Source organism: Bufo bufo, chromosome 3, assembly GCF_905171765.1.
Source record: "Bufo bufo chromosome 3, aBufBuf1.1, whole genome shotgun sequence".
NCBI classification, from domain to species: Eukaryota; Metazoa; Chordata; class Amphibia; order Anura; family Bufonidae; genus Bufo; species Bufo bufo.
The window spans coordinates 498,980,520-499,052,608 of NC_053391.1; the positions used below are offsets into that span (position 1 = coordinate 498,980,520).

Genomic DNA, 72,089 nt, shown 5'->3' on the forward strand with positions numbered 1-72,089 from the left:
TAGTCATCTTACAAACATATTGGTCATCAGTAACCAAAAAGTGGCCAACCCCTTTAAGAAGATTTGCTGTATTACTGTAATGTGTTTTTGTTGCGTTAACATGTTAGGCTACTTTCACACTTGTGTTCGGAGCGGATCCGTCTGGTGTCTGTACAGACGGATCCGCTCCTATAATCTGGTGTCTGTTCAGAACGGATCCGTCTGCATAACTGTTTTTTTCAGATCTGATTTTTTACTTTGTGAAAACTCAGATCCGACAGTATATTCAAACACAGAAGCGTTCCCATGGTGATGGGGACGCTTCAAGTTAGAATATACTAAAAGAACTGTGTACATGACTGCCCCCTGCTGCCTGGCAGGTGTTGCCAGGCAGCAGGGGGCAGACCCCCCCTCCCTCCCTCCCCTGTATTTAACTCATTGGTGGCCAGTTCGGCCGGCCCCCCTCCCTCCCCTATATTTAACTCATTGGTGGCCAGTGCTGAGAGTTCCCATCGGAGTCCCAGTTTAATCGATGGGACTCCGATCGGTAACCATGGCAACCAGGAAGCTACTGCATTCCTGGCTGCCATGGTTACTTAGCAATTTTAGAAGCATTATATTTACCTGCGATGTCTGTGACCGGCTGGGCGCTCCTCCTACTGGTAAGTGAAAGGTCTGTGCTATAAGCAATGCGCCGCACAGACCTTTCACTTACCGGTAGGAGGAGCGCTGGGCCAGTCACAGACATCGCAGGTAAGTATAATACTTCTAAAATTGCTAAGTAACAGAATGCAGTAGAGTCCTGGTTGCCATGGTTACCGATTGGAGCCCCAGCGATTAAACTGGGATTCCAATCGGAACTCTCCGCTGCCACCAATGATGGGGGGTCGGTCATTTTAATTGGGGGGGAGGGGGGGCTGGCCGCACTGGCCACCAATGAGTTAAAAACAGGGGGGAGGGAGGGGGGCCGGCCGCACTGGCCACAAATGAGTTAAAAACAGGGGGGGGAGGGGGGCCGGCCGCACTGGCCACTAATGAGTTAAAAACAGGGGGGAGGGAGGGGGGCCGGCCGCACTGGCCACCAATGAGTTAAATATAGGGGAGGGAGGGAGGGGGGGCCGGCCGCACTGGCCACCAATGAGTTAAATACAGGGGAGGGAGGGAGGGGGGCCGCCGCACTGGCCACCAATGAGTTAAATACAGGGGAGGGAGGGAGGGGAGCCCGCACTGGCCACCAATGAGTTAAATACAGGGGAGGGAGGGGGGGTCTGCCCCCCTGCCAGGCAAGAGGGGGCAGTCATGTACACAGTTCTTTTAGTATATTCTAACTTGAAGCGTACCCATCACCATGGGAACGCCTCTGTGTTAGAATATACTGTCGGATCTGAGTTTCACGATCTAACTCAAATCCGATGGTATATTCTAACATAGAGGCGTGGTGATGGGGACGCTTCAAGTTAAAATATACCATCAGATTGGAGAAAACTCCGATCTGATAGTATATTAATAGGGACTCCTGACTTTACATTGAAAGTCAATGGAGGACGAAGCCGTTTGCAATTGCACCATATTGTGTCAACATCAAACGGATCCATCCCCATTGACTTGTATTGTAAGTCTGGATGGATCCGTTTGGCTCCGCACGGCCAGGCGGACACGAAAACGCTGCAAGCTGCGTTCGGGTGTCCGCCTGCTGAGCGGAACGGAAGCCAAACGATGCCAAACTGATGCATTCTGAGCGGATCCGCATCCATTCAGAATGCATTGGGGCAGTACGGATCCGTTCGGGGCCGCTTGTGAGAGCCTTCAAACGGAACTCACAAGCGGAACCCCGAACGCAAGTGTGAAAGTAGACTTAAGCCGGTCAAAATAACAGTGGCTAACTATATATATATGGGTGAAATGTATGATTATGGTGTAAAATAGTCTGTAGTCATTGTAAAATAGCACACTGTGGTATCACACACCATGGTGGTAAAAGACAGATTCACCTCTCTTCTATCTGTACCGGAAGATCCATTTGAAGGGCAGTGTATACTTATGTGCACAATTCCTATATTCTGTCATATCATAGTTAAGGGTACTTTCACACTAGTGTTTTTCTTTTCCGGCATAGAGATTCGTCCTAGGGGCTCTATACCGGAAAATAACTGATCAGTTTTATCCCCATGCATTCTGAATGGAGAGCAATCCGTTCAGGATGCATCATCAGTTAGGTCTTTTTGACTGATCAGGATGGAGATAATACCGCAGCATGCTACGGTTTTATCTCCGGCCAAAAAAACTGAACACTTGCCTGAATGCCGGCATTTTTTTCCACAGGCATGTATTAGTGCTGGATCCGGCATTCAAAATACCGGAATGCCGGATCCGTTCTTTCCGGTCTGCGCATGCGCAGACCTTTAAAAATGTGAAAAAAATAGAAACTGATCCGTTTGTCAGTATGACAAACGGACAGACTGATCCGTTCTTGCAATGCATTTGTGAGACAGACCCGCATCCGGATCCGTCTACAAATGCTGTCAGGTTGCATGCAGATTGCCTGATCCGGCAGGCAGTTCCGGCGACGGAACTGCTTGCCGGATCACTCTGCCGCAAGTGTGAAAGTAGCCTAAGATAGTGTCAGAATACAGTGTTAGTAGGGTCTGGGTATTGAAGCTCCCTTTAATCTCCAGAACAAAGTGTCAATGGTACTCTCTTAGGCTCCACTCTTCTTTCCCATGAGTGTCTCTGTTGGTAAGGATTTACTATCCATGATGCAATGTAAGAACTTTGCTTCAGATTGCACATTTCCCTGACGTGTATCACAACTTGTTAGCATGTATACAGTACAACCCTGCAAATTACTATACTAAACTTGGGGTGGGGTAGGGTGAAATCATATTTTTCATCTCTGACAGTAATAAGAGCTGAAAGTGTCCTTTACTGAAAGGTCATTGGCAAGGCTGTACTTTACATGAAACACCCCTTTTAGGCAGTTATTGGAGTCCGAAGTTACAAGGTGATATAATATTCTGCCCCTTGTCCTTACAATAACCTTTTCTTTTATATGGCAATAAGCCTGCAACTTCAACTGCCGTGTACTTAATAAAGGATATTAAGATATTGGGAAGTGGAATAAAAATTAATCATGGTTTTGAAAGGGCTTTTTAAATTATATTTTGTCCTTTATAAAGTATAAATAACATTTTATGCACATTAAATCAACCATATATTTACAAAGCTTTCTAGCATACAATATTTAATTAAAACTCAATTACATCTCCAGAAATCCATTCATCCCTGAGTTTCTACAGAAATATCCGTTACTTAAGACAATTCAGTAAGGCACTTCATATTACCATAGCAGTTACGCTCAAGTTCTCGATTCAGTGTCTAATGTTCTATATTGTAAAGATCACGCCTGTTGCTCCAGAACTTCAAGGTAGTCAGGTTCTGAATGGAGATTAGCTTTGAGCTCGAAATATTCATTTTTGGTTTGCTCTACCACTACTTTCCTTGGCCTTGTGTACATAAGTGCTTCCATCAATTTTACCTCTTCATGAGTTCCAGGGTAACGAGTCTCTAAATCTGGTTGCAAATGAGCAATATTTTTTCTAAGATATTCAGCAATGCCAAGCTGTTGCATTTGTCTCTCTTTTTCAATGAGATTTCTGTAAAGATAACTTGCATCCTGAAAAGACAAAAACTCTGCTGATGGATCATTGAACTTTATATTTGAAGTGTCTTGCAGTGAATTACTATCATTTTCTATTAGGTTACTAGTTATTTTCTTTGGGTCACTGAGCTCGTTTTCATCCACCTGACTTTGCTCTACATGTTTTGGTGTAAATGGTGGGGTCTGATATACTTGAACTACTGGATTTGCTATCCTTTGCTCACACAGAACTGAACCTGGCCTTTCTGTCATATGATGTGTTGTCTTATGGCCATACATACTGTACCGAATATGAACAGGGCTACTTTCTCTGATTTGTTCATTTTCTTCTTTCTTTTTGTATTGTCGTTTCCTGTGCAAGACCAGAACTATTATCCCAGCAGAACATAGCACAGCAGTGATTAAGATAATTAGAAGTCCAAGTATTAAAACCGACAGTGGTATGTAATCGGAAAGTGATTTCAATATGCTATCAACATTACTAGCACTTGTTGATGTTGGTATAAGACTATTCAAACTTAATTGTGTTGGCAGTGCTTGATCATTTTTTAATTCCGGACAAAGGTCTTCTTTATCAAGGGTTTTCAGGTCCATATTTGCTAGTTTTTTAGGAGAGTGACAAAAAACATCACTTATAATAGCCATTTTATATATTTGTATCCATTTCTGAAGACCAGTTAAATTGCACGTACAGTCCCAAGGATTTTCTTGTAAATCAATTTGAGTCAACAAAGCCAGCTCCTCCAAAACTGTTCTTAAAGGAATGTTTACAAATTGGTTAGACTTTAGATTGAGTTTTGATAATGGAACTCCAGAAAATATATATTCTGGTAATGTTTTTAGAAGGTTGTTATTTAAATAAAGCACCTTCAGTTTTGGCATTACAGAAAAAGTTCCAGATGAGATTTCACTGATAGCATTATACTCAAGATACAAGTATTCAATGCTCAACAAGCCAATGAATATGCCAGAGTTCAAACTTCTCAGATGATTTCCATTTAAATATAATTTCTGTAACTTGGTCAAATTTTGGAACGACTGTTCTTGAATCAATTCAATCAGATTATTACCTAAGTGAAGCATCTCTAAGGTGCCATATTCTGTAAAATCTGATTTATAAATCCTGTGGATAATGTTTCCAGCCAAAATTAGCTTCCTTGGATTTAGCGGTAAAGATTCCAGGTCCGATATACTTTCAATATTTTGCTCTTGACAGTGTATCAAATTCCCAGATACACTGTAACTAGAACAGTGGCATGGGATTGGGCAATATATACCTGGAGGAATGGTTGCTGCTTTTGTGAGAACAAATGTTTCCTTTGTTGGATTTTTTGGAAGTGAAGTTATCTTAGTTGGTAAACGGCCATCATTTATTGATGCTGTACCTAACAAAGACAATGGTACTGAAGGTTCATCTAGATCACTACTAGGAGTTGTGATACAGAACATTTCTTTCTTTAATTTTCGAAGAATACTTCCTTTCAGATCAGGAGGGTTAAAGCAGACCACATCACCTATTGTAGATTGTCTAGGCATATTTTCAAGCCATATTTTTAGTTGTAATAAGTCACAGTTGCAAACCCATCTATTATCGTCTAACTGAAGCTCAATAATTCTTCCAATGTGCTCTAAAAGTCCAACGTAAGGAAGATTTTGCAACTGGTTTCCTCGTAGGTCCAAGTGTGTCAAGGGCACAAAACGAAAAATATTTGGAGGTAAGAAATGAATAGCATTGTCATTGAGGATAAGAACTTTTAACCTGTTAACTTTGCTAAATGTATTTGCTTCAATTGTGGTGATAAAATTGTTATCTGCTTGAAGAAATTCCAAGTTTTCTAGTCCTGAAAAAGTGTTTTCTCGTAATATTTCCAGTGAGTTGTGATTAATATGCAGTTTCTTAAGCATATGAAGGTCATTGAAAGCCCCGGGTTCAATCTCCACAATATTATTAAAGCCAAGGTGTAATGATATTAAGTGATTAAAATCTGAAAACTCATTGATGTGTAGTTTATACAAACCATTGTTCAAAAGATTGATTTCTAAGTATTGAGATGGAGGTGCTTCTATTTCTGACAATGTTGTGATATCCTTTTCTTCACAATTCATTAATAAAGAACCATCTTTTTCTTCACATAAACACACATCTTTACATGATCCCAACAATAATGATTCAGATGCTGAGTTTACTGATGATGCAATAAGAAGACAGTATATTAAGAAGAAAACAGAAATGCTCATTGTGTTCAAGACGAGCATCCTCCTAAGGAAAAAAAAGAAGAAACATTTAATTATAATGATAGAAATGGTTATTTTATATAATGACCCTGTTTCCTTAGCTTTTATTTGTTATACTGCTCTGGAAACTTAAGGGGTTATGTCACTCTAGCAAGTGGCATTTATTATGTAGAGGAAGTTAATACAAGGCACTTAATAATGTATTTTTATTATCAATATTGATTCTTTCGCTGGCTGGATTAATTTTTCCATCACATTGTACACTGCTCGTTTCCATGGTTATGATCACCCTGCAATCCAGCAGCGGTGGCTATGCTTTCACACTATTGGAAAAAGTTCTGGCCTCTCTGGTGGCAGAGACTGCGGGAGCGCACATAAGTTGGTGCTTTTTCCTATGGTGTGCAAGCGCGGCCTTTGCTGATCAATTGCAGGGTGGTCATAACCATGGAAACAAGCAGTTTATAATGTGATGGAAAAATTAATTCAGCCAGCAAAGGAGGAAACATAGATAATTGCAGTACATTCATAAGTGGCTTATATTAACTTTTTCTACATAATGAATGCCATTTGCTGAAGTAACACAACCCCTTTAAAGCTGACCTGTGTTTTGTTTTTGTAGGCAAGGAGGCCAAATTTTCTGTTAGACAGTTTTGATAACAAACGTCTTAAAGGGGTTGTCCAAGTTATTTTTTTGTTCTTTGCATGTTTCTAACTAATCAAATGTAACACCTTTATCGTGCACTTACTGCATCTGTAGTTGCTCCTTTCTCAGATTTCACTGAGGGTCATATGACCTGTGATGTCAGCCTCACTCCCTGCTCCGATGATGTTTTGTGCACAAGCCTAAGAGAGCAGCTATGTCTCTGTACTTGAGAGGTCACTTTGCTGTCCATGCCCCCTGCACTGCGCTGCTGCATATTGCTCTCTACCTGCATTCTTGAGCTAAAACATTAACCCCTTCAGCTGCACAGACTCAGGGCTGAAGGCTTTACTGAGTAGCTGCAGGCAGTGAGGAGAAAAATACTGGGCACAGAAGCTGACAAAGGAGTTTTGCAGAGCATTGCACAAGAATAGGTAGGGAGAAGATCCTGTGTGTATCAGCAGTGTCATTGTACAGCTGGGACTTGTAATCCTACGAATACAACATGCTGCTGAGTCTCCCATCAGTCAGACATGTCACTCAAGGCAGAATTATTCACTCCTTTTGCAGAGCAGGGGGAGGGGCAGAGATTGTTGTTATTACATTTAAACAAAGGACCAGAAGAGAACCAGAGACATGAGGAAATGGATTTTATTTTATTTTTACCTAAAACTTGCTTAGCTTATATATTTGCTGCCCATTAAATTTATAGTGCTATATATATATATATATTTTTTTTTTCATAACTTGGACAACCCCTTTAAATTGTACATAGTAAAATGTTAGGAACTGCAAGTTGTCAATTGTCAATGTTGTTATCTAACCTACCCCTATTGTTAGTTCAATTGTTATTTACTAGACTATTATGACAGGTGCATTCTAAATATTTTAGTAATGTATATAGAGTGTTGGATTAACAAGCATTACACTTAACTGTTTGAATATGCAGGCCTTGACAGATGTACCCTAAAGGTTAAATAGCACAGGCCAGGTGTGTAAATAAAGCGCCCCCTACCCCCCCAATTACCCTTCTATCATGATAGAAGTTATTAACCCCAGAATTCTCTTCCTTGAATGCTGAGAAAGTTAGTTAGTAGCTTCAGAATAAGAATTACAGTGTTACACATTTATGGGGCCAAAAGAACATTTTGATATTCTGTGGAAATTCAGTAAGAGAGTCTGTAGGTAGTAATGTACTACAGGTATTATGGTCAATAATATGAGTGTACTGTGGCCAGAATTGTGGTTGGTTGTATTCTGTGGACACTAGCTGGAGCAATACAGTTAGAAATGCATAGAAAATTGTGGCTACAAATGTTATTAGAGCAATGTACTGAGAACACTGTGACTTGAGACGCTTTGTCTAAGAAATAAGTCTTAAGGGTACTTTCACACTAGCGTTTTTCTTTTCCGGCGCTGAGTTCCGTCCTAGGGGCTCATCTCCGGAAAAGAACTGATCAGTTTTATCCCCATGCATTCTGAATGGAGAGTCAGTCCTTCAGGATGCATCAGGATGTCTTCAGTTCAGTCTTTTTGACTGATCAGGCTTTTCAGAAAAACGTAGCATGTTGTATTTTTACCTCCGGCCAAAAATCCTGAACACTTTGACTGAACGCCGGATCAGGCCTTTTTCCCATTGACTTGCATTAACGCCGGATCTGGCGCTGTGTGTTCAGTCAAAACGGATCCGGCTTTTGCATGTTAAACCCGAAAAATGTGAAAAAAAAGTTAAAGTCCATAAATGGCGGATCCGTTTTTTCCAATGCATTTTTTCATTGTGATCAAAATCCTGATCAGGATTCAAATGTAATCCGTTTTCAAACGTTTTTCCGGATCCGGCGGGCAGTTCCGGTGTCGGAATTGAACGCCAGATTAAAACAACGCTAGTGTGAAAGTAGCAAGATATGCATAAACACAAATATAAGACAGGAGGCAGCATTAGTTACTAAAAGAAACAGAATAATATGATTTTCTCTGAGCAATCTTATTCACAATTATTACCGATTCTAAGCTTGGGGTTTCTTGATTCAAATTTCCTTGATCAAAAACCATTTAACTAAGAAACATTAATAAATCTGCAGGAATATAAATCAAACATATAATCACATTAGTTTGATATGCAAGATAGGGGCTGTTCAGTAATCTCTATATCTCAAACAATGGTCCACATTTACTATTGTGGCTGCACCTGATTTCTGGTATAATTGCACCAAATTTTGGAGCAATTTGATGCATCTCATTTTGAAAATATTTATAGAATCAGGGAAGCCAGAAAAAAATTATACACTTCATCTTGCTCACCGAGAGGACATGGCTTAGTGGGAAATGTGTGTAACTGGAAACAAGCAACAACTATGATTTTGTCACTTAGTAAGCCAACCAGAAGGCAGCATGAATAGAGACAAAAATGTGCAATCATGTGCCAAATTCACCATCTGGCCTCAGACTCTGTGTGATATATTTGGCAATCCTTAAAAACAGGCAGTTATTGTGGCTTAGGCAGGGTGCTCAGTCTCGTTAAATAGGTCAGTCCTATATGGAGCTTTACCAGAAGCACTCTATGGTTATTGGCAATATTCCATGGAAAATAAATATGCAAAGAGGTATCGCCTAAGGAAGAGAACCATCTCGCCAGCACCACCTCTTGGAAGTGGCTAAGCACCCTTCATTCAAGGTATCACACTGGCCAGCCAGAATCCTTCTCCATACAAACAAGAAGCATGTACCCTGAAATAACTGTCTACAGATGGCTATCTGGCTTGGCTATATTCCGTGTCAAATCCTAAGGCTTGTTGGAAAGTCTGATTTTGACTCATAGAGAGCAACTTCCAAGAGTTGGTGCTAGTGAGATGGTTCTCTTTCTTGGGATATACCTCTTTGTATATTTGTTTTCAATGGATCATTGCCAATATGTCTCCATACCATGGAGTTAGTATTTCCAGTAAGGCTCCATAAAAGACTGGTCTCTTTAAGGAGATTCAGCAACCTGCTTAGGCTGCAATCAAAGCATTGCACCCAGCCCGTGCAAGTACTATGGAAAAGCTGTCTACGGATCAAGAGCTGGCTTGACTATATTCACTTGTCAAATCTCAAGGCTTGTTGAAAAGTCTGATTTTAACTCATAGGGAACCACTTCTAGGAACTGGTGCAAGATAGTTCTCTCTTTTTGGAGAGGACTATGAATACATACCATTATTGGTAATGAACCATTCCTTTTTGATAATTGTCTGTTTGTCAAATGAGGAAAAAGCTACATTTACATGCACCAATCACCTCTGCTGTGGTACACTAAACTAGTGAGACTTCCACGGAATCAATGGAACCAATGTTCTATTATAAAGTAAAAACCTGTGCAGTACGAGTCAATGAGATATACAGGAGGCTGACATTTTCGTAAAACTCAAAATGCATGATAAACATAGTATCACCCTCAGCTTATTAGTAAACATATTTTTCCATCAAAAGATAAAGGACGAACAAAATCAACTTTGGCAGCCGATATATTTGATGAATAGTACTTAAACAGGGCAGTGCTGCATGGTCCAGCAGATTACGTAGTGAACAATTATGTAGACACAGAATTCAAATGCGTTATGGGTGGGGGCTCAAAAGATAATGTAAAGGTGTGCTGAGAATTTTGCTTTTATCATTTTAGACACTCAAAAATGCACAGATTAATCTGAGACTGGTAACTGTTAAAAGTAACAATAGGTAGAAAAAGAAGGCTTTAGATCAGGGATGCTCCATCTGCGACCATCCAGCTGTTACAAAGCTACAACTCCCAGCATGTTGTAATAGCTATAGTTTGTCCAAGCATGCTGGGGCTTGTAGTTTTGCAACAGTTGGTGGGGCACTGGTTGGGCATCCCTGCTTTAGATAAAATGCAAAACAAAACAAAACAGGCAGACTAGGATTATAGATCACTGAACCCAACACTGTAGTCTGCTGCCCTTCGTGATTCTTTGCTGTTTTGTGGTTGTTGCTTATGTCATTGATTGATTCTACTTGTATTCATATGGTCACACCTTGACATATCATCACTTTTTCTTACAGTATTTATAGATTATTTGGCACAGTTTGTTTTATGTAATTCACAGAGTATTCTGTAGTTACTGTGTTACTTAATGTAACGGCATACAAGGAAATGCTCCAAACTCCGAACGGAACCTCACGAATAGCTGCTAGCAGATGAATAGGCAACACACCCAAGCGGCTTACACTCCTAGCAATCAGTCTCTAACAGCATACAGTGAATCCCCCCAAGAACGAGACGAGGCTCTGTGTTGAGGGTCAAGCAGTGGTCACCCAGAGCTGTGCGTTTTATTGATCTTATATAACATTGTTACACATTAGTACCACCCACGGGGTTTTGTAAAAACAACCAATAAACACGCACAATACAGTAAAACAAAATCCTCCCCTCTGCCTGTGATACAATTACCTTACACAATGGGTTGATGTAATTATCACAGGCAGGAGAATACATAGTTTTTAAACAATGTCTTCTGTCCTGGAGACAACCGAGGAGTAATTCAATTATCTCTCAGGACAAAGGGAAATCACCAATACACACATTGGGACAATAGGACAGACATCACTATTTAAATATACAATGTCACAACCATTACAGTAAACACAGACATTTAACATATCCCAAAATGGCACGAATTAGACCAGGGGTTCAAAAGTTAGTAAAAGTCCTTTGTGAACAAAGGAAGCATGGCTTTTCTGCCCAAAAACAGTTTTTACAGAGTTAGGCTGTGTGAGATAATTGGCTTAACTGGGTGTGGTAAGCCAACTGGGTACAGAAAATACCTCTATTTACAACAGAAAAACTACACAAAAATACATAACTCCTATCAAACTGAACAGAAACCCCACATTCAACTTATCCCCAGATGGCTTGGATCTGAGCACTCAATATATCCGAACAGCGCTCAGATGCCACAAACACAGTCAAATCACCATGGGGTTTAAGTTTAGCATGGGCTGATGAGAGGGCCCATAATCCTGATGAGAGGGCAAGAGGCTGGCAACCAGGCTTCTCCAGCACCCAGTGGTGAGGTTGGTTTCGCCACACTTATGTTATCAAAATAGTCAATTTTTGCAATTTTTATTAGAGATAAGTGAATTTCTTAAAAGTCATTTTGTGTCTCTAGTCTCATAGGAAAAAATAGGAGAGTCCTAGAAGATGAGCACAAGAGAGAGAGAGAAGGAAAGCTATTTTGCATAGCTTTGGGTTTCTGGGAAATAAATTCAAACTAGCTGTCATTCCATAAAAGAAAATAACACTATGCATATCTGATGCCAGCAGATGCAAGATACTAACATTTACATATATGTTTCCCAAAACGACTGAGCAGGACTACAATATTCCTCATACATATTTGGTCTCCCTAATAAGAATAAGCATCTCCAAGAGTTCCCCCCAAGACCACTCAGCTAACCAGGATATTTTTTTTCTTGAGACATCCAGTACTTTTGTTCCTTTGGAAGGAGAACTAGATTGCATGACCCATTCAGAAAGTATAATACTGGGCACACTGTACTGTTATCCTTTTGGAAAAAGTACTGGCTTGCATGTCTCATTTTTACTGGAGTATTTCACATAGGTCTGAATATCCTAGGTCTGCAATTTTTTTAGATCCTAAATAAATTGCAAGAAAATTGGAATTAACTGCATATTGGTATAATTTATTTGCTCATCAGTAGTTTGTATGTTTTTGTTATGCACAGTTGCTGGTCATAAGTTATGTACTGAACATCAATGCTCATACTTGTTTTGTTGAGTTAACAATGCTTTTGTAGTCTTGTACATTACACTAGGCCTGGTTAGCAAAGAGTTTTCTAGATTCTGCACCATAAAATTCAGGGTGACTGTGAAAAATCAACTCCATTTTTTTTTCAGTGGGAGTCTGTGCTGCCATTCGTCCAATGACACACCGCACCAAATACGAATGTATATAATTTCTTGGCACCGTTTTCACACATACTGCTGGAAACCACTGTGGATGTCAACTCACAGGTTAGCCCATTGATTGGGGTTAAAACCATGGGTAAATCCAATTAAAAATGCAAAAAAAGACAGAAACCTGATGGGCTTGTGAATATATACTTCAAGGGACTTAATAAATGGAATTATCTACAGGAAGTGCTATAAAATACACAAGCACTGCTGCAGTAAGCCCCAGTGGTCCAGGCCGATCATTTGTTATTTTCCTGGAGCAATGATGTGCTGTATATGCAAGCGACCACTTCAGCCAACCTCTTGCCTCAATGGTCACATGCTGTACACACTAGGATGAGGCTAGTGATTGGCTGCAGTAATCATATGGATGTACTGTATGACATGCCATTGTTACAGAAAAATAAAAAAAGACCCTTGGGAACCACCTGAGCATCAAAGCTGGATTGGCTGTGGATTTCACAGGTGAGAAATATGTTAATATTATTATTATTATTATATAACGTTTCCTGTAGGCTTCATTTATTAAAATCTCTGACAAAACGTAATGTCTATATTTGTGCCCTACCATTTTGGCTTATTTTCTACTATCCATGATAGAAATACAGTTTACTAATGATTATCAGAAATATAATTATTGTTAAATATACTGTATAGCTATTGGTGAATATGCCTGCCTATCTACCAATCCCAAGGGCAGGGGTGCCCAGTCTTCCATTACTGTAAGGGAGGTGACTTGGCATGTGCAGTCACTGTACATTGTAGTCCTTCAAACCTCTGTCACCAGAATTCTGTGATTCAATTTAGTGAATTTTAACTTAAGAATTAGGGTAAAAAAAATAGACTGATATAACAGCAGAGGGCTAACAATGCATCTATACAGAACCTGTGTAGACTATATCTATTAAATTGAAAATTTGTCATCATTATCGCACAGACAGAGCATAATGTGCAATAAGTTATTTGTGAATCAACCGATAAGAACCAAACTCTAGCAAAGGGCTCCAGAAAAAGCTCTAAATGGCCTTTGCTCTTGCTACAGCCAGTCACAGGTCACATATAATCGGGCATGTTTTATCTCAGATTTCTGAGTCTACACTCAGATGTTTACGGATATTCAAGACGCATAACATATAGGGGGATATTTATCAAGACTGGCGATTTGTGTACCACTATTGATACCCCCTGCGTTGATGGAGGATGTGCCTAATATTTGAAGAGGTGCAGGCCTCGTTAAACATGAGGTGCATCCTCCGGAAGCTATAGATTTCCCAGAGCTGCTATAGATTTTTGTTAGTTGCACCAGATAACTGGCGAAAATGAAGATACATTTATTGCGTCCTCTGTCTATACACCCTCCCTTCCTTAGTCACGTCCTCTTTCGGAAAACTGATGAGAGCAACATAAAAATGCCACTTGCTACAATGTTTTGTTGCATTGGTGTCTAAAAAGTCACAAACATGAGGTGTGGCATTTTTTTATTTTTTTTTTACACCTGAAATCAGGTGCAGGGAGATAATAAATAAATATATATATATATATAAAAAAGTTTTATTCACACTATAGCGGTGTGATGCCAGTTTATAACAGAAAGCATTCAGGCAGATCCTTTTTCTAGTGGATCCCAACTGACAATAATGAACCCCATTGAGTGTAATGGCATACAAAATACCACAAAGAGTGGGAACATAGGGCCACGTTTATTAAGACCAGCGTTTTAGAAGCCAATCTCAATAAAGGCCCATTGCCGGTGGTGGTTCTGCCGAAGTTATCAAGAGGCGCAGGCACCAGTTCTAAATGTAAGACAGCTTCCTAGCTGTCTGACATTTAGACCATTTTCTAAGCGTACAAAATGGTGAATGAGACGGGCCTGTCCCCTTCCCCATCCACACCACGCCCACAATTTTAGACCTGGCGTAAGCGGGCAGAAGTTGCCATCTGCGCCTGAACTACGCCTAATTTAGGTGTATTTCAGAATAGTAAATGACCCCCATAGTCTAATACCGTTATGCAATAAGAAATACTCAAAGGCTTGCTCCTAAATGGTATTTACATAAACCTATCTCCTGATCCTGTGGCCATGTGCCCCAAAAATGCTTATATGGATGCCTGCTTATGGGAAGAAAATCTCATTTTTATATATACAAAATACTGTATAGGTATGACTTATTTAAAGCTTTCTCTAACGACAGGAATACATTTAATGAGACTTGTTTTATCACTGACAGCAAAGACTTTCCAGGAGCTATATTATGCTTCTATATAATACCATCTTATTCTTTCTAAATGAATACGTTTGGCCAGCTATCGAGTGACATCTGAAACAAAGATCACACACATTTCAATGCTCTCTATGTGATGCACTCCCGCTGATTCTTAGCTTGCAGCGGGAATGCTCACTTCTAAAAGTGACAGGAAAGAGGACAGAATTTATCATTAGAACATTGTTACAAAGCTCACAAAGGCAAAGCCTTTCCAGATATTGTTAGGAACATCTGTCATGCCCGCGCAAGAATTACCTTTAAATTAATTTTGGGAAATCTCAACATAGCATTTTTTCTACTAAAGCAAATGAATTATTTGATCAAGTCTAAAAACACGACATCAAGAACCAAATGAAAAAGCAGGATAATATGATACTCTATTGTAGGTCACTACAAAGGACTGTATGAATGTCTGCTGCTGCTGGCAGGAGAAGAGAAAGAACATGACATTTTTGAAAAAACAGTGAAATATTCTCTTTCAGGCACAATGCACATAGCAGCTAAAGAATAAAAATACCTTTGAAATATTTTTTTACCTTTTAGAAAAGCTAGGGCACAACATCTATTTCTATTTTTATTCATTTCAAGTATTAATTTAAGGTGAAATACTGCTTGATCATTTATGTGTTAGAAGTACAGAACTGCTATTCAAGGGTTGTCTCATGAAACAACCACTGCAGAGGAAATGTTTAATGATATGTCGACCAGTCTCATAAATGACTAACCATGTAATATACAGATACATTGGGTCCATAAGGGAAGTAACTTGCCTAGGGGGGTAGCTAGGCAAAATAGGTGACCCAATGAGGCACATTTGCCAAATAGTTCAAGACACAGTGGTGGCATAACCTTTACAATTGATACTGTCCCTCATAGACTGTTCATAGGTAAAATAAGGTCTATAGGTTTGGAAAGTACAGTTTGTAATTGGACTGAAAACTGGTTGAAGGACCGTGTCCAGAGAGTTGTGGTCAATGATTCCTATGAATGGTTCCAGGTTATAAGTGATGTACCCCAAGGTTCAGTGCTGGGTCCCCAATTATTTAATTAATTTATTATTGATATCGAGGATGGGATTAATAGTACCATTTCTATTTTTGCAGATGACACTTAGCTGTGTAGAACTGTACAGTCTATGGAAGATGTCCACAAACTACAAGCTGACCTAGACCCTTTTAGAGATTGGGCATCAACTTGTCAAATGAGGTTTAATGTGGAGAAATGTGAAGTTATGCATCTTGGTAGTAATAATATTTGTGCATCATATGTCCTAGGGGATGTAACACTGGGGGATTCAGTTATAGAGAAGGATTTGGGTGTCCTTGTAGATCATAGATTAAATAACAGCATACAATGTCAATCAGCTGCTTCTAAGGCTAGAAAGATATTTTAAAGTATTAAATGCAGGGGCGGACTGGCCATAAACCCTACAGGAAAGGTTCCCAGTGGGCTGATGCTCAAAGGGCTACCTCATAGCTGCAGCCTGGGTATTTAGTGATCTGATGCTCTCAGTATTGCATAATGCTAGGAGCATCAGAATCTGGCTGGTGGCAGTAAGTGCCCTCCTGCAGGCAACTGTATTACCATCCTCAGGATTGTGACACAGTTGTATACTGTGGCAGTATTAGGCTGCACTGTGGTATTTGGTTCTGCTGGGGCAGTATACTTGTGCTGCACTACTGAGTTGCTGGCCCTGCCTAATTCTGTCGTCCCTGGCCACTTATGTTGTCCCTGCTTTCTGTTAGTTTGGACTGCTTACAACACAGGGCCAATTTAAGTTCCCAGCCTGCCTCTGATTAAAAGGAGGCATGGACTTGTGGGTATGAGACGTAATATTAATACTTTACAAAGCATTGGTGCGGCCTCATCTGGAATATGCAGTTTAGTTCTGGGCAACAGTCCATAGAAAGGATGCCCTGGAGCTGGAAAAAGTATAAAGAAGAAAAACTGAACTGATAAAGGGGCATGGAGGGTTTTCGTTATTAGGAAAGATTAAAATAATTAAATTTATTTAGTCTTATGAAAAGGCATCTAAGGGGGGGGGGGGGGCATGGTTGATTAACCTATACAAATATATAAATGGGCCATACAAAAATATGGTGAAAAACTGTTCCATGTAAAATGCCCTCTAAATACAAGGGGGCACTGCCTCCGACTGGAGAAGAAAAAGTTTAGTCTCCAGAGGCGTCAAGGCTTCTTCACTGTAATAACTGTGGAATAGATTCAGGACGTGGTCACAGCAGAAACAATGGACAGTTTTTAAAAAGAGGCTTAAACGAATTCTTAAAATTAAATAGCATTAATGCTTACGGAAATATGTAGTCTGGGTCTCATTACTCTTTTCTAATATTCAGAGCCCCATCCATCCATTGGTTGAACTTGATTGACTTATGGTATGTCCATTTTTCACCGTATTAAATATGTGACCATCATATTTGTAGCCTAGTTTGCGACTTTTACTTCTCTTAGCACTTTTGAAAAGTGGTGAGACTAGTGAATGAGGCTTAGCAGGTGAGGCATGACTCCTCACAGTCTGTCAGGTTTACAATAATGTATGACAGAAACTGGTGTAAATTATAGTTAAAAATCTATGCCATCTTATAGCTGGCATAGATTTGAATTTCTGGTGCATGGACTGCCAGATATGCCAAATTTATTAAGATTCCTGTTAATCTTAAAGGGGTTGTCCAGGTTCAGAGCTAAACCTGGGCATACCTCTATTTTCACCCCTCTGGTCCCCCTGATATGAGCATTGGAGTATTTCAGAGCAGGGCAAGGGCTGTTTGTTTATGTTTTGAACACTACTAGGTGTAGGCTTCCACCTAGCAGTGTTGCCGGTGATGTCACCGACTCTGTCAGGTAGCCTGTTAAACAGCTAGGGCAGCGCTAAAGCCCACTCATTAGTGCCAGTGACGTCACCGGGCTCACTGCTAGGCGGAAGCCTCTGCCTAGCTTTCCCCATGGAGATCCTGGTACATCGCTGAAAAAGCCTTTGCCCTGCGTGATTCAACGCAAGGTGAGCATCGGAGCATGAAATGCTCATATCTGGGGGGCCGAAGGGGGATAAATGGGGGTATGTCCGGGTTCAGCTCTGAACCCCAACAACCCTTTTAATATATTTAGCACATTTTGTGTCGATGGACTAAGTGTGGCGTATATAATGCCATTCCTAATATACCTGCCTCAATGAAAAAAAAAAATATATCTCTCAGGGGTGGAGCGGCAAAGACAAAGTGAAAATCTTCATGTAATGCTAGCTCTATTCAAAAAGTGATAATACAGGAGATTAATAAACTCTTAACTTCTTAATTGAAGATCTTTGGAGTGCTTCATCAGTATACCCCAATGTATCTTTTTTGTTACACCATAAAAGATTGGCACCATGTTAATTGCTATCACTGGTAGTCTTGGAGCACTTTTTAGAATAGAGCTACAATACATTGTCAGCTCATAGATTTCTTTCCCAATTCCCCCTTACACAATAATACTCCTGTACATAGTGTTCTGAATGGGATGAGAAGACACATTTTTGGTGGCATCTTATCTCCCTGAGAACAAAAGGATTGAACATATGGAAATATAACTACCTGATTCTTTACTACAGATGTAGCCAGGGTTATTTTGACACCACCTGCACCAGGTTGGTAACTTTAATGCAATTTGCTGTAGTATTGTAACACACTTTTTTTTGTGTTAATGCATTAAGGTTGTTAAAATGACGTGTAATAAAATTTCTGCTGTTGGGGGAAACTTACAAGGAGCCAATAGACATTACATGGTCAGCCGGTTTCACCATTAATCAAATGAGTATGGCCAGATTTTTCTCTGTAGATTTCAAATATGTTGTAGTAATATGCTACTGAAAAATTGTTGTGTCTGTAAATTGGCTATAAAAAGATTAAAATAGCAGCTGTTAAACCATCAAGTATAAAGTGTGTGTACATCAGGAGGGTGTACAGTATATTCGATTGATTTGATAATGGCAATTCGTCTTTCTTTAGGTCAATGCGGCAAGTTAAGCTTGATGGATAAATATATTGTTCTCCTTATTACATATGTGTCATACTGAATTGCTTCTTCTCATCTTTTAACAACGTGGAACAAAGGCAAAGGACAAACGACAATTTCGGAATTAAGCAACAATGATGTCTAACACCCATATCAAGGAGGATGCATTACCGTGTTAAGGCACAGCCCGAGTGAACAGGCAATTATCAAGAATGATGAATTGGAAGCCAGCTTATTGCAGGCAGGTGGACCAAACACAATTTTGATCTTATAGTAAGTTTAGCATTAAGGCATTTCAGATTTATCCAAGTTTCCAGTGTTTGCATATATCTGTGCTTGGATCAGTGTGCCACTGCATACACTGTGTGTTTGCTTTTGCATTGCAGCAGTCGTAGCATGCACCTGAACTTTATTTCATATTGTTTTGAGGTGCTGGTCTTTGTTTTTTGCATTACACATTTGGGGAGTGTATGCCTGCCATTTGGACTTTGAACTCCTGCTAGTCTACCCAGGGTTTATAATCAGAGTACAATATAGTTGGTTTCTAGATTGTCCTAAATTTTGGAGGCTTAGGCCCAGGAAGTTTAAGTCTCATAGTGTAAGTCCCATCTGTTGAAAGCCACCTTGATGCTGGTAGCTGGATCAAACTCAATTTTGATCAAAAGTGCGCACAAAGCTTTTAATTTACATATAGTATGTGTAGCAGTAATGCAATTCAGATTTATCCATGTTTCCATTGTTTGCATGTGACTTTATGCATGGAGCATTGTGCTGCTGTTTGTTTGCTGCCATTGTAGCATGCACTTGTACTTTATTTCATATTGTTTGGAGCTGCTGGTCTAACTTCGCTTTTTTGCATTGAACAGGAAATTATTGGGAATTCATAATAATTGCCCAATGTTTAACCACTTAAGGACCACAGGTTTATACCCCCCTAAAGACCAGGCCCTTTTTTACAAATCGGCACTACACTACTTTCACCGTTTATTGCTCGGTCATGCAACTTACCACCCAAATGAATTTTACCTCCTTTTCTTCTCACTAATAGAGCTTTCATTTGGTGGTATTTCATTGCTGCTGACATTTTTACTTTTTTTGTTATTAATCGAAATTTAACGATTTCTTTGCAAAAAAAATGACATTTTTCACTTTCAGTTGTAAAATTTTGCAAAAAAAACGAGATCCATATAGAAATTTTGCTCTAAATTTATAGTTCTACATGTCTTTGATAAAAAAAAAATGTTTGGGTAAAAAAAAAATGGTTTGGGTAAAAGTTATAGCGTTTACAAACTATGGTACAAAAATGTGAATTTCCGCTTTTTGAAGCAGCTCTGACTTTCTGAGCACCTGTCATGTTTCCTGAGGTTCTACAATGGCCAGACAGTACAAACACCCCACAAATGACCCCATTTCGGAAAGTACACACCCTAAGGTATTCGCTGATGGGCATAGTGAGTTCATAGAACTTTTTATTTTTTGTCACAAGTTAGCGGAAAATGATGATTTATTTTATTTTTTTTTTTTTTCTTACAAAGTCTCATATTCCACTAACTTGTGACAAAAAATAAAAACTTCTATGAACTCACTATGCCCATCACGAAATACCTTGGGGTCTCTTCTTTCCAAAATGGGGTCACTTGTGGGGTAGTTATACTGCCCTGGCATTCTAGGGGCCCAAATGTGTGGTAAGGAGTTTGAAATCAAATTCTGTAAAAAATGACCTGTGAAATCCGAAAGGTGCTCTTTGGAATATGGGCCCCTTTGCCCACCTAGGCTGCAAAAAAGTGTCACACATCTGGTATCTCTGTATTCAGGAGAAGTTGAGGAATGTGTTTTGGGTGTCATTTTACATATACCCATGCTGGGTGAGATAAATATCTTGGTCAAATGCCAACTTTGTATAAAAAAATGGGAAAAGTTGTCTTTTGCCAAGATATTTCTCTCACCCAGCATGGGTATATGTAAAATGACACCCCAAAACACATTCCCCACCTTCTCCTGAGTACGGCAATACCAGATGTGTGACACTTTTTTGCAGCCTAGGTGGGCAAAGGGGCCCATATTCCAAAGAGCACCTTTCGGATTTCACAGGTCATTTTTTACAGAATTTGATTTCAAACTCCTTACCACACATTCGGGCCCCTAGAATGCCAGGGCAGTATAACTACCCCACAAGTGACCCCATTTTGGAAAGAAGACACCCCAAGGTATTCAGTGAGGGGCATGGCAAGTTCCTAGAATTTTTTATTTTTTGTCACAAGTTAGTGGAAAATGATGATTTTTTTTTTTTTTTTTTTTTCATACAAAGTCTCATATTCCACTAACTTGTGACAAAAAATAAAAACTTCCATGAACTCACTATGCCCATCAGCGAATACCTTGGGGTCTCTTCTTTCCAAAATGGGGTCACTTGTGGGGTAGTTATACTGCCCTGGCATTCTAGGGGCCCCAAAGCGTGAGAAGAAGTCTGGTATCCAAATGTCTAAAAATGCCCTCCTAAAAGGAATTTGGGCACCTTTGCGCATCTAGGCTGCAAAAAAGTGTCACACATGTGGTATCGCCGTATTCAGGAGAAGTTGGGGAATGTGTTTTGGGGTGTCATTTTACATATACCCATGCTGGGTGAGAGAAATATCTTGGTCAAATGCCAACTTTGTATAAAAAAATGGGAAAAGTTGTCTTTTGCCAAGATATTTCTCTCACCCAGCAAGGGTATATGTAAAATGACACCCCAAAACACATTCCCCAACTTCTCCTGAATACGGCGATACCACATGTGTGACACTTTTTTGCAGCCTAGGTGGGCAAAGGGGCCCATATTCCAAAGAGCACCTTTAGGATTTCACAGGTCATTTACCTACTTACCACACATTAGGGCCCCTGGAAAATGCCAGGGCAGTATAACTACCCCACAAGTGACCCCATTTTGGAAAGAAGACACCCCAAGGTATTCCGTGAGGGGCATGGCGAGTTCCTAGAATTTTTTATTTTTTGTCACAAGTTAGTGGAAAATGCTGATTTTTTTTTATTTTATTTTTTTCATACAAAGTCTCATATTCCACTAACTTGTGACCCCACATGTGACCCCATTTTGGAAAGAAGACACCCCAAGGTATTCAATGAGGGGCATGGCGAGTTCATAGAAATTTTTTTTTTTTTGGCACAAGTTAGCGGAAATTGATATTTTTAATTTTTTTCTCACAAAGTCTCCCGTTCCGCTAACTTGGGACAAAAATTTCAATCTTTCATGGACTCAATATGCCCCTCACGGAATACCTGGGGGTGTCTTCTTTCCGAAATGGGGTCACATGTGGGGTATTTATACTGCCCTGGCATTCTAGGGGCCCTAAAGCGTGAGAAGAAGTCTGGAATATAAATGTCTAAAAAATTTTACGCATTCGGTTTCCGTGAGGGGTATGGTGAGTTCATGTGAGATTTTATTTTTTGACACAAGTTAGTGGAATATGAGACTTTGTAAGAAAAAAAAATAATAATTCCGCTAACTTGGGCCAAAAAAATGTCTGAATGGAGCCTTACAGGGGGGTGATCAATGACAGGGGGGTGATCAATGACAGGGGGGTGATCAGGGAGTCTATATGGGGTGATAACCACAGTCATTGATCACGCCCGTGTAAGGCTTCATTCAGACGTCCGTATGCGTTTTGCGGATCTGATCCATCTATCAGTGCATCCGTAAAAATCATGCGGACATCTAAATGGAGCTTTACAGGGGGGTAATCAATGACAGGGGGGTGATCAGGGAGTCTATATGGGGTGATCACCACAGTCATTGATCATGCCCCTGTAAGGCTTCATTCAGACGTCCGGATGCGTTTTGCGGATCCGATCCATCTATCAGTGGATCCGTAAAAATCATGCGGACGTCTGAATGGAGCTTTACAGGGGGGTAATCAATGACAGGGGGGTAATCAATGACAGGGGGGTGATCAGGGAGTCTATATGGGGTGATCACCACAGTCATTGATCACGCCCCTGTAAGGCTTCATTCAGACGTCCGGATGCGTTTTGCGGATCCGATCCATCTATCAGTGCATCCGTAAAAATCATGCGGACATCTGAATGGAGCTTTACAGGGGGGTAATCAATGACAGGGGGGTGATCAGGGAGTCTATATGGGGTGATCACCACAGTCATTGATCATGCCCCTGTAAGGCTTCATTCAGACGTCCGGATGCGTTTTGCGGATCCGATCCATCTATCAGTGGATCCGTAAAAATCATGCGGACGTCTGAATGGAGCTTTACAGGGGGGTAATCAATGACAGGTGGGTAATCAATGACAGGGGGGTGATCAGGGAGTCTATATGGGGTGATCACCACAGTCATTGATCACGCCCCTGTAAGGCTTCATTCAGACGTCCGGATGCGTTTTGCGGATCCGATCCATCTATTAGTGGATCCGTAAAAATCATGCGGACATCTGAATGGAGCTTTACAGGGGGGTAATCAATGACAGGGGGGTAATCAATGACAGGGGGGTGATCAGGGAGTCTATATGGGGTGATCACCACAATCATTGATCATGCCCCTGTAAGGCTTCATTCAGACGTCCGGATGCGTTTTGCGGATCCGATCCATCTATCAGTGCATCCGTAAAAATCATGCGGACATCTGAATGGAGCTTTACAGGGGGGTGATCAGGGAGTCTATATGGGGTGATCACCACAGTCATTGATCATGCCCCTGTAAGGCTTCATTCAGACGTCCGGATGCGTTTTGCGGATCCGATCCATCTATCAGTGCATCCGTAAAAATCATGCGGACATCTGAATGGAGCTTTACAGGGGGTGATCAGGGAGTCTATATGGGGTGATCACCACAGTCATTGATCATGCCCCTGTAAGGCTTCATTCAGACGTCCGGATGCGTTTTGCGGATCCGATCCATCTATCAGTGGATCCGTAAAAATCATGCGGACGTCTGAATGGAGCTTTACAGGGGGGTAATCAATGACAGGGGGGTAATCAATGACAGGATGGTGATCAGGGAGTCTATATGGGGTGATCACCACAGTCATTGATCACGCCCCTGTAAGGCTTCATTCAGACGTCCGGATGCGTTTTGCGGATCCGATCCATCTATCAGTGGATCCGTAAAAATCATGCGGACGTCTGAATGGAGCTTTACAGGGGGGTAATCAATGACAGGGGGGTAATCAATGACAGGGGGGTGATCAGGGAGTCTATATGGGGTGATCACCACAGTCATTGATCATGCCCCTGTAAGGCTTCATTCAGACGTCCGGATGCGTTTTGCGGATCCGATCCATCTATCAGTGGATCCGTAAAAATCATGCGGACGTCTGAATGGAGCTTTACAGGGGGGTGATCAATGACAGGGGGGTAATCAATGACAGGGGGGTGATCAGGGAGTCTATATGGGGTGATCAGGGGCTAATAAGGGGTTAATAAGTGACGGGGGGAGGGTGTAGTGTAGTGGTGCTTGGTGCTACTTTACTGAGCTACCTGTGTCCTCTGGTGGTCGATCCAAACAAAGGGGACCACCAGAGGACCAGGTAGCAGGTATATTAGACGCTGTTATCAAAACAGCGTCTAATATACCTGTTAGGGGTTAAAAAAAAAACATCTCTAGCCTGTTAGCGAACGATCGCCGCTGGCAGGCTGGAGATCAACTCTCTTACCTTCCGTTCCTGTGAGCGCGCGCGCCTGTGTGCGCGCGTTCACAGGAAATCTCGGCTCACGCGAGATGACGCCTATTGGCGTTAGCGTAGCCTGGGGGAGCCGCCGCAATGACGCCTTTCGGCGTTACAGTTGCGGGAAGTGGTTAATGGAGGCAAAAGCTATATTTACATGCAATACTCATGTCCACTGCATGGGAACATGGCTACTGCGATTGCTCATCCCCATATAGAGGTTGTTTCTGGGCAGCTGCGTTGCATGATTTTTAGTGCCACATAAACAATGCTTTCACCTGATGAATGAGTGTTTGCTCGTTCATCAAGTGATCAGTGGCACCTTTATACAGGGCAATAGGGAAGTTCCGCCCTAAAATCATCACCCTTTGGTAATTAGCTTTTGGTAACTAAACAGTATGCCTTTATTAAATGAATATCTCATTGTAACATGAAAGTTAAGGAAAGTACACACACCAAAAATTAGATAAAAATCCTCTACTATGATATTAAACTGAAATGGTAGTTGTGTTTGCCTAATATTAACAATACTAAAAGGCAATGCAGCCATTTATATGTTTAAAGAAGCAGTTACTTTTTCAAACTGGCGTGGGTATAAGTGTTGCATAACTTTTTTCATTATGTCATTGACATGAACATCAAAGAGTGGGTATCCAGATGCAGTGGCCTTCTCACTCGGGAATTAGGCCCCCAATAATCAGCTCACTGTTGAATTAGCAACCTCATGAAAGTTGTCTAGTGTGGATCAATAAATGGGGTTAGGGCTCTTTCACACTTGCGTTGTTCTGTTCCGGCTGTGCTTTTTGCTCCGGTCAAAAATTCTGAACACTTGCCGCAAGGCCGGATCCGGAATTAATGCCCATTGAAAGGTATTAATCCGGATCCGGCCTTAAGCTAAACGTTGTTTCGGCGCATTACCGGATCCGATGTTTAGCTTTTTCTGAATGGTTACCCTGGCTGCCAGGACGCTAAAGTCCTGTTTGCCATGGTAAAGTGTAGTGGGGAGCGGGGGAGCAGTATACTTACCGTCCGTGCAGCTCCCGGGGCGCTTCAGAGTGACGTCAGGGCGCCCCAAGCGCATGGATGAAGTGATCGCACGGATCACGTCATCCATGCGCATGGGGCGCTCTGACGTCATTCTGGAGCGCCCCGGGAGCCGCACGGACGGTAAGTATACTGCTCCCCCCGCTCCCCACTACTACTATGGCAACCAGGACTTTAATAGCATCCTGGGTGCCATAGTAACACTGAACGCATTTTGAAGACGGATCCGTCTTCAAATGCTTTCAGTTCACTTGCGGTGTTACGGATCCGGCGGGCACCTCCGACAAATGGAGTGCACGACGGATCCGGACAACGCAAGTGTGAAAGAGGCCTTACATACAAAAATATTTCTCCATCTTAAATCACCAATGGAGGATAAGAATGAAATGTTAACAGCCTAAATGACAAATGAAAATTGCAAGATCAAATTTTTCATGGCATGTTTTTCAGTAAAATGGTGTGCGAACATTAAATAAACAAAATAAATAACACCCAGTAAAGGTATATTAAAAATGATACTCTTTTACTCTTGTCTGATCAATAGTATATCCATAATATCTATTCTAAGTGCAGGGGCAACAACCTGAGAAGTTGCTTTACAGCCCAATGACTGTGAGGAGCCTGATTTGCTGGTACATTGCTAAATGCAAACTAACCATCTTATTTAATATACATATGAAAAATGTCATTATACCAATTGTCAACTAAGGTGTGCACCCAATTTTAAAGGGGAATCAGTCATCAGTTTTATGCTGCCAGTTTCTAACAGCTCCAGCACATGTCAACAAGTCCCGATATTCATAGAAACATAGAAACATAGAAACATAGAATGTGTCGGCAGATAAGAACCATTTGGCCCATCTAGTCTGCCCAATATACTGAATACTATGGATAGCCCCCGGCCCTATCTTATATGAAGGATGGCCTTATGCCTATCCCATGCATGCTTAAACCCCTTCACTGTATTTGCAGCTACCACTTCTGCAGGAAGGCTATTCCATGCATCCACTACTCTCTCAGTAAAGTAATACTTCCTTATATTACTTTTAAACCTTTGCCCCTCTAATTTAAAACTGTGTCCTCTTGTGGTAGTTTTTCTTCTTTTAAATATGCTCTCTTCCTTTACCGAGTTGATTCCCTTTATGTATTTAAAAGTTTCTATCATATCCCCTCTGTCTCTTCTTTCTTCCAAGCTATACATATTAAGGTCCTTTAACCTTTCCTGGTAAGTTTTATCCTGCAATCCATGTACTAGTTTAGTAGCTCTTCTCTGAACTCTCTCTAGAGTATCTATATCCTTCTGGAGATATGGCCTCCAGTACTGCGCACAATACTCCAAGTGAGGTCTCACCAGTGTTCTGTACAGCGGCATAAGCACTTCACTCTTTCTACTGCTTATACCTCTCCCTATACATCCAAGCATTCTGCTGGCATTTCGTGCTGCTCTATTACATTCCTCCGCACCCTGCCAATGATTGACCATGTTTTTTTTTTTTTTTTTACAACTGAATTAGCAGCAGGGGGCAGAGAATTCCAGGAGATCATGAATATTCAGAACTCAGTGGCATGTTCTGGGGCTGTTCAGTACAATATTTTTACAACATGGCTGGTTCAATTAAAGAAAGTGACCAGTATTTTGCTAAGAGGATCTCTCATTACTTTATGTTACTCTTAGTTAGGGTGCCATAAAACCGGTGACAGATTCCCTTTTAAGGAAGCTAATGTTTTAGAACTAGAGATGAGTAAAGTTTTGAAAAATTTGTTTTGGCAGCTTCGCTGAAGTTTACCAAGAAATTAGATTCATTACAAATTAATTTGTCACGAATCACTATAAATCAGGTATACCCAGGCCACTCTGCCTTAGGGTACGGTTACATGGAGCAGCCGTGCTGCAGGAGGCTTATGGCCATGCCGAGTTGAAGACCCATGCTGCCAATTATCTCGCAGCTGCCTTTCATTTAATAATGAAGACCAGAATGTAAAATCCTTCTACATTGTAAACGACCACACGGCACCTTTAATGCACCTTTAAACAGGGGCTGTTGCTGGTTTAGTGGTTTGGCTGGTTAGGTGGTGGGACTGTATACAAAATATTGCTGTTCTGGGCCTGCCTGGAAGAAGTAAAGCCAGCAAAAGATGAGGCTGGTCATTATTAACCCCTTAAGGACTCAGCCCTATTTCACCTTAAGGACTTGGCCATTTTTTGCAAATCTGACTAGTGTCACTTTAAGTGCTGATAACTTTAAAACGCTTTGACTTATCCAGGCCATTCTGAGACAGTTTTTTCGTCACATATTGTACTTCATGACACTGGTAAAATGAAGTAAAAAATAATAATTTTTATTTATAAAAAATTGCAAATTTACCAATTTTTTTTTTTAAAAATTGCAAATTTCCAAGTTAAAATTTCTCTACTTCTATAATACATAGTAATACCTCCAAAAATAGTTATTACTTTACATTCCCCATATGTCTACTTCATGTTTGGATCATTTTGGGAAGTATATTTTATTTTTGGGGGATGTTACAAAGCTTAGAAGTTTAGAAGCAAGTTTTCAAAAACCCAATTTTTTGGGACCAGTTCAGGTCTGAAGTCACTTTGCGAGGCTTACATAATAGAAAGCACCCAAAAATGACCCCATTCTATAAACTACACCCCTCAAGGTATTCAAAACTGATTTTATAAACTTTGTTAACCCTTTAGGTGTTCCACAAGAATTAATGGAAAATAGAGATACAATTTCAAAATTTCACTTTTTGGCAGATTTTCCATTTTAATAATTTTTTTCCCAGTTACAAAGCAAGGGTTAACAGCCAAACCAAACTCAATATTTATGGCCCTGATTCTGTAGTTTACAGAAACACCCCATATGTGGTCGTAAACCACTGTACGGGCACAGGGCAGGGCGCAGAAGGAAAGGAATGCCATACGGTTTTTGAAAGGCAGGTTTTGCTGGACTGCTTTTTTTTTACACCATGTCCCATTTGAAGCCCCCCTGATGCACCCCTAGAGTAGAAACTCTAAAAAAGTGATTCCATTTTAGAAACTACGGGATAGGGTGGCAGTATTGTTGGTACTAGTTTAGGGTACATATGATTTTTGGTTGCTCTATATTACACTTTTTGTGAGGCAAGGTAACAAGAAATAGCTGTTTTGGCACATTTTTTATTTTTTGTTATTTACAAAATTCGTCTGACAGGTTAGATCATGTGATATTTTTATAGACCAGGTTGTCACGGACGCTGCAATACCTAATATGTATACTTTTCATTTATTTATGTAAGTTTTGCACAATGAATTCATTTTTGAAGCAAAAAAAAATCATGTTTTAGTGTTTCCATAGTCTGAGAGCCATAATTTTTTTCAGTTTTTAGGCAATTACCTTGGGTAGGGTATGGTTTTTGCGGGATGAGGTTTTATTGGCACTATTCTGGGGTGCGTGTGACTTTTTGATCGCTTGCTATTTGATCGCTTTTTCTGATGTAAGGTGACAAAAAATGGCTTTTTTTACACCGTTTTTATTTTTATTTTTTTACGGTATTCACCTGAGGGGTTAGGTCATGTGATATTTTTATAGAGCAAGTTATTATGGACGCTGTGATACCTAATATGTATACTTTCTTTTTATTTATGTAAGTTTTACACAATGATTTCATTTTTGAAGCGCTCTGTACAGTATTAGAATGTATTGGCTCCTATGAGCCAAAGTTATTACTTTGCGAACTTCATAAATCAATTTCTACTGTAAAAACATTTTCCCCTAATTCGGGTTCAGTTCCAAGGTACGGAGCGCTCTCTCCATACAGTATTTAAACAAAGTATTATGCGAATCGATTTCGGATGTTTCATCCGAAGTCGATTCGCTCATCCCTATTCATGAGTCACAGGATCCTTATCAGACTCCTCAGGACATAGTACTACAGGGCATGCAGTAGGCTATACTGGAGTTTTATTCCCTGCACCAAGTATCATCTGCCTGTTCTTATTCAGACTGTTGGATAATATATAAGATACAATGCCTTTATTGTCACTGTACAATACAATGAATACAATGCACAATACAATAAAATGATATTTGGAGCAATCCTAGATGCCATGGACAGAGGAAAAAAGAACTGACATTTAAATTAAAGTATTATAATAGAAAAATGAAACACATTGCACTAGAAAGTATTACTATTCACAGTTCACCGCATATATATATATATATATATACACAGTACAGACCAAAAGTTTGGACACACCTTCTCATTCAAAGAGTTTTCTTTATTTTCATGACTATGAAAATTGTAGAGTCACACTGAAGGCATCAAAACTATGAATTAACACATGTGGAAATATATACATAACAAACAAGTGTGAAACAACTGAAAATATGTCATATTCTAGGTTCTTCAAAGTAGCCACCTTTTGCTTTGATTACTGTTTTGCACACTCTTGGCATTCTCTTGATGAGCTTCAAGAGGTAGTCCCCTGAAATGGTTTTCACTTCACAGGTGTGCCCTGTCAGGTTTAATAAGTGGGATTTCTTGCCTTATAAATGGGGTTGGGACCATCAGTTGCGTTGAGGAGAAGTCAGGTGGATACACAGCTGATAGTCCTACTGAATAGACTGTTAGAATTTGTATTATGGCAAGAAAAAAGCAGCTAAGTAAAGAAAAACGAGTGGCCATCATTACTTTAAGAAATGAAGGTCAGTCAGTCAGCCGAAAAATTGGGAAAACTTTGAAAGTAAGGGTTATTTGACCATGAAGGAGAGTGATGGGGTGCTGCGCCAGATGACCTGGCCTCCACAGTCACCAGACCTGAACCCAATCGAGATGGTTTGGGATGAGCTGGACCGCAGAGTGAAGGCAAAAGGGCCAACAAGTGCTAAGCATCTCTGGGAACTCCTTCAAGACTGTTGGAAGACCATTTCAGGGGACTACCTCTTGAAGCTCATCAAGAGAATGCCAAGAGTGTGCAAAGCAGTAATCAAACCAAAAGGTGGCTACTTTGAAGAACCTAGAATATGACATATTTTCAGTTGTTTCACACTTGTTTGTTATGTATATAATTCCACATGTATTAATTCATAGTTTTGATGCCTTCATAGTCATGAAAATAAAGAAAACTCTTTGAATGAGAAGGTGTGTCCAAACTTTTGGTCTGTACTGTATGTATATATAGCAAGAGCAAAGTAGGAAATGCTTCTGAATATATATATATATATATATATATATATACACACTCGGACCCCCTTTGGCCTTCAGAACTGCCTTAATTCTACGTGGCATTGATTCAACAAGGTGCTGATAGCATTCTTTAAAAATGTTGGCCCATATTGATAGGATAGCATCTTGCAGTTGATGGAGATTTGAGGGATGCACATCCAGGGCACGAAACTCCCGTTCCACCACATCCCAAAGATGCTCTTTTGCAGGGATGCTCAACCTGTGGCCCTCCAGCTGTTGTAAAACTACAACTCCCACAATCCCCTGCTGTAGGTTGATAGCTGTAGGCTGTCCGAGAATGCTGGGAGTTGTAGTTTTGCAACAGCTGGAGGGCCGCAGGTTAAGCATGCCTGCTCTATTGGGTTGAGATCTGGTGACTGTGGGGGCCATTTTAGTACAGTGAACTCATTGTCATGTTCAAGAAACCAATTTGAAATGATTCGAGCTTTGTGACATGGTGCATTATCCTGCTGGAAGTAGCCATCAGAGGATGGATACATGTTCTCATTCTGTTTACGCCAAATTCGGACTCTACCATTTGAATGTCTCAACAGAAATCGAGACTCATCAAACCAGGCAACATTTTTCCAGTCTTCAACAGTCCAATTTTGGTGAGCTCGTGCAAATTGTAGCCTCTTTTTCCTATTTGTAGTGGAGATGAGTGGTACCCGGTGGGGTCTTCTGCTGTTGTAGCCCATCCGCCTCAAGGTTGTGCGTGTTGTGGCTTCACAAATGCTTTGCTGCATACCTCGGTTGTAACGAGTGGTTATTTCAGTCAACGTTGCTCTTCTATCAGCTTGAATCAGTCGGCCCATTCTCCTCTGACCTCTAGCATCCACAAGGCATTTTTGCCCACAGGACTGCCGCATACTGAATGTTTTTCCCTTTTCACACCACTCTTTGTAAACCCTAGAAATGGTTGTGCGTGAAAATCCCAGTAACTGAGCAGATTGTGAAATACTCAGACCGGCCCGTCTGGCACCAACAACCATGCCACGCTCAATACTGATTAAATCACCTTTCTTTCCTATTCTGACATTCAGTTTGGAGTTCAGGAGATTGTCTTGACCAGGACCACACCCCTAAATGCATTGAAGCAACTGCCATGTGATTTGTTGACTAGATAATTGCATTAATGAGAAATAGAACAGGTGTTCCTAATAATTCTTTAGGTGAGTGTATATACACAAACTAATTTAGCCACCACTGCAGACAAGAGATCATCATGGGGTCACGAATGCAGCAGTCACTTTCAGTCTGTGGTAGTTTCTATCCTAGGAAGGTTCAATAGTCTCTGAACATTTAGGAGACTGATTGCTTTGGGGCAAAAGCTGTTCTTCAGCCTAGTGGTGCGGGCATATAGGGATCTAAGACGCCTACCAGAGGGTAGGAAAAATGAAAAGGCTGTGGCCGGGGTGAGTTGGATCCCCGCAGATAACTTTTGCCCTGTTGCTGCAGCGAGCAGTGAAGATGTCATCCAGTGATGGTAACTGAGTACCAGTGATTCTGCCAGCCATTCTGATGATGCGCTTGAGGGTCTTCTTGTCCTCAGAAGAGCAGCCGGAGTACCACACTGTAATGCAGTATGTGATAACAGATTCTATGGTGCACCTGTAAAAATTGACTAGCAGCTGTTTTGGGAGTTGTGCTTTCTCTGACTCCTCAGAAAATGAATCCTCTGAAGGCCTTTTTTGGTAATTTCTGTTGTGTTTTTTATCCATGACAGGTCCTGACTAATATGAACTCCCAAGAATCTGAAACTTTCAACTATCTCCACGTTTCCACCATTAATGATAATGGGATGGTGTCCCTTTCGTTTCTTCTTCCTAAAATCCAGAATCAGCTCCTTTTGTTTTCTTGGTATTGAGTATGAGGTTGTTGTTCTTACTCCATCTCTCTAGGTTCTCAACCTTTTTTCTATAGGCTGTTTCATCATTGTTGGAGATTAGGCCTATCACAGTTGTGTCATCTGCAAATTTTATAATGGTATTGGTATTGTGAATAGGTTTACAGTCATTTGTGAAGAGGGAGTAAAGGAGAGGGCTCAACACACAGCCTTGCGGTACCCCAGTGTTTAGTGTTAAGGATGAAGAGAAGTGCTTGCCCATGCGTACAATGTGTTTTTTGTTTTGCAATAATAAATATATCTGATCCTATAACTCATCCAAGGAGCTGTAAGTTCTATGTGTAGTAGACCAGATCTGTGCTTCAAATCACTAGTCAGTAGCATCACAGAGACAGAGATATAATGAACTTAAAGGGACACTGACAGGCCCAATAAGCATAATTATCTATATACAGTTGCAAGAAAAAGTATGTGAACCCTTTGGAATGATATGGATTTCTGCACAAATTGGTCATAAAATGTGATCTGATCTTCATCTAAGTCACAACAATAGACAATCACAGTCTGCTTAAACTAATAACACAAATAATTAAATGTTACCATGTTTTTATTGAACACACCATGTAAACATTCACAGTGCAGGTGGAAAAAGTATGTGAACCCTTGGATTTAATAACTGGTTGAACCTCCTTCAACCAAACGTTTCCTGTAGTTGCCGATCAGATGTGCACAACGGTCAGGAGTAATTCTTGACCATTCCTCTTTACAGAACTGTTTCAGTTCAGCAATATTCTTGGGATGTCTGGTGTGAATCACTTTCTTGAGATCATGCCACAGCATCCCAATCGGGTTGAGGTCAGGACTCTGACTGGGCCACTCCAGAAGGCGTATTTTCTTCTGTTTAAGCCATTCTGTTGTTGATTTACTTCTATGCTTTGGGTCGTTGTCCTGTTGCAACACCCATCTTCTGTTGAGCTTCAGCTGGTGGACAGATGGCCTTAAATTCTCCTGCAAAATGTCTTGATAAACTTGGGAATTCATTTTTCCTTCGATGATAGCAATCCGTCCAGGTCCTGACGCAGCAAAGCAGCCCCAAACCATGATGCCCCCACCACCATACTTCACAGTTGGGATGAGGTTTTGATGTTGGTGTGCTGTGCCTCTTTTTCTCCACACATAGTGTTGTGTGTTTCTCCCAAACAACTCAACTTTGGTTTCATCTGTCCACAGAATATTTTGCCAGTACTGCTGTGGAACATCCAGGTGCTCTTGTGCAAACTGTAAACGAGCAGCAATGTTTTTTTTGGACAGCAGTGGCTTCCTCTGTGGTATCCTCCCATGAAATCCATTCTTGTTTAGTGTTTTACGTATCGTAGATTAGCTAACAGGGATGTTAACATATGCCAGAGACTTTTGTAAGTCTTTAGCTGACACTCTAGGATTCTTCTTCACCTCATTGAGCAGTCTGCGCTGTGCTCTTGCAGTCATCTTTACAGGACGGCCACTCCTAGGGAGAGCAGCAGCAGTGCTGAACTTTCTCCATTTATAGACAATTTGTCTTACCGTGGACTGATGAACAGAAAGGCTTTTGGAGATACTTTTATAACCCTTTCCAGCTTTATGCAAGTCAACAATTCTTAATCGTAGGTCTTCTGAGAGCTCTTTTGTGTGAGGCATCATTCACATCAGGCAATGCTTCTTGTGAAAAGCAAACCCAGAACTGGTGTGTGTTTTTTATAGGGCAGGGCAGCTGTAACCAACACCTCCAATCTCATCTCATTGATTGGACTCCAGTTGGTAGACACCTCACTCCAATTAACTCTTGGAGATGTCATTAGTCTAGGGGTTCACATAATTTTTCCACCTGCACTGTGAATGTTTACATGGTGTGTTCAATAAAAACATGGTAACATTTAATTCTTTGTGTGTTATTAGTTTAAGCAGACTATGATTGTCTATTGTTGTGACTTAGATAAAGATCAGATCACATTTTATGACCAATTTGTGCAGAAATCCATATCATTCCAAAGGGTTCACATACTTTTTCTTGCAACTGTATATATGAATGCACAGGTCTTCTAATATGTATTAAAATCATATAAGTATACCCCCTGTCCACCTTATGAATACTGCAAACTGATGTTTTATAACCTGATGTAATCGCTCTTCTTTCTGCCCAAGGTGTGGCGTTTTAGCTTCACTTCTGCCCAGCCAGCCCCAACTGCCGTTTTGAAGCGCCGCCCAGCTCATCAATATTCACTTTGCTGGGCGGCTTCTGCTGTCCCCGATGTCTTTGAGAGCAGCGCTTGCCCAATAGAAAGCTATGGGCATCTGACTCACCTTGAGCTTTTGCGCATGCGCCCGGCACCCTCACTCGCCGGGATCACATCGCGCCTGTGTCCCCTCTGCTTCTTTGAGGCCGCTTCAGCCTCTCCGTTCTGCGCCTGCGCCGGGCACTCTTCTGAGCAGCGCTTCAGAAGACATCGGGGACAGCAGAAGCCGCCCAGCGAAGTGAATATTGATGAGCTGGGCGGCGCTACAAAACGGCGGTTGGGGCTGGCTGGGCAGAAGTGAAGCTGAAACGCCGCCCCTTGGGCAGAAAGAAGAGCGATTACATCAGGTTATAAAACATCAGTTTGCAGTATTCATAAGGTGGACAGGGGTTAGACATATGTTTTTAATGCACATTAGAAGACCTGTGCATGCATATATATAGATAATTATGCTTATTGGGCCTGTCAGTGTCCCTTTAAGGAACTAAAGGAACTAATCTTTCAGGTGAACTAGTCAGAATGAACTAATCCACAAAATAAACTAGATTTCCTATCACTACACAGGACAATGGCGGAGGCCACGTGGGATGAGGGTTTTATAGAGTTGTGACATCACAGCGGATGGCTACCTGCAGATTGGCTGACTGCACGGCATTATGGGCGATCTCATGTTCCCGGGTTTCTTACTTTCACTCTGTAACACGTGCAGCCACCATTTTAGAAAAATCTGATTTGTTACGATGAAGCAAGAGGAAATACGGATTAGTTGCAAATTGACGTTTTCCTAAACTTCGGACCAAATTCTGCTTTGAATGCTTTGCTTTGCTCAACACTAGTTATAACTTTTGCTTCTAACTGAAAAATAAAATAATGCTGATTGGTAAAAGGTCAAGTATTTCAGACAACCGCCAAAGACCGTGTAAACTATACAATTCCTACATTTTATCCTGACGGCAGAGACTGGTTCCAAGTTTCTCATCCTATTAATAAATTAAAAAGGGTCTCACTGGGGTGAATTCATTAAAGCTGTTATGCAGACTGGCATAGAAAAGCTGCAAATTGTTCTGACTGTTTTGTCTGTTTACATTGTTTGTCACTTTTCCAAGAACTGGCTGGTAAGTGGGCAGGAGGGTGTATGTGTATCTACTCCAGAAAACCGCCATAAATTACACCTTTATAAATTTAGCACATCTTACTCCAGTTTTAATAATTTCCTCCTGCTGAATCCCTAATTTTTATTGTGAAACAATAGAAAACAATAACAGAAAATAACTAGCCAAGTTTGCTGCTGAATCTATTCTAAAAAGCATAGGTTACCTAAATACTGTTTATGGTTTGAGATTAATCTGTGAAAATTTGCTTCTAGTGTTGAGCGAGTAAGTGGATGTCGATCCGGTTAAAAAATAAAAAATAAAATCATACTTACCTCATCCACTTGAGCGCGAGGAGGCTGCCACGGCCATCTTGACTGAAGATCCCGCACAAAATCTCGTCTCGTACGCGGTGACGTATGACATTACCAAGCTAGCCAGCGTAATGATATGATAACATGCCACACGAGATTTTGTGCGGCATCCTCAATCAAGATGTCTGCGGCAGCCTCTTTACCCTCAAATATATAAGGTGAGCATTATTTTTTCCCCCACCTATTAACCCCTAAAAGCCCTAATTTTTTATGAGTAATAAACGTGGCATCTGAGGGGTTTAATGACGGGTGGCGTCACAATCGCCGTTCCCCGTTATTGCGCCTGCAAAAATTACTTTGTTTCTTTGTGAAATTCAGCAAAGCAGCAGAATCAATGTTTTCTAAACTTTACTCATCTCAATTTGCTTCACTAATGATTCACAACCAGACCAATTTCCTATTAGAGTGGTATTTTCCGATATAAGAAAATGGAGAATGTTATGTAAATCTGATTTTCAAGATTTCAGTCTCAGCTATCTAATATGACATAAATATGGCTTTATATTAGGAAATTTGCATAATTTCTCTCCGATCCACTCATGTCTGATGACCAGGTTCAGTTATTCAGTTCTTTAGACATATTTTCTGTAGATCCTGTGAACCATTACAGTCGTTTTTAAGCATCCCTGAAAATTCTTAATGTTTCTAATTTATCATTGTAAAACAGTATTTGCCCAATTCAAGACACAAGCCTCTTCACGATTAGGTACCCACTCGTAGCGAGAAACCATGTGGTGAGTGGATTTATGCGTTTTGATCAAAACATATACAAATGCCTCGCGTACAGTATGTAGATAACAGCACTGTATACTACTTATTATTCTGAGAAGCAATGTTAATTGTGCAGCAAAAGATCAATGCCTAGCAAGTGGATGTGCAATGCATTTTTCTCTTTTTGTTGGTATTTTGTCATCATCTACCAGTAACTTATACTTCATCTGTCCTAAATTTAGTGATATATCTGAACACATATTCATTGGCCTTTGTCCAGCTGGTTCAGAATACAGGATTTAGTAGTTGAGTGGTTGATATGACCTCACATACTATGTTGAGCAACACTAAATCAGAGACTTCACTGGGGCTCCAGCTTTTAGTCTTTGGGCTCAAGCACACGGCTGTTGCCCGACCATGCCCGTATTGCTGCCCCCAAACAGCAGGTCCGCAATATATGGACACCTGCCATATGCACCCCACATCATGGATGCGGACCCATTCACTTGAAAGGGTCCACAATCTGGAAGGTATGGTGTGGAATGGAGGCACAGAACCCCACGGAAGCACTATGGAATGCTTCTGTAGGGTTTCTCTCTGTGCCTCCGCAATGCAAAAAAGTAGTGCATGCAGTATTTTTTTGCCATACGGACTGATCACGGACCCATTCAAATTAACCAATATTACAACAAAGTTTTATGTGAATCAACTTCAGATGAAGCAGCCGAAGTTGATTCGCTCATCTCTACTTTAGACCCATTAACATCAAAGTAAAAATTTATGATAAAATGGCATGCAAACAATAAAATAGTTATAATATTGCCAGTCCAAGGTAATCTCTTCAAAACTAACATTCCCCAAAAGTAGTGACAGAATAAATACTGTTTGATTTTTGATTTTTCCAAGGTAGCTATGTAGGTCATTTCAAGGTTATATTTTTGCCAGAAAAAAGAACCCTGTAATCATTTTCTTCAAACAGATGCTTGTAGCACTGACTGTGATCACCCTAGAGGATGAAGAACAGGTAATTCTAAGGTTCATCTTCTGACATATGATAACAGCATTTTGAAGTGCTTTTTTGCCTTTAAAAATGAGCCAGTGAGTCCTTTTTTTTTTTGTGTGTGTGTATATATATCGTTTTACATTTTTTATCATGCACTTTTCACTTAGTTTATATGTATATTCATCAATAATGTAATAACTTTAATACATATATTGTAGGTATTTATTATATTTATTAGCTTTATTTATTTTTGGCAACATGACCTATTATGTTCACTTACAGTATGGTGCCTTTGGCCACTTATTTTTGCACTTTATTGTTGCCTGTATTATATTATATTATATTACATCACATTATAGCCACCATTTCTTAAGGCCTCACTGGCGGTTCTTTCTATTTGTAGGTTTTATAAATGAGTCTTAGTTCTCATGTCTGATTTTCATCCTAATGTTCCCTCATACCCTTCTATTTTCTTTCTGGTGATGAGGGGGGGGGGGGTGTATCGCAAAAATCGGCACGCGGTGTGAGGTAATCATTAAAGTTACGGACCTCCGGACGTTCTTTGACCTTCTCCTTCCGCTTAGACTGCACATGCGCGGGTTGCCGCAATCTCACGAGTTTTCCCTCGCGCTTTGATCGCTGCAGCTTTGACGAGCGTGTGCGGCAGAGTAAGTGGGTTGGGATTATGACGTGGGCGACAGGGATAGGGTAATTTGTACCCAACACGGAATAGACAGAGCTATATAAAGTGCCCCCATGATTCGACTAGTACGCCCCCTGGAAGAAGCTATCGGGCAAAACGCGCGTCGGGGAGTCATTGGAGGTCACACCAGCCTGCGGTCGGTATTGCATATTTTTACCTGTTGTTTTTCCTACCTTGCACTTTGCACTTTTTTCCAGTTCTTTGACCACATGGGACATGGTTTGATGGACTTTAGTTCCATTCTTTGTACCTTTGGTTGGGTGTGTGGAACAACATTGATAATATTTATATGGATGTACTGTTGTGCTGATGGTTGACCTGCCATATGCTGCTGCTAGGATCTGCTTTTAATCGCATTGACATTATTATATGTTATATGTTGTGAAATAAATAAAGAGTGTACATATTTTTCATAATTTTTTGATGTGTGGTTACTCATTTGGTGTATGGTGGTTGTTTCTCCACGTATCTATTATAACCTTATGTTTATAGGTGTAGTGATTTTCAGTAGGTGTGTGGAATATATTGATTTATGTAAAATTATTATATTATATGAAATCTTTAAATTACATCTAATACTATTTGGGCCTGCCCATTATATCTGGTGCACATGCTTAATATTCTGTTAAAATGAATGTACCTTATAGAGAAGCTGTTTTTCATATTTGCCATAATCATTTTACTCTTTGACCAATGTGAACCCTTTTTATTATTATTATTTATTTGAATGTCTTTCTGAAAGTCTGTCCATAGATGCACCGCTTGAATAACAAATATTTTAATCTAGAATTCATTTAATTATTCATCCTTGACTTCCTCTGGGCCTCAGTCACAAAGCAGTCTGCCATGACACATGCAAAACGTGATGTACTCTATTCATTTACTATTCCAGGCCTATGAATGATGCCCAGTAGTCATTACAGTATATCCATTAAATAGAGCCAGCTACTTTATAGTAGATTTGCATAAAAAACAGGGAAGTATGAAATTCTGATGTCATATAACCAAATCACATGCACAAGCATTATCACAATAATTTCCATTGCAGTACAGTAAAGTGGTACTGTAAAAGTTATTGAATTAACAAAATTTCACTTTCCACACAAATAATTGTGCAGTATATCTATGTATGTAATAAATATTTAACTAGAACAGCTCTATTAACTTGAATGATGAAGATACTCCTTTAAAAGGGCCTGTCACCTCTTCCTGACATGTCTGCTTTAGTAACTACTTGTATTCCTCATGTTGTGGAGCACCTTTTCTTATGACTGTGCTGTGCTATTCCTGCTAGAAGTTTATATAATAAAGGTTCATCTGGGTGTTACCAGTTGGTGGTGTGTCCCTGCACAGTGTGACACTATTCAGTCAGTGCTGCTAGTGTCAGTCTGTGCAGGAACACACCTCCAACAGGTAACACTCACCTGGACCTTTATTGCGAACTGATGGCAATTCATTCATAGACTTCTAGCAGGAATAATAGAAGAATGGCACACAATAGAGTCATAAAAATCAATACTCCAGAATTGTCAAGTAATAGAAAATGCAAATAGTTACTAAAACAGACATGTCCTTCAGAGCATGTCCAGTCACACATGTTCATGATCCTACATTGTCAAACTCCAGGGTAGAAACTCTATGCACAGTATGTAGTGCTGTGTACACTGGACCAGAATGTAGAATGTTTTATAACTCAATATTGTATATTTACTAGTATTTTTATACTAATACTTTTAGGTTAAAGTGGCCTTTAAAGGAACTCTTCAATAATGGTGTTTATAGAGGCTTCCTATGTTTGCACTGACTTTGTCCTTCCTGTTACTACAGCATCAAGCAGATGCTTTTTTTATGACTCAGTAACTGAGTGAAAAGTATATTAATTACCTTTCCCTACCACAGCAGTAAATATTTAAAACTTGCAGTTGGAAGTGATGCAGAGCCCCACGGTAATAAAACTGAGAGATTTATATATCTTAACCTTATCCAAGCCTCAACATCACTGGTGCCCTGCTAGTAGCCTGGGATGCTGTATGGCTACCCAGTATTTCTAGACTGACTGTCATGGCTCAGGACAGCAATATCCTGCTTGTTTCCTTTAGTAATGTCTTCAGCTGTGCCTTGTATGTATTGTAAGAGGTAGCAGGTCTTCTTTGTAATAGCATCACTGAGATGAATGAAACTTTGAGAGCATGCTGAGATCCATAGGATTGTCCATTAAGACCCGACCCAGCAGGTCCTGCAGTTACTTGGTCCCTGACAATCACATGATCACTGGGACCAGAAGTAGAAGTGGGAAGGGTGTTTCCTAATCTCGATAAGCAGCGTTCATTGAATGCTGTGTATGCAGCAATTAGGTTCTAGGGCAGGGATCAGCAACACTCGGCACTCCAATTGTGGTGAAACTACAACTCCTAAGATGCACAAAAAAGATGCAAAACATCCTGCACAATGTAATAAATGAATATACGGATGTGCATCGCAACATTTATAAAAGAAAAATCACGGAAAATAATGCACTAATACAATACAATAGTTGCAAACATTATATATGTTGCTGCGAGTAGGCGGGCACAGATGTGTTTTGATCAAAATATATTGGCTGAGAGTCTCAGATTTTATCATATCAGAGTGAGGGCTTAGTCAATATATAATGTTTCCATCTATTCTGTAAGTGCATTATTTTCCATGATTTTACTCTTGGATAACCCCTTTAAATGAAAAACAGTCCAAAAATTATCTCTTTAAGGCAACAGATGCCTTATTTGTCTACTGCTCTTTAAAATAATGGCTGCCATATTGAGCAATTTATCTAAAACAAATCACAAATGTTTTAAAGTCACTAGAATCCAATTTTTTGGGGGACATTCATAACAAATCTGATTCATATAGAATTATTTCCGTTATCTCTAATAAATACCTCTCGGGTCTGCCATCTTTGCTCTGCCATTAGACGATACACTGGTAATCTAATATATAAAGCTGAGTGTATGTATGTCCACTAAAGAAATCCGCACTGTCGCATTTACAATCACGGAATTTGGCACACAGGTACATCAGGTGTCCAGGAAGGTTTTAGACCAGGTCTCAGCTCTCTAGGACGTACCGTTCCTGAAATATTCCCAAAAAATGCATTAGCCAATACACATGACCCTTATCAGCCAATAGAATATTGTAGGCCGTTAGCCTCCACATACATAGTTTTACTCCAGGTTTCCATAACAACCCAGCTATTTTTCTTCACTGCTGTAGGTGAGCTTTAAAGGAAATCTGTCACCAGGATAATCACTATTGAAGTAAAGCCATGGCTTAATAGCTGTGGATGACACTGTTAAGGAGGCGGAGTGCTGTGGAGGTCACAGTTCAGGTGTCAATTCAGGCCACCCTGAAAAGATGGACTTAAAACTCTGCCCCCAGGTCCCACTAAGCCACACCTCCGATCCGGTTAGGCCTTGCCCCTCCCACTCCTTATCCGACAAAGATTGAAAAAATGAAGTTAAAAATCAACTTCTGTCAGCTGCAGAGGTGGGAGGGACGGTGACTTTCTCCCTGCAGCTCACACTCAGACAGCACAGTGCTGCTGTCTTAGAGTGAGCTGTTGAAAAGGACATGCCCCCGATCTGGTTAGGCCACACACCCTCCCACTCTTTAGCCGACAGGGATAAAAAAAAAAATTAAGTTAAAAATCAACTTCTAGGCCCTGCTAAGCCACGCCTCTGATCCAGTTAGGACACACCCCCTCCACTCCTCAGCCGACAGAGATTGAAAAAAAATGAACTTAAAAATCAGCTTCTAGGTCCCTCTAAGCCACACCTCCGATTTGGTTAGGCCACGCCCCATCCCACTCCTCAGCCGATAGAGATTGAAAAAATGAAGTTAAAAATCAACTTCTGTCAGTTGCAGGGGTGGGAGAGACAGTGACTTTCTCTCTGCAGCTCACGCTCAGACAGCACAGTGGGCTGCTGTGGAGGTCCCATTTTAAGTAGACGAGGCACTGTGGGGGGGGGCAGTGATAAGTGATGGGGTATTGTAGATATCACTGTTATGGGGGGATATTGTCAATATATTTTAAGTACACACACAAACGTTAAATGAAATAGATGAAACTAGTACATTTATATTAATACATTGCATACATGACGGTTTTCACATAAAAACGGTAACTCACTTGAGCCAAACTTAGACTTCTATGACTTATAGTTTACAATAGACAGATATGTAATTTATCTTGAAGTATATAACTAGGTGACCATAATTAAATCAGAAAGCAAACATTTCTTTGCTTATGTTAATATAAAACATGAAAGAAAGGAGTTGGCCTTTTCCTGATCCAGTGCCTGTAACTGGAATGTGTTGCAGCATGTAGTTAGGACATGTTTATGTTACTGCAGAAGTTTATCAACTGCTTGTGAAACTCAGTGGTGTTGTATGACTTTCGGTGGAGGACAACTATGCACTTGTAATCATGTTGTCCTGATACTCAGATAACATGCATCATGTCTGCTTTAAAAATGTGGATGCAATGGAATGCATTTTTCTGGTTCAATTGAGTTAAGAGTAATGGATGACTGAAAAATAAATGTAATAATAGTTATCTATAATTGGCATATTAGCTCTGTGATATAAAACTTCCTTCGCGCCCAGACATGGCATTTTATTTGCACAAAATCATGAAAAAATAGCCAACTATTTTTTCATGATCTAGACTGTGTATTTAAAGTTAACATTCTGACATTTAGGGTTATTTTTTCCCATTTAGATAATACAAACTAATGAAAAAGCAAATACAGGTACATTATTGGGGCAGCACGGTGGCTCAGTGGTTAGCACTGGTGCCTTGCAGTGCTGGGGTCCTAGGTTCCAATCTGACCAAGGACAACATCTGTATGGAGTTCATATGTTCTCCCCATGTTTGCGTGAGTTTCTCTGGTTTCCTCCAAAGATACAATGATAAGGAATGATAAGGAACTTAGATTGTGAACCCCATTGGGGACAGTGTGATGCTAATTTCTGTAAAGTACTGCAGAATAAAGCAGCGGTATATAAGTGCAGAAAATAAATAATATATTTTTTTTAAATGGCTTTCTGACAATTTAGTAATATGATCATAATTTTATAACATGACACCGAGGCTCCTATTGCTATATCTTTCTTTACTGAGAAACCAATAGCAGCAAAGAAAAAACATGATGCAGAAAGGTAACCATGGAAACCGGCCCCTCCCCCTTACACCCATAGTATAACAGTCCACTCAGCAGTAAGCCCATCCTCTTTCTTTGCTGCTGCCACCTAGTTAAGTATATCTCACTGTCATGTTCGCTGCTTTTCACTGACTAGTAGTTTTTTCTCTATAATAGTACTTTCTGTTTGGTGCTTTTTCTTTATTTTTTTTTTATCCCTTGGTTTTCTCGCCGCACCTGCCCTTCTGTGCTTCTTAACAGCTAGAGATAGTATTATCTCTGGTTGTTTCCTCTTTGCGATCTTCGGCCATCTTTGCTCCCTTTCTCCTTCGGGCGGCCAGCCGAAGTATCGCAAGACTTCGACCTCCACCTCCTCTTCCCTTCTGTTTTCAGCGCCGCAAGTTCTCGCAACCGCTTGTCTCCTTCCCTCTACATCTCGCATTGGCGGCCGAAACAACGCGTGATTTCTACCAGGGCCGGCAGCTCCAGGGGCCGTCTGTCCTGCCGGTCTTCCTACCAGACCCATGGCTCGGGTTGAGGCTCCTTCTCCCAGAGACCTCCCTATCAAGAGGCCAGACAGCCTCCTACTTTGTTTACCGTCCGCGGTGGATCTTGGCGTTCCAGAGGTGTCAGAGGGACCACGAACTACAGACGACCTTACGGTAAGACTAAACCTTCTCTATGTTTTTCGGCTACTTGTGTAGGGGGCAGACTCTGTCTTTTTTCCCACGTCTGGTCAAGCATCACCTCGGACACCTGGGTTCTGTCCACAGTCCGGGGTTTCCACATAGAGTTGGTGGACGCTCCACTCCTTATTCCTCCCCCTCATACTATGTTCCTTTCCATCAAGCGCAGCTGTTATTAGACAAGGAGCTTACGGCCCTTTACCAAAAAGGAGCAATAGAACAGGCTCCCGCCTTACTCGCGGGGGTCCTCAGCAATATGTTCCTCATGGCAAAGAAGGGCAGACAAATGAGCCCCATGATCAACCTTCGAGCACTGAACACTTTCATTCGGTACCGCCACTTCAAGAGGGAGGGGACTCACCTCCGCAGAGATATTCTCCTCCAAGGGGATTGGTTGTTAAAACTGGACCTAAAAGACGCGTATCTGACGGTGCCGGTGTCAGAGTCTTCCAGGGATTTACTTTGCTTTCTCTGGATGGGAGACGTGTGGCGATTCACATGTCTCCCCTTCGGTCTTTCCTCAGCCCCTTGGTGTTTCACCAAACTGATGCGGCACAGAGTGGCTTGGCTCCGCAGTCGGGGAATACGTCTAATAATTTATCTAGACGATATCCTCATCATGGCCCAGGACCATTCCATCCTCCTGAAGCATTTTCAATGGACAATAGCCCTTCTGTCCCGTTTGGGTTTCCTCCTCAACCTGGAAAAATCCTGTCTAGTGTCTTCCCGATCCATGGAATTCCTCGGCTTCACGATAGACTCATCTGCGGAAACACTAAGTCTCCCGCCAGCCAAGGTTCGAGCTATCCGCAAGGAGCTCCATCACACATTGTCGCTTACGCAGATTTCTCTGCGTCACCTGGCTCAGATCATCGGCCTCCTTTCCTCCTCAATCCAAGCAGTCTTCCCAGCCCCTTTGCACTACCGGGCCCATCAATGTCTAAAAATTGCCCACCTCCACTCGGGAGCGTCGTACGTGGATCTAATCTCGCTGTATACGGAGACTAGAGATGAGTTAACCTGGTGGATCCACAACCTCTCAGCTTGGAATTTTTTCAAAGCAATCTTTAACCCTCGTCCAGATTTTACGGTGGAATCGGACGCCAGTCTTTTAGGTTGGGGTGCTCACTGCAATGGTGTGACCACCGGGGAACGCTGGACAGAAGAAAAAGCCCGGCTTCACATCAATGCTCTGGAACTCTTGGCGGGTTCGTTCGCGATTTGGAGTTTCACGAATGGTATGGCCAAGGCCTGCCTCAGACTACGCATAGACAACGTCTCAGCAGTCCGATATGTCAATGCCATGGGAGGAACACGCTCGGCTGTACTGTCTCATCTGGCGAGGGACTTCTGGTCCTTTTGTCTTTCCAGAGACATTACGGTTCTGGCAGAATACCTACCGGGTCTTCACAACACCCACGCGGACTGGAGTTCTCAATATCTTTCAGACGGCAGCGACTGGAAATTAGACTTGACAGCGTTGTCTGCCATTGTGTCTCTTTGGGGACCTTTCTATATAGATCTCTTCGCTTCCCATTTGAACACCCAGCTTCCCAGGTTTTTCAGTTGGCCCTCAGACCCAGACGCGGAGGCGGTAGACGCTTTCTTGCAGGATTGGTCCGGCCATCTCATGTACGCTTTCCCGCCCTTCGCCATGATTCCACGAGTCATTGCCCAGGTTCGCCGACAAATGGCTGACCTGGTCTTGGTGGTTCCGTTTTAGGGCACCCAGTCTTGGTTCTCTCAACTATTAGAACTAATGGTCGAGATTCCTATTCTTCTTCCAGTATTCCTGGACCTCCTGCAAGGACCTTCAGGTCTACTACATCCTCTCATCCTCGATGCGTCACTACGGCTTCTAGCATGCAGGGTTTCAGGGACTCCTGGGAAGTCCCAGGAGTTTCGGATTCGACTAGACGCCTTTTGGAAGATGCATGGGCTCCCGGTACCAGACGCTCTTATAGAGCAGCCTGGAGATCTTGGGCTGGCTGGTGCTTGGCTAGAGATTTGGATCCCTTTTCGGCACCTGTGACGGACATCCTTCAGTTCCTTACCTCTTTGTTTGAAGACGGCAAAGCTTATTGGATGATTAACCTGTTCAGATCGGCCATTTTGCCTTCCCACCGTGGTTTCGACAGCTGCCCTGCAGGTTCCCATGGTTCTCGTCTTTCTCGGCCTCCTAGACCTCGTTTTTCTACGACTTGGGATGTGTCCTGTATTTTATCGCTTTTCTCGTCCTGGCCTACTAATTCGGACCTCTCCTTACGTCAATTATCAGCTAAGTTAGTCTCTCTTTTCTGTCTAATGTTTTGTAAGAGACTTTCTGATGTCCGTGCCCTGGATTATGACGCAAGGTCCTTGACCTCTGAGGGCGTTACCTTCAACATTTCATGTTGCACTAAGACTAACATCTGTTCAGTCTATTACCCCAGTTTTCCTTCGTTTCCGGCTCTCTGTCCGGTAGCCTGCCTAAAGTAATATGAATCTTGTACGTCGGCACATCGCCCACCGATGTGTCCCCAGTTATTTCTTTCCTTCCGTTGCCCTTTTGCTCTGGTCACCAGCACCACCTTGGCCCGGTGGGTTAAGTGGGTCATGTCCTTAGCGCGGGGGGGGGGGGGGGACACCTCTGTTTTCACGGCACACCGCGCTAGAGGGGCGGCGGCTACCTCGATGGCAATCTCAGGGGTGAGATTGGAAGACATCATGAGACTGGCGGATTGGTCCCGAGTTTCCACCTTTAGAGACTTTTATTTTCGTCCTCCACTGCACGCATTTTCTTTGGTTATGGGTCAGCTTTGAACTCTGTGTCATGTTATAAAATTGCATGATTTTCCAGAATTTATGAAGTAAAGTCATGATTTTATAAAGGACACGGAGGCGAGTATTGCCCCACCACTTTTTTGTCTACCTGCCCTGGGATACTAAGCTTGTGTCATATGACTAGTACTTAATTGTACATTAGTACTGTGCTTTTCCTTACTTACCATGCATCTATTTGTATTATAAGTCCGTGTTTTATGTCTTCACAGGATGAGTGGATGGCATCGGGAGAGCCTAAGAGTTGTTTGTTCCAGTTTCGCCAAGTTCTTGGAAGTTTACGTTTCCGATGATGTTGGATGATGAGACTTCAACGGTTGGAAGATTACTCAAGTTTTTCTCCAGTTCCTGATTGGTGTCACTCGCCAAAGAAAAATTATGGGCTTACTGCTGAGTGGACTGTTATACTACGGCTATAAGGGGGAGGGGCCGGTTTCCAGGGTTACCTTTCTGCATCATGTTTTTTCTTTGCTGCTTTTGGTTTCTCAGTAAAGAAAGAGATAGCAATAGTAGCCTCGGTGTCCTTTATAAAATCATGACTTTACTTCATAAATTAGGAAAATCATGCAATTATTCATTACTAGCAGAAGGACCCGGCTTAGCACGGGTAGATTTCATCTATTTCATTTAATGTTTGTGTGTGTCGTTAAAAGATATCAACAGTATCCCCCATAACAGTGACCTCTACAGCACCGCACCCCCTTAACAGTGAACTCCACAGTCCCCCACCCTTTAACACTGACTCCCCCACAGTGCCCCTCCTCCTTAAAATGGGACCTCCACAGCAGCCCACCCCTTTAACAGTGAGTTACACAGTAACCATCCCTTTAACAGTGACCGCCACAGTACCCTGTTCCCTTAACAGTGACCTCCGCAATGCCTGCCCCTTTAACAGTGACCTCCACAGCAGCTGCCCCTTTAATAGTGGCCCCTGCCCCCTTAACAGTGACCTCCACAGTGCCCTACCTCTTTAAGGCTAGGGCTACATGACGACATGTGTCGATCGACATTTTGTCGCACCAAAGTCTTGTAGCAATATTTATAATGATAGGCTATGATGTCGCACTGCGACATGTGACATGCTGCAACTGCGACACGATAGTTGCAAAAAATCCATCCAAGATGGATTTTTCTGTGACTGTCGCATCACAGTCACAGTGCAACACCATAGAATATCATTATAAATAAGTCATGCAACATCAATGTCGCAATGTAGTTGTGCCCGATGTGTCGTGAGACTTATTGTCGTCATGTAGCCCTAGCCTAAAGCTGACCTACAGCAGTGAAGAAAAACGGCTGGGTTGTTATGGAAACCTGGAGTAAAACTCTGTGTATGTGGAGACTAAAGCCCTGCGATCTTCTATTGGCTGATAAGTGACATGTGACTGTGTGTATGGCAGTTGGTATATGAAGAGAAAGACTTGCTTATATTGGCTAATGGAGGTCATTTTTTGGGAATATCTCAGGAATGCACATCCTAGAGAGCTGAGACCTGGTCTAAAACCTTCCCAGACACCTGATGTACCTGTGTGAAAATTTGGTGAAGATTGGTCCAGTCATTTGGTCACACATAAAGAACAGACAGACAGACAGAAAACTTATTTTGTATCTAATCTTATGTTGTGTGATACTGTCTGCTGAGCTGTGTATCTAATCATATCCTGTGTGATACTGTCTGCTGGGCTGTGTATGAAATCCTATTCTGTTTGATACTTTATGCTGAACTGTGCATTCAATCCTATCCTTTGTGATACTGTCTGCTGAGCTGTGTATCTAATCTTATGTTGTGTGATACTGTATGCTGAGCTGTGTATCTAATCCTATCCTATGTGTAACCGTTTGCTGAGCTGTGTATCTAATCCGATCCTTTGTAATACTGTCTGCTGAGCTGTGTATCTAATCCTATCATGTGCGATACTGTCTGCTGTGTATCTTGTCTATTGTGTGATACAGTCTGCTGAGCTGTGCATGTCGTCGTGTAGCCCTAGCCTAAAGCTGATCTACAGCAGTGAAGAAAAATGGCTGGGGAGTTATGGAAACCTGGAGTAAAACTGTGTGTATGTGGGGAATAAGAGCCTGCGAACTTCTATTGGCTGATAAGGGACATGTGACCGTGTGCATGGCAGTTGAAGGCTTGTATTGGCTAATGCAGGTAATTTTTTGGGAATATCTCAGTAACGGGACATTCTATAGAGCTGAGACCCGCTCTAAAATCTCCCCGGACACCTGATGTACCAGACACCAAATTTGGTGAAGATTGGTCCAGTCGTTCGGTCACGCATAAAGAACAGACAGACAGACGTCGGGACAGACAGAAACTAATTTTTATAATATAAGAGATGAAGTCGTTTTGGCTCCCAAATGGTGCAAGAAGAGACATTGCTATGCTGTTCCTAAATAAGTTTTATTTGTTGCCTAAGGCCTATTTCACATGAGCAAATTTTCCATCCGGATGCCATGCTTGTAGCAAACGCACAGCATCCGGGCTAAATCCTGACCCATTAATTTCAGTGGGTCTGTGAACATGAGTGAAGTTTTTTCACACATTATCTTTGTGTGGCGAAAATAACCTTGCCACTGGGTTTTGGAGGGGCCTATTCTGTTATTGAGTGCGTCACAGACTATGCCATTGTGTTTGTTGAATGTATCGTTTTTGTGTTTAAAGGGAACCTGTCACCGTGATTTTGTGCATAGAGCTGAGGACATGGGTTGCTAGATGGCCGCTAGCACATCCGCAATACCCAGTCCCCATAGCTCTGTGTGCTTTTATTGTGGAAAAAAAACTATTTGATACATAAGAAAATTAACCTGAGATTAGTCCTGTCCTTGACTCATCTCACGTACAGGACTCATCTCAGGTTAATTTGCATATGTATCAAATCGGTTTTTTTTACACAATAAAAGCACACAGAGCTATATGGACTGGGTATTGTGGATGTGCTAGCGGCCATCTAGCAACCCATGTCCTCAGCTCTATACACAAAATTCCGGTGACAGGTTCCCTTTAAACTGTAAGGATTGGCTGCTATGTTATGTCCTCAGTTCCCAACCAGGTCCACAGGGGTGGTACCCTTGTTGAAAAATGTGTATATAAGTCAATGCTTGTGTGTTCAATAAAGAGTTCCTGTTTTACCCTTCATCATGTTGAGGCTGGTGTTTGGGTAACTGATCGACACTGGGGATTGCTATACGCTGAAGATTTTCTATACTCCCCTGGGTATAACTACTAGCTCTTGTAAGAGCTGTTCCTGTTCCTGGTTCCTGTGGTGGTTACGGTGTCGAGTGGAGTGCTTGGAGTCCTCAGGAAGCACTAGGAGCATCCTTCAACGGAGGTACCCAGTCGGGGTGCCAGGAGATCCGTTACACTTTGCATTCAGGAAAAATTGTAGTATGTTCTATATTGTGCGTTTTTCACATAGCCCTGGCTCGACAGAAGTGAATGCGACTTGAGTGAAAAACGCAACGCATCCTGATGCAATGTGTTTTGCACTGATGGTTACTAGGAGAGGTAGATTGTTATTCTTTATTTATTCCTCACATGCATGAAAAATGTATGCAATCTGGATACAATCCTGACTCCAAAGACATACTGATGCTAATGTCTGTAAAGCGCTGCGGAATATAATAGCGCTATATAAGTGCATTAAATAAATAAATAATAGAAAAAACAGAAACACTGGACGCAATCACAGACAAAACTGATTTAACTTGCCTGCAATACTATCGTTTTTTTCCTGAACAGATCCTGACACAATCTGTATCACTCATATGAAAGAGGTCTAACAATGTCCTAAGGGGATCACACCGGAGCTGCATGCTTTGCTCAGAAGTTATCTATATAGCAGACATTCTGGTAGTTATAGATCCACCAAAGCAGGATAACAAAGCTGGAAAAACTGGATCTCTCTCTGAGTATCTCATATTTTTAAAAGTTTATATGAGCGAGCTGTTGTAGGGGAGAAATCAAACTGGTAAAAGCCTAAAAGAATATTTACTGTGCAAATCGCACTAGAAGTGAAGTATATAGAGAATGCAGCAAATGTATGACAAATTTTAGGCACATTTGTGCACGACTAGAAAAGGAACACATGACTAAGAGAAGTTAACTCATGCATCCGTCAACACTATTTTCTTTATTTGCAGTTTTTCTTTATGGATAACTTTGCAGATTGTAGACGGCAGCACAATTGCAAGATGTCAACTGAATAATTAACATTTTAATTTAGGCCATGCTGACGTTCATGTTGGAGGCCCCTTTGCAGATTTCATCAACAGCATGGCATGCTGCACTCTATTGTCCAATAAAAACGACAGACATATGATGTAAACCTGATGGACCTGGCCTATTGTAATCAATAAGGTCTGCGTTGTTAGTTTTCATCTTTTGACAGATTCAGCACTTGCATAATTTTCTTTGTTCTGCTCCTAGGATGGAGCGGAACAATAGAAATGAGTAGCACCTAATATAAGCCTTTACAAAGTTACACCTGAACTCACAAGCAGGGCAAATCATGTCCTACATTTTTAGAAAGTTATGAGAACATCACCACAAGGAATGAACAGTGCCCTTGATCTTGCCACAGGGGAGCCATTTGGGGTCCTGGGAGCGCAATTAACCACAGTATCTCAGGGTTTAAATGTCTGTGATTGGTGCTATTGCTGATGACAAACATTAGCTCTGGGTGTCTGCTGTTTAAAGCAGCAGGAACTCGGTGGCTATGGCGCCCGCTCATGTTTAAAGTCCAACTTCCACCTTACATGTACAGTAGTGGTCGGGAAAGGGTTTAGTTAGAGAGAGAAAGGGTTTAGTTAGAGAAAGGGTTAGCAGACAGCAACCTGACTCATATTACTCAGGAACTTGGCTAATAGCGCTGTGTTACAATGAGGTGAGCCTTACAAATGTTGAGACTTTGAATTGATCCAAAGTATCAATTTTCTCAACCACAGAATAAAAACGAAGGCCAGACTAGTTTCAGTGAAATATGGTTCTATTTGTTCAAAGTAAGGCTTGAGTTGGGGAGTCTGTGGTTTGTAGATTTTAGCTAGTTTTACTACTGGTTAGGCTAATTTGGATAAGATTATATTCACATTTGCATAATTTCATACTCTTTATGTTCCAAATTTGAATAACAGAAGCATGAAGGAAAATGTGAAGATAGAACAACCAATGCAGTTCAGAATTGTGTTTGTAACCATTGTGGGGATTTGCTCTGGTAGACAGGCTAGCAGACGCAGTACAGAGGCAATCCCAAAGTCTTTAACTTAAACAGTTCGGTGTTTTATTCACACATAAGGGAAAACAAAATGACCGTTCACAGTCTTGGTGTTTGTTCACACCATGCAATGTCCATAGGACAAAATCTTCACCTGGCTAGAAGTTTTCCATCCACAGTCCACAGCAGGCTTTAGGGACCTGTTTCCCGGCATGCGGCTCTCAGCCCCTTAGCACGGTACAACTTCACAGGTTCCAAAATACAGAGACTCCCCAGCTTCTCTGTCAGATGGAGGAAACACCACACCCAGCTGAGACTGCTGGCTGGGTTTTATATAGGCCAAAAAAGACCCAACCTGGATGATGGGGAGCAGCCACCCACCCAGCACTTTGGCTACTCCCAGTAAGAGCCGGCCCAGACCAGCTTTACAGCCATACTAACAACAAAACAGTATCAGTCAGCACTAGCTGCCGCTGACAGTTAAATCTACCGGCTCTTACCTTACCGAGGCCAGGAATCATGGTGACACATACCTTCCATCAATGACGGCCCCTTGCGCCTTCCTACACCATTGTCCCTTTAATGTATTTTAAATAGTGCATCATGTTACATTACTGATCTAGATTTAAGCTGTTAAAAAGGATTTCCGTCAATTCCACTATATGGAAAGTGTAACAGGAGGTACATAATGTGCAACTGCACTAAGACCCTGGAAAAAAAAGGAGACCAGTATTAAAATTCCATGAAAAGTGGGGCGTCCAAGTGTCACAGTACTGACCCTTATTAATTAGAATGATTCATTTAATGGCCTTGCACATATTATTTTGCCTTTCTTATATGTACCCGTTTGTTCCAGTTTGGTGACAGTGAAATGCAGCTCAGCCAAACATAGCTGATAAGAGATGTCAATGTTCTCAAGTCCAATTCACTGCTCTTCCTCTGTATGAGGATGCCAGTAATTCAGCACAGAGAAGATGTCGCACGGCAGTCTCAAATGCCACTACCCTGAGATGTAATGCATCAGTTGGGATGAAGGACAAGTTACATAAAGTTGTGGTAACCATCTTCATCTTGTGGACAGTGTGTAATAAAAATTAATTGGGAAATTATCATCCAGGACTTTATAAACTATAAACTGAGAAAGATTACAGTTAAAATGAGAAGAGTCCAGTAATTTCATAATTAAGACCTGTTATATTGCCGAGCCATGGAAAAGTATGTTAAAAATAGAAGAATACTATGACTATTGTTACACTATTATTTTAAATGACTATTTGACCTTATTAATTATGGATTTTACTGCTACCTTCAGCTAGCAAATGGTGCAGTTGTATAGTTCTGACTTGTCCTAAGATTTATATATTGATGGCCTATCGTCATCCACCTTTCGGTCTGACGACCTGTGACCTGCACCCCCCCCCCCCCCCTCCGACGACCAGCAGTTTCAGAGTAGCTACAGTGCTGGAAATACACAGCTCTGTCTGTTGTGTAGTGGACAGAGAAGGTTACACAACATCCACTACACAACAGGGAGACCTCTACCTTGTTATAGCAGACCAGCAGGGGAGTGGAATATTGGACGCCAACCCCCCAATCAGATATTGATGATTTGTTGTAAAGATAGGACATCAAAATTAGAATCACTAAAACCCCTTGATAAAATATACATGTTTTCCCCATCATTCTGCACTTAAAGAGGACCTTTCACCAGAATAAAACATCTAAACTAACTATACAGACATGTAGAGCGGCACCCAGGGATCTCCCTGCACTTACTGTTATACCTGGGCGCCGCTCCGTTCGCCCGGTATAGCCTCCGGTATCTTCATAGTTAGGCTCCACCCAGGGGAACCTGACGGCGTCTCTTTCTCCTATGCTGTAGCGCTGGCCAATCGCAGCGCTCAGCTCATAGCCTGAGAGAAAAAAAAAAACTCTCAGGCTATGAGCTGAGCGCTGTGATTGGCCAGCGCTACAGCATAGGAGAAAGAGACGCCGTCAGGTTCCCCTGGGTGGAGCCTAACTATGAAGATACCGGAGGCTATACCGGGCGAACAGGGATAATAGTAAGTGCAGGGGGATCCCTGGGCGCAGCTCTCCATGTCTGTATAGTTAGTTTAGATGTTTTATTCTGGTGAAAGGTCCTCTTTAATATTTCATAATGACAAAGTGAAAACAGAATGTTAGAAATATTTGCTAATTTATTGAAAAGGAAAAACTTGCATTGACATAGTATTCAGACCCATTACTCAGTACTTAGTTGAAGCATCTTTGGCAGTGATTACAGCCTCTTCTTGGGTATGATGCCACATGGTTTTTACACCTGCATTAGGGAGGGCATTCACAGAGCTGTCCCTAATTATCTCCTGTGTTGTCCTGGCTGTGTGCGCAGGGTCATTGTCTTGTTGGAAGGTAAACCTTCCACCCAGTCTGAAGTCCAGAGCACTGTGGATAGGTGTTCATTTACAATATCTCTGTACTCAGCTTTCCCTCAACCCTGACAAGTCTCCCTCAGCTCTTACCATTCTCCCTGTCCCAAATGGTGAAAAACACCAAAATAGCATTTGGAATAACCCCTATCCCCCTGCTCTATGGAGTCAGCCAAAAAGCAGGGACTTCTAAAGCAGTGCTGATATTTCAATCTGCTGGAATTGGAATTTCAGTGTGTTGGAGGCTTATACCCTGCCTGTCTCCTGAATTTCCTGTTGAGGTTGTGACATCATGCACATGCACCTAGCCGTTCTGTAGCTGAAGATGGAGTGGACTGGAGGAAGGAGCAAGTCCTTTATCTGCAAGATCTCTCCTAAACTGCTTAGAACAGCAGTTTGTGGAGCACCTTGTAGACATAGCAGTGTGTACTATAAATTAACTGAATTTGTGTTATATAAATTTTTTCAAGGCTTAGTGCCCCTTTTAAATGTCAGCAATAATGGTTAAGATATGGACAATAACATGATGGGAATGGATAGAGTTTCCAACAAATACTATTAGTAACAATCAACATCTTAAACTTAATTAAACTATAATCTATAAGTCTGCACAAGTTTCTATGGTCCCAATGTGCTGTCACGCTATTGTAATGGTGCTTTAATACACCACTTGGTATATATGTACTGTATGCATGTAAGTTTACTTATAATCGTCTATCTTCTTGTAATATTTCCCATATTTACTAGAGACAATCATTTAATGTTCTGCCTGGTAACGTTGATAACGATCCGCGGTCATTACCTACATGTATATGCCGCATTTAGCATGGGGACAAACAATTGGTATTATAATTGTTCTTCCCATATAGGTTTCATATTTTCGCAGCACATGCCCTGCATACACTGGGTAATGTACAGGCAAGAAGCAAGCATTTTTAAAGCTAAACAAAAGATGTGATTTCCCAGCAAATGAGCTTTTGCTAGCCTAATGGGTGGTGGCATGATTAATAGGACAATGATGGGCACTTTTAAAATGGCCCTTCTAGAAAGACAGATGCGTTCTTGAAGCAGTCACTTATTACTGCACTTTATTACACTGAGGTCCTTAGTGAACAAAACTGTCTGGATACCCTGTAAGCCACTGTTCATGCCCTGCCTTGCATTATCAGTATATTATACAGATGGCACTATAGAGACCATCTACTTCCGTATATATTTAGTATACTTTTTTGCCCAAAGGAATATTGCTCCCAAGACTCCCTCCCACTTGTGTCTCTGTCTCTGCAAGGAGAATTAGTTTCTTCTGATAACGGATGCCCTGAGGTTCATACACTGATGTGACGCAGGAGACTTTTTACCATATACGCAAGCTGGGAAGGGGCAGCATGAATTTTGAATAGACTTATTTTATATTGTGCCTGGTCAGACTAACAATTTTATTATACCCCCCAAGTACAGTATATAGGAAAAAAAATTATAAAAGCAGCACAGTATGGCACACATTTGATATGTTTATAAAGTAAACTCCTGGTTAGTTCTGGCGTCTGGCAGAGCTGGGGCCCTAGGTTTGACAATATCTGCATGGAGCTTGTATGTTCTCCCCGTGTTTGGGTGGGTTTCCTGCGGGTGCCCCGGTTTTCTCCCGCACTCCAAAATCATTCTGATGGGGAACATAGATTATGAGCCCCATTGGGGACAGCATGATACTAATGTCTGTAAAGCGGTGCGGAATATAGTAGCGCTATATAAGTGTGTAAAATAAATACATATTGTATATATGGGTTATATAGAAGTACAGTTGTGGAGTAGTAGTTACGGGTAATGTTGATCAATTCTGAGAAAGACAACTTAAATGTATAGACTTTGGCTTATCCTTTAACACATCTATGCAGGGCTTCCCTAAAGGAATTGCAAACCTTATCAAGTCCCCATTCATAGAAGGATTGAATGGCAAGGTTTTAATATTTACCTAATAATAATTGCTGGAATGCAGTACTTGATACAGAAGGGTTGGGCAAGCTGTGATTCTAGGAGATAGGTTTTAACACATTTCCCATTAGTAACCGGATGTTCTTGGCATACTGAGGCAGACAAGTGTAAGTAATTATAGAATATTAAAAAGCCACCATAGTCGGATATGGTAATTGTTAACATATTAAAACTATTACAGAATCTCCCGTCTAAGGAGTACAGTGCTTTCTTTCTAAATTTGCCAAACTGTCCTTTCTCATTTAAGATATCAAACAGCCAACATTTATTAGGATGTCATCTAAGGGTATTTAATAATCAAAGTATTTAATGGTATCACTAACACATGTTGACTCGAGGCCTTCAGTTCTGCGGATACCTACACGTTGAGTTTAACACATTAATCACTCCTTTAGGTTAAATGGCTGTAAAGGATGGAATTGAAGTCTACTTTAAAGTGGGAGATTTGGCGTATACGCTGGATATAAAAAGGAATAACGCGGAATACCAGCTGAGAGCCATTACATTAGCACTCCCAGAATTGTTTACCCTGCGTCCTCTACATCCTGAGAGCTTGGTTTTGGACAGCTGCTGAGCACGTTCGGCACATTTGCAAGTTTTTAATTAAGAAAATCTCTGATTTCAATTAATAAACCTTATCCCGGGCTTCTTTTATAACGTAACTGCAGTATCATGGAATGATGCCATATTACACAGACCCTACCAGATGTATACAACTGTATAGGGTGGATAAACAGCATGCGGGTGTTCATAGGACTGAATTAGTGCCAACTTTTAGGTCACGTACATGAAGCTTGATCAGACCAATTATTCATACTTTCCTACAACAGACTAAGACATTTGTAGTTGCATCTTCTAAAGCTGAAAGCACATTTTATAGCTCGGAACAAGTACAGATCTGTAGGGCTGATTCTCATATCCAGGTAACAGGGGAAATTCAATAGGTGTAGGTAACTGAACTGGGAGGAACTGTGTATGACTAATGTCCACACCTCGCAGTCAGAAAACCCACATTCTGACATTCTGAGCTACACGAATTAACCCAGGGGGCATTTCTGTTTTTTTCTGCATGGGAGACAAGCCCTACTTAAAATAAGTATGGGTTTTACAACTTTATTCCCATTAATATTGTCTGTGTTACCTGTCTGTTGTACCTATTCATCTATCCAATATAGCATACAAAGCAAAACTTAGTGGTTAGATTTCTATTATTTCTTGTCAGCAATTCATTCAGGAAACAGTAGGTACATTTGGTTTTATACCCTCTAAATACCTCATAGCGTTAAACCTGTCACTTAAATGTTGAATTGTTACAACATATGGAAACCTGTACCCGCTAGACAGGTAGAGAGATGTTCCACATTTTGGAATCTGCATAAACAGAAATCTACCATCTGAATTGCAAAGTGTTTTATAAAAAACTCAAAATATCTGCAAACAAGTGATACAATTCATTTCCTAAGCTATGCAGGCATAGCAGAGCTGAGCTGTAATTTACCTGCCTCAGAGGGTTACATGCTGGTGAGATATCTACCTGCGTGTGCGCTCATCTCTACACAGGCTATAAATTACCTAATAATTGCATAATTGCTTGCCCCAACTCGAAAAGTATAGGTGAGCCTCTAAGGTGAGGTCTTCCCATCCAGCCCTGAGCAGGTTACTATCCTGCATCAGGTTTTGTTTCTGTATCTATGTACGAAAATAACAGAAAGTCACGAGAAACCACAAAACACAATAACTCTTACAGTATAGTCAAACAGTTATTACATAACTTGGTTCAGTGCAGGGTTACCACCGATTACACAGGGCAAATATCTTACCTAGGAAGAGGTCAATTGGGAAGATTAGATGGTATACAAGTCCCAACAGTCAGGCTGGTATCTGTCCTTCCTTCAAAGCTTTCACAAGGGAAATCCTTGCCATCTCAAAATGAACTTTGCTGCAAGAGCTTGAACATATCCAGAGTGAAGCATGCCACCCAAAGAGCGAGCGAAGGTCTCGGTGCTCTCATACAGGAGCTGATCCAGTGACATGCATCTCTGCCTTACTTAAAATGCAGAGCAGATATCCAGGCTATCTTGAATTTACTTGATGAGCTTAACCCTTTCCAGGCAGCAGTGCAGCAAAGGAATGTTTATGACAGATCCTTCCAGGGAGCTGCAGAGGTTGTGTGTGTGTCTGCTTCTCCAGTCTCATTCCTCTTTCTAGTCTTTCTTGTTAGCTTACATTACTATTAGTCAGATTGTTAAAAGGAGAGAAATGGGCGTCAACGATGAGATTTCTTGGCTTTGACTGAGCCTTCAAGCCCTTCCCAGTAGAAGAGGGCTTAATGTGCCAGTGTCATTTTACATCCAACTCCACCTCTAGATCTTTGCAAAGTCTCCCTCTCTCTGCTGCCATTCCTTTAATAATGCACACACACACACATTATATATATATATATACATATATATATATAGAGGAGATACCTGTCACAACCCGTCCACTGCTGGAGGAAACTGTAAAATAAATGGGAAAAGAAAATGATGGGCTTGTAGTAAGGTGTAGGAGTTTTCTGCATGCTGATACACTGCAATTATCTCACATGAATTAATTTGAACGTGCAGCCTGGATTGCTATTTATACAGATAAAATGTAAAAATAATGATCTCTTCTTTCTATAGGGGACTGATGTATCAGTAAGGGGCTACATTTCCCTCCAGTCATTTCTGCCACTTTCCGTTACATAACACACAAGGGCTTTCCTGGCAAGTGGCAATTGTGTGCTTGTTCTGTGATATCTAAATGTTGCATTTGTTGTCATTTTTATGCAATGGTTATCCATAAGCACTAGTTACCCGTGGAACGTTTTTAGCTGACAGACAATCAAACCCCCAATATCCATATTAACAGGCAAGGCGAGTGCCGTACAGAGAGAAAATGAGCAAGGATCAAATTGGAGCACTCTCTTATCTGGCTTCAACTATGATAGATGGACCTTATTTTAATCCACTTTTGATGATCCTTGACTAGGGATGAGCGAACTTCAAGTTTAGAAATTTGGGTTGGGGTATATGCTGAATTGCGTTATGAATTCTGTTACCACGGACCAAAATGCAAGTCTATGATGGAATGTCTTTAGAGGTATTCCATTATGCATTCCGTCATAATAGAGGTCTATGTCCTGCATAATGGATCTGTCCGTTCGTTCATTATGCTGGCCATAGACTTCTATTATGATAGAATGCATAATGGAATACCTCTAAAGGCATTCCGTTATGAAATTGCGTTATGGTCTGTGGTAACGGAATCCATAACTCAATTCAGCTTATACCTGAACTCAAATTTTAAAACTTTTGCTCATCCCTGTCCTAGACCTTATATCTTTCTCCCTTGCTTGTTAACATTGCAGTGAATATGGAGAAGGGATTCGATCACAGGTTCTCACTAGAGATGAGCGAAGTTATGAAAAATTTGATTTGGTTGCTTTGCCGAATTTCACAAAGCGCATTCCTTAGTATGTGGTTGGTGCAATCATGGGGAACGGCGATTGTGCTGCCCCCATTCATTGAATCCCTCAGATGCCATGTTCATCACTGATCACAGCATCTGAGGCTACAATTTAGACCTTTCAGAAGTTAATCAGGGTAAAAAATAAAAAAATACTCATCTTATCCATTTTTCCCCGTAGAGGCCGTCGTGACACCATGTGAAATTTAGCAGACCTCCCACCCTGACCATCCTTACCTGCTGCCTGTCGCTGTGTCCTGACTCCTTTACTGCCTTGCTCGAGTCGCCCACTCTCAACATCTGTTTTGACACCACTGCAGCCAATAATTGGATGCAGCGGTGCCCTGCCCCTCCTATGTCATGTTATTTGATCATTTTACACAAGGGGGGGTCTGGTAACCCTTGAAACCAGTCATTGGCTGCATCGGCATGAAAGCCGGTGTTAACAGGGGGGATATGAGTGAAGCAGCAAAGCAGCCAGGACCCAGCAGCAGAGAGCAGGTAAGTATGCTTCTCATTGCAGATCTGACCAGGAGGGAGGTTCTCTATAAAATAAAATAAAAAGTGGCCAACCAAAAACAAGTCTCCATACCGTTGTACCTTAATAAGAAACAATACATGTCCAATCTCAGCTCCTTTTTATATATAATCTTGTGGATTAGGTTGTGGGATGGTATGTCCTGGGGTATACAGCAGTCCGTGGAAAGCATGCAATAATGTTAAAATAACAGAAGAAAAAAAACTATCAAAAGAAAAATCTATGTCTCTCCAGCACTAACTAAACATGAATAGCTCCTAGCTGACACAGTCTATTACCTAGCACCGAATGCAAAACATAAGCAATATAGTCCATACAACCTGATATACATAGGGCCATGTTCTCACATGTTAACAGCATCTGCTCCTTCCTCCAGGCTAACTTTGTCTGGGAGCAGGGCCGTCTTTAACGCAAGACAAAAAGGGCAGCTGCCCCGGGCCCAGTTGCTCCTGGGGGGCCCAAGGCAGCTGCCTCTTGAGCCTCGCTGGCCACTGCCCACAAATTCAATGACATTGTCCGGAGGACCAGGAAGCGGTGAAGGCTTTGTACTCACCGCTTCCTGGTCTTTGGCTGTCGGCTGTGCAGGGCTGCGCACAGCGTGAGGGGCTCTGTGACGTCACGCTGTGCGCAGCCTTCACAGCACAGCCAACAGCAGGAGGATGCAGATCGCGCTGGAGGAGAGGAGCAGCGGCGTCCAGGAGCAGGTGAGGTAAGTGTTTTTATTTTTATTTTATATTTATGAGGCTGATGGACACTTCTGAGGGCTGGTGAGAGGCACTGGAGGCTGATGGAGAGGCTGCTGGGGGCTGATGAGAAGCTACTGGGGGCTGATGAGTGGTTACTGGGGGCTGCTATAAGGCTACTGGGGGCTGCTGAGGCTAATGGGGGCTGCTATGAGGCTACTGAGGGCTGCTATGAGGCTACTGAGGGCTGCTATGAGGCTACTGAGGGCTGATATGAGGCTATTGGGGGCTGATATGAGGCTACTGGGGGCTAATGAGAGGCATGGGGCTCTAATCTGAGGTCTGATTGGGGGTCATTCATATTGGGGTCTGAGCTGAGGTCTGATTGGGGGTCTGATCTGAGGTCTTATTTGGGTCTTATTAACGTTGGGGATCTTATTGGGGCTGTTAGCTGAGGTCTGATTAACATTGGGGGTCTTATTGGTGGTCTGACCTGAGGTATAATGAAAAATATATTTTTCTGATTGTCCCCCTCTAAAATCTAGGTGCGTCTTATGGGCCAATCAGACCTCAGCTCAGACCCCAATATGAATGACCCCCCAGTCTTATAGGGCGATAAATATGGTTCTTGCTTGCTCCTCCTCCCGACCTCCTCTGCCCTTTGCGTACGCCGCGCGCCGTGACGTCACGTGGAGGCACTGCAACGGTAGGGTGAGCCGAGCCCAAATCTCCTTCCTGAACTGCAGATTGGTGCCCACTTCCAGCCCTGAGCCCAGCTGCCCAGAGCACTGATCCTGAGCCTGCTGGAGTCTTCAGAACTGTAATTATTATAAGTAATATATTACTTGTTTTATGTGAGTAAGGGTTCTGGGCAGTGCAGTTTCTAGGTAAAATTTCTCTCAGGGCGAGTGTCAAAAAAACTCCCCCCCCCCCCCCTCAAAACTGCTCGATGAAATAAGTGTCTCCCCATTGTAAAAAATGTGGAACCACATTGCACGGACGGTCACAGTGACGCACCCAGTGACCCACTGTCCCACAGACTCAGGCTCTCACTCACAGCAGGCTTCTTTCTCAGCACTGCTCCGGGCGGGCGGTAACAGGCAGGCAGTGCGGGCGGCGGTGCTCACCTCACTCACTGTACGTCACGCGGCGCGTCGCGTGACGTACAGTGAGTGAGCGCCGCCGCCCGCACTGCCTGCCTGTGGGGGGACATTATTTTTAATAAGGATCACTATGGACATTATTTAGAATGGAGGCTGCTGTGGGTGTCATTATAACTGTATAATGTCTGATAGGCCTAGTCCTGAGTTATATTACCCTGCCCTGTATAATAATGTACCCTGATACCCCTTAGTTATATTACCCCAGCCGGGTAATATAACTAAGGGGTATCAGGGATGGGTACATTATTATACAGGGCATGGGCAGGGTGATATAACTCAGCTCAGGACTAGGCCTGACATTATACAGTTATAATGAGTAATGACACCAACAGCAGCCTCCATTCTAAATAATGTCCATACTGATCCTTATTAAACTTAATGTCCCCCACAGTGACAGTGGCCCCCATTTTCATGTCTCCCACAGTGACAGTGGCCCCCATTTTCATGTCTCCCACAGTGCTCCCCCCCCCCCATTGTAATTAATGTCCCCCCCATTGTAATTAATGCCCCCCCATTGCAATTAATGCCCCCCCCCCATTGTAATTAATTGCCCCCCCAGACCATCACTCGCCTCACAGCAGGCATCAGCACTGCTCAGGGGCTCAGGGCGGGTGGTAACAGGCAGGCAGTGCGGCGCTCACTCACTCACTGTATGTCACACGCCTGCGCCGCCTAGTGGGAGGAGCAGGCGCGTGACGTCAGTAAGTGCCGCCCGCACTGTCTGAAGAGTGAGAGGACTCGGCACTCGGGCACAGGTCAGGCGAGATGTCAGAGGGAGGCAGGGCCGGTGCGAGGATTTTTGCTGCCCTAGGCAAGATAAAAATTGCCGCCTTGCCCCTTATCAGACATCGCATATGTTCCACCCCTTTCTCAGCTTTTAAATTAAAATAACTGCTATGCTTCCCTTACGGTTAATCCAGCTTCTTGTAGCTGTCTTTTTGCGGAATGGAATTGCGGACTCATACATTTCTATGGGGCCGCAATTCCGATCCTGAAAAAAATAGAACATGTCCTATTCTTGTCCACAATAGCGGACAAGAATAGGCATATTCTCTTAGTGCCGGCAATGTGCGGTCCGCAAAATGCGGAACGCACATTGCCGCTGTCCGTGTTTTGTGGATCCGCAAAACACATACGGACGTGTGAATGGACCCTAAATGTGAGGTAAATTAGTTTCCAATGTAGCATTAATAACTAAACAATTACATAATAAACATATTGCATTGTCTACTTACCACCAGGACAATAAGATGATCTGGTCTCTGGCTGCAGTCTGGCTCTGGGGACTCCCTTGTCACTCTCTTCTACCCCCCCCCCCCTTGTCACTCATTTCCATTTTCCCCCCCTTGTCACTCATTTCCATTCCCCCCCCCCTTGTCACTCATTTCCATCCCCCCCCCTTGTCACTCATTTCCTTTCCCCCCCCCCTTGTCATTCATTTCCATTCCCCCCCCTTGTCACTCATTTCCATCCCCCCCCTTGTCACTCATTTCCATTCCCCCCCCCTTGTCACTCATTTCCATTCCCCCCCCCCCTTGTCACTCATTTCCATCCCCCCCCTTGTCATTCATTTCCATCCCCCCCCCCTTGTCACTCATTTCCATCCCCCCCTTGTCACTCATTTCCATCCCCCCCCTTGTCACTCATTTCCATTCCCCCCCCGTCACTAATTTCCATTCTCCCCCCTCCCTGTCACTAATTTCCATTCCCCCCCCCCCCTGTCACTAATTTCCATTCTCCCCCCCGTCACTAATTTCCATTCTCCCCCCCCCTGTCACTAATTTCCATTCTCCCCCCCCGTCACTAATTTCCATTCTCCCCCCCCCCCTGTCACTAATTTCCATTCTCTCCCCCCCCCCCTGTCACTAATTTCCATTCTCCCCCCCCCCCCCTGTCACTCATTTCCATTCTATTGTCACCTCTAGTGTAGCGTGGCCGAGCTCTGGTCGGTCCGCGGTACAGGAGCATTTGTTTCCTGTACCCGGCCGGACTGACAGGAAGTGCACACTTAGTGTGCACTTCCTGTCAGTCCGGCCGGGTACAGGAAACAGAAGCTCCAGTACCGCGGACCGACCAGAGCTCGGCCACGCTACATTAACATGAGCACAGAGCAGAGACAGCAGGCAGGAGATTCTTTAGAGGAGCGGCAAGCGCTTAGCCGCTCAGGAGGCGCAGCATGACGGGCGCCGCCGGCCGGCAATTATATATAACCAATTTTTATTTTTTTACACCACACAGGGCGCCCCTGCCGGCGCCCCCCTTCTGACAGCGCCCCGGGCGGCCGCCCATCCCGCCCGCCCCTAGAAACGGCCCTGGTTCTGGGTGGTTGGAGAAGGGGGAGGGACGAATGGATGGAGGGGTTAGTAAGACAGTACTATCTGAATATTGTAAAAAAAAAAAAAAAAAAAGGAATCTGCTAAATACTAAGCATTTGTGCTTTTTAATTGTTTAGAATAATGATACAGCCATTTTATTTGATACTTTTGTGCTGATTTTTTTCTCTCTCTATATTAAGAGACACTATGGTCACCAGAACCACAACAGCTAAACGTCGTAGTTCTGGTGTCTATAGCATGTCTCTGCAAGCTTTTTAATGTAAACACTGCCTTTTCAGAAAAAAAGGCAGTATTTACATTACTGCCAAGGAACACCTCTAGTGGCCACATGCTAGCGTGTGGGAAGGTGGGATCCAGGAGGCCCAAGTAAATTCTTGCCCAGGGTACAATCAATATTAAAGATGGACCTGTCTGGGAGGCTCATATATCCCTTAGGCCGAATGCACACGGCCGTGTTCCACGGCCGTGAGCGGTCCGTGGTATCTCGGCCTGGATTCCTGCTGACAGCAGGAGCGCACGGCGTCATTGGTTACTATGACGCCGTACGCTTCATGCCGCCGCTGCACTACAGTAATACACTCGTATAGATCATAGCAACCAATGACACCGTGCGCTCCTGCTCTCAGCAGGAATCCAGGCCGGGATACCACGGACCGCTCACGGCCATGTGCATTCGGCCTTATAGCGCTTACCCAGGTGGCTCCTAATAAACCAGCACAAAATGATAAATAGATGAAGTCTACCATTCTCTCTCCCAATCCAGGCCCTATTAACAGGTTTTGACCAAAACCTAATGCAGATAAGTATCTCTGTCTCTTTGAAACTAATTCCCTGATTGCCTCAGACAGAGGAAGCTACAAATCTAGGAGAAATGTAGATTCCATCCACACCTTTTCCACCTGGTCTGTCATACCAGCCCCCATCCCCACCACCTTTGTTTCAACGTAGTAGCTGGAACCCATCTGGTCACACAGCAATGAACTCAGGAAAAGGACCTGCATCTCCCATTTGGGCCACTGGCCTGTGTTTCATAGTAAATCTGTACTTTTGCAATGCTAAAAACCATCTTGTGACCCTTATGTTACTCTTTATTTTTACACATGCATTTAAGAGGGGCATGATTTGTGATCAGTGGTGTGCCTGCAATATAGGCAGACTATGCAACTGCTACAGGGGCTGGCAGGAAGCGGGGGGGGGGGGGGGGGGGGGTCGCATAGAACTTTCGCTTCTCTTCCACTTGGAAAAATATTGCAGTTTCACACAGCTGCCACAAGGGGGAGCACAATACAAATAGATTATTATAGCTCATATATTAGATGTATAATTCTCTATTTACTGAGCTCCCCCTAGTGGTGACTACAGGCAGCGAGCTAACCTTGTAATAGAAGAGAAGCAGGAGATTTATCAATGTATTTATACCAGTTTCCTGGTGTCAATGCATTGAGAAATATGGTGTTTAGAATGAGAGCCACACACTTGAAGCAACTGTTCCACTTTTTCCACCATAAAAGTTGGATGAAGTGGATGAAGCCAAAGTAAGCTTTTTTTTTTTTTTTAAATACCGTTTGCATTTAATTAAATTGTCTTCCACTTGATTTGTCAGAAATGTGGGGTGTTACACACGTTGTACATTCCCTGGGAGTGACTGACACATGTACACTGGGAAACTACATAGTGGGCCCATACTAAGTTTTTTATTGGGCCTTATAAAATCTGTGTACGCCCCTGTTTGTGACCAATCCACATTGATGGCAAGGTTTTAATGACATAGTGCCTCAACAATCCCCCAGTAATTTTAGGGTACTCTTTCTAAAAATAAAAATAAAAAAATCTCTGGGTTATTCAGTTTCTGACTCAAAATACAGTACTAGATTTTCTTCACCAATTTGAATCTGGGAAAGTACTGCCACCAGACCAGCAACAGATGCATCAGGTGTAGAATATATATAATATATATTATCTATATATTTAATCTGGGGTAATCAATACTAGTTGAGGATTGTCCAACCTTGGCTAAAAGTCTTTCCCTTTGGTCAAGTCTGGCAAAGGAGCTGCAATATTTGGAAAACCTTCTATGGTACCTTGTAATTCCCAAGAAAGCACACAATAACTTACTTCCCAAGAAAGCACACAATTACTTTTTGTTGACAGGATGCTGCCAATCTTAAAGGGCTTCGATCGTATTTATTTGTGACAATAGAATTCCTCAATTACTTCAAGGTCCAACATTTTCCTGACCTTTTCACAAATAAATCCTCTCCTTACCCCTGGTATTCTGTGTAGTGTCCAGTGATGGCCAGTTCGCATTGTTCTCCCGCGAACACATGCGGGCTGCCATCTTTTCTCACAAGTCCGGCGAGGCACAGGTAAGCCCTTACCTGTGCTGTGTGCGAGCCGGTCTGAAATCAAATGTGGTCAACAGGAGCAGGCAGTTCCGGGAACAGCACGATGAAGGCCCCCGGTGGCTGTTCTCGGAACTGCCTGCTCCGGTGACCGCATTTGATTTCAGACCGGCTCGCGGCACAGGCACAGGTAAGGGCTTACCTGTGCCTCGCCGGACTTGTGAGAAAAGATGGCAGGCCGCATGTGTTCGCGGGCGAACAATGTGAACTGGCCATCACTGGTAGTGTCAGTTTAACCTGTTCACCAGGTTCAGTAAGGCCTCTTTCCCACGTGCGTGTGCTTCCCGTGGTCGTGCTGTGGCCCGCAGAATGCAGGCCGCAATGCACAAGCACAGTCCGTGGGGCAGCCGCAGCGGATCGCCAAAAAATAGGACATGTTCTATCTTTTTGTGGAACGGAAGTATGGGACGAAACCCTTCCGTAGGGTTCCGTTCCGTGCTTCCGTTCCGGACCATTTCGCGGATCTTTGTGGACCGATTAAAGTGAATGGGTCCGCATCCATGATGTGGAATGCCCACGGAACGGCACCCATCTATTGCGGATGCGCAAATGTGGTCCGCAATATGGCAACGGGGCGCACACACCCGTGGGAAAGAGGCCTAATAGTGTGGTGTGACATGGGATTTCTAAGAGAAAAATCCTTGTTTTTAATGGAAAAATGTCTTTCATGTGTCTTTTGTATATTTGACAGGGTGTCAGGTACTGTACTATTACTTCTGGCAACAAGGACACATTACAGCCTACTGTACTCTAATTGATATGGGGTGTACTGTATGTAGCTAGATAGTGCCTGTCTTTCCATGGTTTTATTAGATTGATAGGATACACTTGCTTAGGCTTCCTGTCCCTGGTTGGCAAATTTTGTGACTTCAAAGGGACCTTGCCAGAAATGTATTTTTAATGGTTGGTATGTGGACAAGAGCCCTGTCACCTGGTACAAAAGTACAGAATCTGGCATTGTAGTTATACTTTTATACTTTGTTTGGCCTCCTGAGCCTGACTCATTTGATCTCTTACAATGGATTTTACTGCTGAGATTCTGCCTTGCATTTGTGAAATGTGTTCTATGGCAGTTTTTGAACTCTAGATTCTCTCTGCCAGGTTTCTTTGGGTATATCTAAAATCCCCCCCGGGATGCCAACCATATAGCAGTTGTCACGAGCAGAGGTTGTGGATCCTCTTGGTCAGCTGATAGTGGACTAGAAATGAGCCCAATATTGCTGACTCCCAGAGCCAGGACACTCGTGTTTATACCAGTCACCCAGAAAGCAGCTACCGGCAGGAGTGTGTACAAAGTCCAACAAATGCAGAGTAACGGAACAGATTACCTTTACTGGCAGAAGGTGGACACAAGTCACTTGATACAAAGGCAAAACAAAGTTCAGAGTTATACGGTATGCTGGGTCAGGCGGACTCATAGTGCAAGGTCAGAGGTCCAGATGAACTCACAGATGATGGCAGGAAGAATCGTAGTCAGGCAATGCAGGGGTCAATAGTCAAGGTAATCCAAGAAGCAGATGGCAGGCAGAATCCTATTCAAGAAATGCAGGGGTCAATGCTGGAGGCAGACAGGCAGGGAAGGTCAGAGTTAATCAGTAAAAGTCCTGAACACAGCAGGGCAGAGCAGCAGGAAGCTTCAGCAGAGGTTATCAGGTATAACAACCACGCTTGGGCACTTCATGGTCAGCCCTAAATGACAGTAACTCCACCTCCGGGCAGGGACAGTAATCAGGAAGTGTGCTCCCCCATCCTATAACAAAGGGAGAGGTGCACGCGCGTCTACTATAGCGCACAAGATGAGACCTGGCATAGAGGGCGCATGCGGCGGTATGCTGGTGGGTGCCTGCTCTGCCTGTGAGGTAGGCCAGAGCTGGGAGCCACGGTGCTGCTGTGTGTAGATGGCAGTCTGCCACACTGTGGGTGAGGCCACCGACCCAATACTGACAGCAGTTCAAAAGGAGAGGCACCCCACAAATTGCAAACATAAAGTAAGGAAGGAGAAATCCAATTTTTTCTCACCTTTATTCACTACTTTCTTTAGCATGGTTTTATTAAACCTCCCTACCAGACCATCAGTCTGTGGACGGTAGACTAATATACGTAGCTGGGTGACTGAACAATTTACACAATTCCTTGACATAAAGGGTCTGTAAGGATCTTTTTTTGAATTCATACCCAACTGGACACCTTCACCAACTCTTTAGCTATGGTCATAGATGAACAGTACACAACGGTATCGCTTCAGGATAGTGAGTGGCTTAACCCATAATTACTAAAATACTGTATGTTAGTGACCTTAGGCAGATTGTACGATAGGCTTTTTGCTCAAATGGCACTTCAATTAGGCCTCATTCACAGCACTGTGTGCATTTTGCTGTCCACAAATTGCCGATCCACAAAATACTGATGCCGTCCCTGTTTCATTTGCATTTTTTGCTGACTCATTGACCCATTTGCGGTCTGCATTTTATGGTTAAGCTTACTTTCACACTAGCGTTCAGAGCGGGTCCGTCTGATGTTTCATCAGACGGATCCGCTCCTATAATGCAGACGTTTGCATCCGTTCAGAACGGATCCGTCTGCATTATAACTTAGAAAAATTTCTAAGTGTGAAAGTAGCCTGAACGGATCCATCCAGACTTTACATTGAAAGTCAATAGGGGCGGATCTGTTTGAAGATTGAGCCATATAGTGTCATCTTCAAACGGATCCGTCCCCATTGACTTACATTGTAAGTCTGGACGGATCCGCTTGCCTCCGCACGGCCAGGCGGACACCCGAACGCTGCAAGCAGTGTTCAGGTGTCCGCTTGCTGAGCGGAGGCTGAACGCTGCCAGACTGATGCATTCTGAGCGGATCCGCATCCACTCAGAATGCATTAGGGCAGTACGGATGCATTCGGGGCCGCTTGTGAGAACCTTCAAACGGAGCTCACAAGCGGAGCCCCGAACGCTAGTGTGAAAGTAGCCTAAGAATGTTATAAGCAATGTACTTTTTGTGGAACGGGCATACAGATGCGGAAAACACACGGATCATCGGTGCGCCTTCCACATCCATATGTACGTTCCACAAAAATATAGAATATGTCCGCAAAATGCTGACCATGGACCCTTTTAAAGGGCATCTGTCAGCAGATTTGTACCTATGAAACTGGCTGACTTGTGCCTGGCAGCTGAAGACATCTGTGTTAGTCCCATGTTAATATGTACTTCCATTGCTCAGAAAAATTAAGTTTTAATATATGAAAATGAGCCTCTAGGAGCAACAGAGGCGTTGCTGTTACTCCTAGAGACTCTGCTCTCTCTGTCACACCCTCTGCACTTTGATTGACAGGGCCAAGAAGTGTAAAAGTGATCACATTATTATGACCACCAGCTAATAACCACAGTAACCGGCTGGGAATGACTCAATAAGGTCCTGGTAGGTTGTCACAGCTATGTGGAGCCATGCTGACTGCAATAGAACTACAGCTGCTGGAGGTTACGTGGGGGTAGATCCATACAGTGAACACTACAATCGAGGTAGTATCTCAGATGCTCAATTGGGTTCAATTCTGGGGAATTAGTGGGCCAGGATAATACTTTGAAGTCTTGATCGTACTCTTCAAACCAATGTCAGACATTTCTACATGTGTGACGTTTCCCTTTGTCTTGCTGGAAGTTCTCATCCATGCCAGGAAAGACAATCAGCATGTATGGGTGTATTTGACCTGCAAGGATGGATTCATACCAAATTGGTTCAGAGTGCCTACACATATATGAGTGGGCACAGAGATTTCCACACAAACATTCCCCAGACCGTAACGCCACCACTCCAGCTTGTGTTCTTCCAGCAATCGTTGTGTGGTTTTTGTTCTCTGTTTTTCACCTGAAACACCAATGTCCATCTGTTTGATGAAGCACAAAATGTGACTCATCGGGGTAGGCAACTCGTTGCCAATCAGTGGAGGTTCAATTCCAATATTGCAGCCTTTTCTGCTGATTCAACTCTTCACTGTGCAGTTTCAGAAATACTGTCACTCTTGACCTGAAAGCCAATAATAATCCCTTCAGGCAACTCTGATAAATTGCCCCTTTTACCCATGACAGCACCAAGGGGGATTATGTGTGCAGACAATTAATTGTACACCTTATATACCCACCAAGCTAGCTCATGAAATGTGACTTCCTTCATGAGATATGGATGGGTGTAGTAGTAGTTTGTACTCATGGTTCTGAAACCCCAAGAGCTTGCATGCAGTTATGGAAATAGCACACTTGTTCTTTCCTTCAGGCACATTCCGCTTCTGAACTGTGAGTATAAACTACACTCATCCGGTCACTCACTTACATGTATGCCTCTATGGCCCAGTCGCTGCACATATTTGACATCACAAACAGAATCAAATCCTCTGTGCTTTACAAGAGACTGTAAGTTGCAAACCTTTACTCTGCATGTATCTGTGCAAGAAACTTTGCCTGAGTCTCACAAAAAAACTGCTTGTTGT

At 42.3% G+C, this 72,089-nt stretch overlaps 1 protein-coding gene across 2 annotated transcripts; it reads right to left on the minus strand.

Annotated features, from left to right (window-relative positions):
• Window positions 1-2,474: 2,474 nt before the first annotated feature.
• Window positions 2,475-59,200, minus strand: SLITRK6 (SLIT and NTRK like family member 6). 2 transcript variants are annotated; one of them, XM_040425319.1, is made up of 3 exons: window positions 58,813-59,200; window positions 41,599-41,789; window positions 2,475-5,897 (listed from the first exon to the last, which is right to left on the minus strand). In XM_040425319.1, the coding sequence occupies exon 3, from the start codon at window positions 5,891-5,893 to the stop codon at window positions 3,377-3,379; it is 2,517 nt and encodes an 838-aa protein (XP_040281253.1). In that variant the 5' UTR covers window positions 5,894-5,897; window positions 41,599-41,789; window positions 58,813-59,200; the 3' UTR covers window positions 2,475-3,376. The 2 variants fall into 2 exon arrangements, with proteins under 2 accessions (XP_040281253.1, XP_040281252.1); XM_040425318.1 differs by lacking the exon at window positions 41,599-41,789.
• Window positions 59,201-72,089: the final 12,889 nt, after the last annotated feature.

What these genes read in the sequence shown, in the direction of transcription:
- SLITRK6 (XM_040425318.1), bottom strand. Translation starts at nt 5,893, where the DNA reads ATGCTCGTCTTGAACACAATGAGCATTTCTGTTTTCTTCTTAATATAC.